Genomic DNA, 72089 nt, shown 5'->3' with positions numbered 1-72089 from the left:
ATGAGTGTAAACATTTATTTTTAATTAACGTCTGTATTGTACTGTACTGATTGGTAATGTCTCGTAACCCTATTTCGGTAATGATATAGGGTTATGGGACGTTACACAGTGAGTAACTTTACTATCTTTAACCCACAATACAACACTTGAATCACATTTTATCACTTTCTAAGTATAGTTTCCTCGCTCTTGTACCTAAATATTAAAACACTTGCGTCTAAATCCCCCTAAGAATGTATATAGGAAAAACAAGTAGTTTACACTTCAATTGCACTCACACAATAAGTTTACCTGAATGGACTCTAACACACGAGGAACCGCACAGAAGATATTGACTTTAGCTCCCCAATATCATCAGCCAATAGTTTCACATCCTGAATATGCAACAAATAAGCAAGTGATAATTTGAGTAAGCTCTTATTACCTAAAGAAAGAGGGGTTTTCTGTTTTAGGGATTTAGGGAAGGAAGAGACGAAATGGGGGAAAATTACTTAGCAAAAATCGAAATTGATTTCGTGTAAAGGGCTTAAACTACAGGAGAGAAAAAAAGACGCCGTTTCAAATAAGGAAATTTTGTGGCGTTTTCAGAAACGCGCCGCTAATGAGCCCTTTTGCGGCGTTTTTAGTAAAGCGCCACTAACGCCCTTTTATCTACACTACAAAACGATGCCGTTCTAATACGAGTTGTGGCGTTTATATTAGAAACGCCGCTAAAGCCGCTACTATTCATAGGAAACGATGCCGTTTTACTCTAATGTATATTGAAGTTTTATGGCGTTTTTTAAAAAAACGCCGCTATTTCCTATCTTTTACAGCGTTTTATGTATAAACGCTGCTAATACGTGAATATTTTATAAAAATTGATCAAAATTTAAAACTATATATATTTAGAATTTCTTTTAAATTATATCTAAATAATATTCTTGTGATGTACAAAATATATATTTCAATATTTCAATATATTAGGTTTAGTACAAATTGCAAGAATATCATAAAATTCTAAATATTGGTTCAGTCTTCAATAATAATATACCTTAAACTTTAAACCTCAAACTATAAACTTACACTCTAATTAAACCCTAACTATAGTTAAAATTTTATTTTTGATTTAATACACATTTTAAAATACATATTATGTATGCATATAAATTAATTAAATAAAAACATGATGCTATTTATTATATCAAAATTAATTAAATATTTTACAAGATCTAGATCAAATTACAGTTCATGTACACAATTGCACACTAAACCACTTTTCATATATATATTTATATATTTTTAAAAATAATAATTTATATATATTTATCTTATATACATTTATCTTATACATTAAAATCCAAAATTATACTCTAAATTTAAAACCCTAAACTTGGACTCTAAACCCTAAACCTTAGACCATAAACACAAAACCCCTAACCCCAAACGTTAAATCCCAAAACCATTTGGTAACCCCTAAACCAACCATAACTCCTAGACCATAAAGCCCAAACTATAAAGTGTACTTTAAAAACTGTTAACCCTAAACCATAATATTCGTAGACATATTTTTTGGAATTCGTGTGGCCAATGTTAGTGTAGTACAAATTAAAACACACATGTATATATGTTTATATTCTTATATTAAATAATATGAGTATATACAAAATAGCTTGAATCTTAGTAAAATCCAAATGTTCTTCAGTTAATTTCTAGCTAGCTAATATTATCATTTCCTTAAACCCTTAACCTAAACTTACACCCTAAATATATATTATAATCTTAATATATATTAGAAGTTTAATATATATATATAACAAGGGACAAAAGTAATTCAAATAGAATCTTAATGCTTACCAAAACTCTAAAAATAAATTAATTTTTTATCATTAATCATAACCTCTAATCCCTAATAGCATAACCCTAAAACATATATATGTACCTATTATTTAAAATAATAATTTATATTTATCTTATTTAGATTTATATTATAAAAAAAATTCAAGATACACAAGTTAAGTAGTTTACCATATTTACCTCTAAATTCCAAACCCCAAATCTCAAATCCTAAACTCTAGGCCCTAAACACTAAACCATAACCCATAAACTAAATTACTTTTTTGCAGCGTTTTTCCAAAAGCGCCGCTAAAACATCGGCCTATAGTGGCATTTTCCCAAAAGCGCCGCTAAAACATCGGCTTATAGCGGCGTTTTTACAAAAGCGCCGCTAAAACATAGGCCTATAGCGGCGTTTTTCCAAAAGCGCCGCTAAAACATCGGCCTATAGCAGCATTTTTACAAAAGCGCCGCTAAAACCTCTACCTATAGTAGCGTTTTTCCAGAAGCGCCGCTAAAACCTCGACCTATAGCGGCGTTTTTACAAAGGCGCCGCTAAAACCTCTACCTATAGCAGCGTTTTTCCAGAAGCGCCGCTAAAACCTCGACCTATAGCGGCGTTTTTTCAAAAGCGCCTCTATTCTTCAGTTTTTAGCGGCGTCTGGGCCAAAAACACCGCTATTGAAAACGCCGCGAATGTAAAATATTTGCGGCGTTTTTTGTTCAAACGCCACTAAAAACGCTGCTAAAGCCCTTTTTTCCTGTAGTGATAAGTCTAAAAATAAAATAAAAACAAAATGAATAATAGAAAAAATAAAAATAAAATAAATAAAACATAAAACTAAATAAAATCTAAATAATTCAAAATAAAATAACACAAAATCTAATACTATTTTAATATCTAACTTAGTAGAATAAAAATAATAATACTAATAATACTAATAATAACAATATAATAAAACTAATATAATAATAAATAAAATAAACAGAAAGGTTGGGCTTTTCCCTACTATTGTAATTCAAAAAAAAAAAAAGAGGGTGGTTGGTTGGTTGGGTACCCACGGTGGTGGGTGGGGAGGGGGGAAGGAACAAAGGAAAAAAATGAAAAAACCCATAGAATTAAAAGAGGCTACACGACCACATGTCAGACCATATGAACCACACGGCCGTGTATCTCTCTAAAGCCGTGTGGCCTATTATAAAATTTTAAAAATTTTATCCGGTGTTCACATGGCCGTGTGGCCAGGTCGTGTGTCATCACTTAAATCGTGTGTTGTTGTCGTTCACTTCTCCCACAATCGTGTCGCCTGACCATGTGAATCCACTTATACTCTGTGTGTGTGTGTGTCAATTTTATTTTGAAAAATTGGATCTAGTAGTTACACGGTCCATGACACGCCTATGTGTCTAGGCCGTGTGGTCTATCCTAGATCATGTGGACCATTTTTTTAAAATTTAATTTTTTTCAATTTTCATTCAAATTTTTTTGAAATTTTTAAGTATTAATAAAAAATAACTGTACTAAGCACGTAACATAATTAAAATAAAATAAAATAACACAATCGGGTTACCTCTAGAGGGACGCCTATTTAAAGTTTAAGCTCAACTTCTATTTTTTTTAAGTTCACAGTTAAGTCGGATTTTGGAGCCAGAGCTCCTCTCTCTCGTTATCAGTACCACCACAAAAATAAAGTTTGAGTCGTTGATCGTTTACCTTGAATGTGCCGTAATCAGGTTGTGTTACCTTCTAGGTTCCATGTGGGAATACATTTTGTACCACAAACGGATTCTACCATATCGATTTAAGCTCTTCAAAGAATATTCGTGGATCTAAATTGTCCAACAGCACTTTATCTCTAACTTTTATTTGATTCTTCCTCTTTTAATGCACATTATGATGCCATTTTGTTACTTCTTTGGATGTTATTGGTTTTTCATAAGCCTTTGGTTTCTATTCATCTAATTCATCAAGCTGCACCATTCGTTCTCCACTCGTCCCTTGATTTCTATCACCTTGACAAAGATACAACTTTAACACGTATTCATGAGTGATTTTTTTGTAAAGAATTTTGAGTCACATGATTACTAACATTATTAGAATAATGAGTATCACCTCACTCATTAGAAACTCTCACAAATTCATGTGCTTGAAGAGTAACCTTTTCATCACTTACCCTTAACACAAGTTCACCATTACCCATATCAATAACAGTTCTAGTAGTGGCTAAAAAGGGTCGACTTAATATCATAAGTACCTCAATATCCTCATCCATGTCCAATATAACGAAATCAATAGGGAATATAAATTTATCAAATTTTAACAAGTATATCTTTAATAATACCCCAAAGATACTTAATTGATCTGTTAGCTAACTGAATACTCATCCTAATGGGTTTTCGTTTCTCGAGACCAAGTTATTTGAACATTTTATAAGACATTAAATTTATACTAACACCCAAATCAACCAAAGCTTTTTCAACATTTAAGCTACCAATAAAAAAAGGGATAGTAAAACTCCTTGAATCTTTAAGCTTGGTTGGTAGTTTGTTTTGGAGAATAGTCGAGCACTCCTCATTGAGCTCCAAAGTGGACAAGTCGTCTAACTTCCTTTTATTTGTTAGCAACTCCGTTAAAAATTTTTGTATACTTTGACATTTGCGAAAGAGCTTCAGCAAAAGGTAAGTTAATATGTAATTTTTTTTAAAAGTTCAAGAAATTTACCATATTGTTCGTTCATGTGGTCTTTCTTCACTTTTTTTGGATATGAAATTGGTGGTTTGTATTTTGTGACCACCGGGTTATGCTTTTTCTTGCTTTCCTCAACCCCATTCTTTTTCTCAATAACTTCTAGATTCAGCTTCTTTTCAGGCTTGACTAACCCTTTCATGCTTCGAACAGTGATTGCATGGACTTGCTCTTTTGGGTTGGTTTCAGTGTTACTAGGTAAACTTTCTTGTTGTCTCACCAGAACCAATTTTGCAAGATGACTAATATGATTCTCGAGGCCCTGAATAGATTCATGTTGATTCCTCAAAACTGTCTTAGTATTCTGGAATCTAGTTTTTGACACCGAAATATATTTCATTAACATCTCTTCTAAATTTAACTTCTTTTCTTGCCGATAAGGTTGCTGAAAACCCGAAGGAGGTTGGGACTTTTGATTTCCTTGACCACCCCAAGAGAAATTCGAATGATTCCTCTATCCTATATTATAATAATTGCTATAGGGGTTATTCTGAGGTCTAAAATTGTTACCCATAAAGTCGATTTGCTCATGCTCCATGTTAGAACTAAAGGGTAAACATTCTGAATTGATCATCCCTGCTTTAGTCGTATCACTTTGCATTACCAGATTCATCTGCTTAGCCATACTCAAACCATCAATTTTCTTACTCAGCACTTCCACCTGACTTGCCAACATAGCAACTACATCTATATTTAAAACATTGGTTGCCTTAGTAGACTTTGTTCTCATAACTTGCCACTAATAGTTATTCAGTGTCATCTCCTCAATAAATCCTTGGGCTAGCTCTGGTGTCTTATAATTTAGTGTTCCGCCATCTGTTGCATCAATTATTTTTCTAGTCGAGGGATTTAATGTAACACCTTATACTCGGCCTGGTCATCGAGCCCGAGTATTAGGCTGCCATACCACCATCTCATCATCAATATAGCCAAAACATCTAATCAAGCATGCACTTAATGTCGTATTATTATTCTTAAACATATGTAGAGTTTTTAAGTCACGAATACCTTAAGCAACATTAATTTAAACTAAACAATCATCAAATAAGCTTATTACACAATTGAAGCATACATTTGAACCACTTGGCAAAATTTCAAAACAAGTCATGTAACGTAATAGTTACATTGCAGTGGGAAAACATATTTAACTATACTAAAATGATCATACATACTAAATATAAAATGCAACCTAAATGCACAACACACCCTCAAACCTAAGAGATACATTGTCCTCAATGCATAACCAGATGTATAAGAGAACAACCAAAAGAGAAATTTGTACAACAAATGTCATGGCAAAAGAAATGGAATGCAAGATGTATTAAAGAAGCAGAAAAATTAGTTGGCTTGGACTAGCATGTAGATACTTCATTCTGCCCGACAAGTGAATTTACGAGAAATAACTTTATACCTTTATTTCCTTTTTGGGGGGGTTTATTTCTTCCCCCTCCTTATCAGTCCGTTAACTCATTGATTAGACGGCAATGTATTGGTCTTGTACAGTTACAAAAGCTGATGGCGAAGGTGGAACAGGGTCTTTACCTTTGGTAATGGTAGTAGTAGCAATGTCATCTTTTTCTTCTTTTTCATCCTTCTCAATATTTAGGGATGCCGTCTTTTTGGGCTCTTCAGTAGCAGTTTGAGTGGGCTCCTCGGCAGCATCAGAAAATGGGAGCAAATTTGTAAGGAAGACAGGAAATTCTGGCATTAGCTTTGTAAAATTCTTTTGTAGGGATCTCTTGAGAGCCAAATTTCTACTCATCGCATAAGCCTAATATTGAGCTTACCGCTGCTAAGCTTGGATCATTTCTTCAGCTAGGTAAAACTGCTGGATTTCAAAAAGGGACATCCTCTGTTCCAACTACTTTAAAGAGTGCAATATTTGTTGTTCGAGGGAGCTACGAGAAACTAAAGGTGTTGTCGTGGGAGAATGCATAATAGTGGAAGTGGTAGCCTGACTATGCTGAGTTGCCCTGATAGTATCAGTGCGTTAAATCTTGGAAAAGATGGTACTGGACAGTCCACCCTTGTTAGGGATGATATCCTCATCCACATTGAGAGGGACTCAGATGGTTCGACATAGAGCAGTAATAAGGAAGGGGAAGTTTAAGCTACCAGCATTCTTCTTAGCACACTAGTGTATTTCTTAAAAAATGATCCTACCGACATTAATTCTTCTCCCTTTTATGATGGAGTGCAGTAAAAGTATTCTCTCTTTTGAAACAATTGTATTTATGTAAACGGCATAAGTCGACTTCTCAAAAAATGATACCATATTTTCCCAAGATGCTTCAACAGAGCCTCTCAATAGTATAACACTTTTAACTGGAAACAGTTCATCGTAGCACGGTTCTAGCAGTAGCAGTGAAGAATGGATGGCCACTCAGACAAATTGATGCTAATAATGCTTTTCTAAATTTCAATTTACCTAAAAAAATTTATATGAAACAGACACCAATATTCAAAGTTAGTGGAGTTGGTGGTAAACAAAGTGTTTCCAAGCTAAATAAGGCATTCTATGCGCTTAGATAAGCCCCACGAGCACGATTTGATACATTGAAGTAGTCCTTAATTGAGAAGTTAGATTTTACAGTTTCAAAAGGTAGATTCATCACTTTTTGTACGGTGTAATGCTATATCAAAGGTGATTATGATGATATATGTTGATGACATGGTATTAACAGGGGATTCAAGTAATGAGATTGATGAAGTCTTGACCAAACTCAATTAAGAGTTCTTTTTGAAGGAAATTGGTGACCTAAACTTCTTTCTTAGCATTGAAGTTCAACAATTGAGTCTTGGTATTTTGCTTAGTCAACGGAAATACATTTTGGAGCTACTTAATATGACATCAATGCTTCATGCTACACCTACACCAACCTCAATGGTAAGTTTGTCAAAGCTTTGTCAAAGTTTAACTAGCATTCAAAAATATCGAAGCATTATAGGAGCACTACAATATATATGCATTGCACGTTGAAATATTTCATATGCTGTAAATAAGTTAAGTCGATATGAATGCATCGTTTGACTCTATTGCAACCTCGATTCATTAATTGGTTCAACTGTCTAAGGTGAATAGAAGTGTTTAATTGTAGTGATCGCTTAAGCTGCACTACAAAAATCTATGTAAAGAAAAAAAAACACAAATTTGTTTATGCAGTTCAGTTTTTCCATGTCTATTAAATCTAGTTCAGTGAGTAACTTTAATATCTTTAACTCACAATACAACACTTGAATCACATTTTATCACTCTTTAAGTATAGAGGCCTCACCCTTGTACCTAAATACTAAAACACTTGCGTCTAAATTCCCCCTAAGAATGTATACAGGAAAAACAAATAGTTTACACTTCAATTGCACTCACACAATAAGTTCTCCTTTAAAAAAATAAAGTGCTTATCTCCGTATACTCACATACAAAACCTAAACAAGTCAAAGTTTTTAGACTTACTAACATGCTAGAGATTGATTACAATGCAACATGTTAAAAATAGCAAAAGTAATAATGTCTAATATAACGTGATATGAGGAGATTCATTTTTCAAGGTAATCTTTAATGAAATCCCGAATGATTCTCCATAATTAAAGAGTTGTATATTTCAATCCGATCCAATCCAATTTGCATAAGACAATAAGTTAATTTTCAAAGTCAAGCTTTCATATCTTTAAGATATCAACATAGTTAATAGTTCAAAACTTTTATTTCAATAAATTGCTAACATCTAATATGATAAGTTTACTGCTTAGTCACTGGGATGATAGTAGTGAACATTGTTGAGTGTCATTTAGAAAAATCACACCAAAACTTACCTCAATAGAATCACATTGGAAAGCAAATTGCTCAGATACTTAAAAAGGGACATAGACTATGGACTTTCTTATAGAAGGGGAGGATGAACTACACTAGCATCCTATGTTGATGTTGATTGGGCTTCATCCTTGGAGGATGGAAGAAACTGTATATATGTGGGAATGAATTTAGTTGCACGGTCACCATCAATTTTTGAAGCGAAATATTGAAGCATGAAGCGTGCATTATCAACTAAATGTTGTGTCTCAAATAGAAGCTAATGATTAAAGGAAATAATTAAAGGAACAAAGAATCATGGAATTAACAGAGTATAAATAAAAGTTAGTGCCCTAACTAATAGTTGATTGTTAGTTGTGATTAGTCAATAGTTAGTTAGCCTAAATAAATAAACTATAATATCCACTAGTGTTAAAAGGTCTTTTTGATGGATTGAGCTGTGTTTACTTGTGGTTAATATAAAAATAATGGCAGCAATGAGATTAGATATTGTAGTGTGTGAGACAAAAAAAAAAAATAAACGTACCACACTAGAGGTAAACACCCGTCTAAAGAGACCAAACTTTTTTAACTAACTTTTACAAAATTAAGAAATATCTATATTCTATTAAATGTGTTTTAGCTTTCTCTCACACCCTTTATTTTTTCTCCTTTTCATTATCACACCTTTGTTCTTTCTTTCATTTCTTGTTTTTTCATTACAATTAATTTTATCTAAAAGACATTAAATAAAATAGAGTATATTTATTAGATAACATGTGGCATTCATTTTTTAGAGATTTAGGTTTTAAATATTACACATACGATAAAATAATATAAACTTAAGTTGTGTTGATAAAATAAAAAATAAACTGTTAAAAATTAAGTATTAAATTCTTAGTGCTAAATTTTATAAATGCTGAATTTATATTAGAAAATTATTTGATAAATAAGTAAATATAAGTAGGAAATATAATTATGTTGTTTGATAAAATAAATATTTATTTTAAAAATTTTCTTTATTTTTAATTTTAAACTTATTAATATATTCTTTTATATTATTTTGGATATGTTTGATTGAAAAATAAATATTGTAATTTGAGTACCTCATTTAAAAAAGAAAATTTATTGCTTCAAAAAAAGATAATTTATTTTAATATTTTAATAAAATAAACTTGATTTAATATTTTATACATTGAGTGATAAGTAAGTATTTACCTATTTATCTTATTTAACATTTTTAAAATTAAAATAATTAAAATTTTAATTTCCATATAAAATAAAAAATTTAACGATTTACCAAATTCATCTTTAGCTTCAATTGAGAAATTATTTCACCCGTCATCAATGAAGAAAAATTACTGAGCTGATCGTGTTTTTCGATATTTTTGTATGTATTTCGGTGCTTTATATTGGTGGATCTCTTTTGAGGCTTTGTATTATATGTGTCATCATTTTAAGATTTCCCTTTATGAATTAATGACATTTTTAAATTTTATAAATTATATTAATACTTATTCTTTAAATTATCATTTTAATTCTACCATACAACTTTGATTTTAAGTTAAAAGACTTGTGGGGTGTGCCTCGTACTTTCGATCGAATAGATGATGATAACACCATGAGAAGCTTCCCGACATTGTGAAGACGGACAACGTGTTCCTAACATAAATCAAGTTTCTTCTTATTTTTTCTTAGTTAAACTATGATTACTAAAGAGATTTTTTAGTATGATTAGACCTCTAATTTTAGTCTATTTAAAGGGGTCTTCTATCTCTATTTTGAAAGGTCAATTAAAAGGCAATTAAAAATTATAGTATATAATGCACTCAACTCGATCTGATTCACCGGATCAAAATTTTGGATGTTACTACTCAAAACACTTAACACTTACAAACGGTTAACAAATTTTCTTTTATTTACAACTCTACCTCTTATTTACATTAAAAGACATAATACGAACAAAAATAATATTATAAATGATTTATTACAAAGATTTCCAAATAAATTCCTTCTTTAATTTCAAGTATTTTATTAAACAAACTTTTATGGATAAAATCCTTTACATGCTTTAAACTCAGTCATTGTATGCATAATAATTCAATATAAGACTTCACGGCGTAATTCTTACATCGTCTCTCCTAGCACAGTCTCAAAAAAATTAACTTTGAAACATAAATACATTGCAAATAAAATTTAAAAAAAAAAAATTAGTGAGAGAAAACACAGATTACCTTAAAATGATACTCATATATAATCTAATGAACCATCATGGCCATCTGCTCTTTCTCAATCATTTATTTTTGCTTTGGGCGAATGCCATCATAATCCCAAAATTTCACTTATACGTAAACTACCCCACTCTACTCGTGCCAGTTTTTCAACAATTTATATGTAATTAATTAACTAAAAATAATATTTCAACAATTTATATGCAATAAACTAAGAAAATCAGTAGTTAAAGTTGATATATTTGCCAACAATTAAAATAACTTCTTAGTTATCTTAAAATATGATGATCAAATTCTAATACATTAAAGGAAAAGATAAAGTTTTTAAATTCTCTTAAAATAAAAGAAAGTAATTTATAATTAAACCAAAAAATTGAAACTTATGTAACCTAAAAACATTATGAATAAAGCCATATCAAATATTCAAATTTTAATTTGATTCACAAATTAATCATCTTACATAACATTAACAAATAAAATAGAAACAACTTATGCAATGAATCAAATAAACCTAATTAGCAAATCATGAATAAGACCATATGCGCAGATTGTGTTAACTAAGGATTTTGTTTTATGTTTGAAATTTAGTATTAAGAAAGCGTTGCATATATGGGCCGAATCGGGACGTTCTTATGTAATGATATAAGCATATTTTATGATCATTCAAGCCTGATTTAGCTCAAAATATTAGCCTCAAGTTTTGTCAAGCTCATCTATATTTGACCCAATCCTATTTTAGGCCTATTCATATTGTATTTTTAATTCTTTTTTAAGATATATATATTGTTTTTAATTTAATATTTTCTTTTATTATTTTTGATTAATTTCTTTATTAAATTTTAAACATATCCTTTAATGTCTACATTATAATATTATATATTTAATTTAATTTCATATAAATTACATACTATATAAATAAATATGATAAAGTAGGACGAGTGAGGCTCGGACCTTTTAACATTGAAGCCCAAATCCGACTCATTTTGGTCAAGCTTAATATTTTTTCCAAATTCATTTTTCTAGCCTCATTTTTCTGATTGAGTAGTCTGATTCTTGAACAGGTTTATCTCCAAAAAAGTTCATGAAAAACACATAATTAGCAACTAGAATTTATCACACATGTTAAAGTATAATATTATATATTTTCAATTTTTTTAAAAATTATTTCATATATAAACTTTACATTTTAAGAAATACTCAATTTTAAGAAAGCTTTCCACATATAGGCTAAGTTGGGACGGACTTATGTAGTAATATTAACATACTTTATGATTGTCCAAATCTGACCTGGCTCGAAATATTAGCCTCAAGTTTGTCAAGCTCGTCCATATTTGACCCAAGCCTATTTTAGGCCTATCCATATTGTTTTTTTTTTAATTCTTTTTAAAAATATATATTATTTTTAATTTAATATTTTCTTTTATTATTGTTTGGTTAATTTCTTTATTAAATTTTAAACATATCCTCTAATGTTTACATTATAATATTATATATTTAATTTAATTTCATATAAATTACATAATATATAAATAAATATGATAAAGTAGGACGAGTTAGGCTCGCTTTTAACATTGAAGCCCAAATCCAACTCATTTTGGTCAAGCCTAATATTTTTCCCAAATTCATTTTCCTAGCCTCATTTTTTGAGTAGTCTGATCCTTGAACAGGTTTATCTCCAAAAAAGTTCATGAAAAACACATAATTAGCAACTAGAATTTATCACACATGTTAAAGTATAATATTATATATACATTTAAATTTTAAAAAAATATATTTCATATATAAACTTTACATGTTAAAGTATAATATTGTTTGAACTGGACTGGAAATAGACCAAGGTACCATTCCGAAGAGTGGCTTTGAACTAGTTAGATAAAGAATCGATACAAACAGATTGAACCAACTAAAAACAGATTTAACTAGGTTTTTTATTTTTATTTTTTGAATTTTTAATAGTTTTATAATCGGATTGATTGGATTGATCAAACTGGCGAACTAGTGGCATGACTGATTCGACCACCAACCTGGTTTAAAAAATATTGGAAATAATAATATTTTTAAAAGCGGGGATAATTTTTTTTTCTAATAATTAGAAGTTAATAAATAATAACAGGTAGTTTAGTTTTTGAGTAAATGAATTTTTAAGTAGTTAGTTTAAGGGTAATCAAAATTTTAATTTATTTTATAAAATGTTTAAATGATATAATTATCTCTATATTTAACAAAATAATAATTTTAATTTTTTGAGACACCAAATTTAATCAAATATTTTATCATAATATATACAAATTAACTTAATTTTTTAAATACGTCACCTATCCTTATATTTTTCTCTCTTATAATTATCTTTTTGCATCATGTCTTTATAATATATATATATTAATTATATTACAGGAAAACATTTTTATGGGAAGTGTGCTTATATTAATTATATAATGGAAAATCGTTTTAATTCATACTTTTCATGAAGGAAATTATTGCTTTTCAAATTTCAATTCTAGGGATATTAATAACTATATTTGTCGTTTTGATATGCTAAACTTTATGGCTAGCTATGTAAAAGCTAATAAGGCTAGACCTCCTATGTATTGTACTGTTTTATAACTTATAAATGCATGTTAACTTTTAGAGAAAGAAATGTATGTTTATATTAATTACATAATGATAAAGAAAAATTAAAGAGAAAATGAATGTTTATATTATTATTTATTTGAGTTTGTTGTTTCGTCATATTTTTTTAATGAATTTTGAAGTTTTTTTAAATTTTTATTGAACCGAAATAAGTCACGAGTAAATTATTTATTTTTTGCTGATGATAACCTTTTGTATATTCATAATAGGCGGACTGAGGTTGAGGTCGTTCAATAGATTACGACTACTTTTGAACAAACATCTGACCAAAAGGTGAATGTGGTAACTTGACGGTGTATTTCATCCCAAATACTACCCACAAGAGTAGGGCATTGCTTGCAGCTTTGTTGGGCATGCAAGTGCTTGACTTTCCTGAGTCATATTTGGGGCTTCTTTTCTTGGTGGGGCGTAATAAAATGTCAGCATTTTATAATGTAATGTACAAAGTGAATAAGTGCATATAAAGTAGTAATATTTTGATTTATGAACTTGAATTTCGTTAAGATTTAATAATGTGATTGATGTTTTTATAATATAATTGGATTGGTCGGTTGGACTGAAAACCAACTAATACACTGGTCCAAATAAAAAGGTTGAACCGATTGAATTAGAAATTGCTGAAAACAGATAAAAATCGAAATTTGGGACAAAAACCAATAATTAAATAGGTTGAACAGGTTTACTAATTTTTTGTTTTTATAAATTTTTAATTATTTATTTAATTATTGTTGTTCTAATAGTTGCATCTTTCAAACCAATTGAATCGAGAACCAATGGTCTGATTAGTTCAACCACTAGTTCTGTGATTAGAATATTGTATATGGACACTCTAAGATTCTGCCATGTCATCACCTAAATATATATATATATATTAATTTTCAAGTGAGGATGAGGCATAATTTTAAAGTGTCACGTTATCAAATTTTTATATTTTTCAAGTTCAATGATCAAAATGAATTTAATTATCAAGTTCGCGGATTAAAAAAAATACAAGTATCAAAGTGAACTTAATTGCCAAAATCAGAATAAAAAATTATATTATCCCTGAAATGGTTTTAATCCTAAAATTAAAACACTTCATGAGATTATTGTATTTATATCAAATAATTATCCCAAAATTATATTGAAAATGTATTATATATAAATCTTAATTATTTTTCCATTTTAACTGAATTTTTTGAATTTAAATTTTCGTTCATCTTTCTTGTTTCCCATATCGTTATGTTCTTCCCGAGCAAATATTTTCGTAAAAGCATGATATTGATATTCATAACATATACCATTTTGGGTAATTAATGTCATGGCTACTTTAATGGGAATCTCTCATTGCAAAGACAATATAAGCTGTTCTGTTTATGACTTGTGGAGAAGAAGAGGAAAGCTAAACAACTCAACTCTTTCTAAAAGCATGATATTGATATTCATTTCTTCAGTAAAAGCATGATATTGATATTCATAACATATACCATCTATAAATAGTGCCCCGACTGGTGACTCAGTATATGTCCTAAACAACTCAACCTCTTTCTAAGAACATGATGGCAGTACTGTTTGTATATCTTGGATTTATGGTTTTTGGAATAATTTCTCTTCGTTTTCTCTATCGTTTCATAGACAACAATGGCCTCCCTCGAAACTGGCCATTTGTTGGGATGATTCCCACGTTACTTCTCAACATCCATCGCCCTCATGACAAAGTTGCCCAAGTCCTCAGACGAAGCAATGGTACCTTCTTTTATAGAGGACTTTGGTTTACTAACACCAGCTTCTTAGGCACCTCCGATCCTGAGAATGTGCGTTACGTATTGAGCTCCAACAGTTATGTTTATTTGAAAGGTCCTGAATGGCTGAAACAGTTTGATATCTTCGGCGAAGCACTTTTCAATTCCGACGGTGAGGCATGGAAATGTCACCGCAGAGTTTTCCATGCTTTCTTGAATCACCCTCAGTTCCGGCAATCACTTTCAAAGGTTCCGGCAGAGTTTATAAGTTAGTCTCTTTACTTTAATATTTCAAAATTTTATCATCATACTTTAAATCTGATAAGTTAGCCTAATTGATAACGCTATTGAGCCTTATTGTTAAATTGTTGATCTAGAATTTAATAATTCAACAATTTATACGTAATTAATTAAACTAAAAATAATATTTTAACAATATATATTCAATAAACTAGCATAAATCAATAGTTAAAGTTGATATATTTACCAACAACTAAAATAACTTTTAGTCATCCTAAAATATGATAATCAAATTCTAATACATTAAAGGGATCAAGACTAAGTTTTGATTTTAGTAAAATAAAAGAATGTAATTTATAATTAAACCAAAAAATTGAAACTTATGTAACCTAAAAACATTATGAATAAAGCCATATCAAATATTTAAGACAATAAATATTCAAATTTTAATTTGATTCACAAATTAATTATTTTACAGAAAATTAACAAATAAAATAGAAACAGCTTATGCAATGAATCAAATAAACTTAATTAACAAATCATGAATAAGACCATATGCACAAATTGTGTTAGCGTTGCACATATGGGCCGAGCTGGGACGGACTTATGTAGTGATATTAGCATATTTTATGATTGTCCAAGCCAGATTTGGCTCGAAATATTAACCTCAAGTTTTGTCAAGCTCGTCCATATTTGACCCAATCCTATTTTAGGCCTATCCATATTGTATTTTTAATTCTTTTTTAAAAATATATATTGTTTTTAATTTAATATTTTCTTTTATTATTTTTTGGTTAATTTCTTTATTAAATTTTAAACATATCCTTTAATGTTTACATTATAATATTATATATTTAATTTAATTTCATAAAAATTACATACTATATAAATAAATATGATAAAGTAGAATGAGTGTGGCTCGGACCTTTTAACATTGAAGTCCAAATCCGACTCATTTTGGTCAAGCCTAATATTTTTCCCAAATTCATTTTCCTAGCCTCATTTTTTTGATTGAGTAGTTTGATCCTTGAACAAGTTTATTTCCAAAAAAGTCCATGAAAAGCACATAATTAGCAACTAGAATTTATCACACATGTTAAAGTATAATATTATATATATTTAAATTTTTTTAAAAATATTTCATAGATAAACTCTACATTTTAAGAAATAATCAATTCTGTTTGAAGTGAACTGGAAACCAACTGGGATACCATTCCAGAGAGTGGCTTTGAAGCAGTTAGATAGAGAATCGATACAGACTGATTGAACCAACTAAAACCGATGAGCTAGGTTTTTATTTTTATTTTTAAATTTTAATAATTTTATAATCGAGATCGATTAAACCGATCAAACTAGTAAATTGGTGGCCTGATTGATTCGACCACTAATCTAGTTTAAAAAGTATTGAAAATAATAATATTTTAAAAAAAATTGTGATTAAGGTTGAATATTTGCCACTAAAACCTATAAAAAAATAAGGTTAATAAATTACATGTTTAAATGGAAAATATTTTTATATTAATTAATTATGAGAAGTCAACATTTTTTTATGGGAAGTGTGCTTATATTAATTATATAATGGAAAATGGGTTTAATTCATAATTTTCGTGAAGGAAACTATTGTGCTGATGCTCTTGCTCCAATGGGAAGTAATCCTAGATTGCTTTCAAATTTCAATTCTAAGGACTCTATTAATGACTATGTTTGTCGTTTTGATATGCCAAACTTTATGGCTAACCATGTAAAAGCTGATAAGGCTAGACCTCCTATGTATTGTACTCTATCTTTATATTAATTACATAATGACAGAGAAATATTGGAGAGAAAATTACAAATTCTATCATTAAGACAAATTTTGGACATCTTTTTATAAAATGAATATTCATATTATTAATTAGTTGCGTTTGTTGTTTCGTTATATTTTTTAAAATTTTCTTTTATAAATTTTGAAATTTAAAAAAAAAATTATTGAACCGAAATGGGTCGCGGATAAATCAGTTATTTTTGCGCTGATGCTGTTGCTTGAATGGGAAGTAATCCTAGTTTGCTTTCAAATTTCAATTCTAGGAACTCTACTATGTTTGTCATTTTGATATGCCAAACTTTATGGCTAGCTAAGTAAAAGCCGATAAAGCTAGAGCTCCTATGCATTGTACAATTTTCTTTTTCTTTTATACTTATGAATGCATTTTCCTTTTAGAAAAAAAAAGTTTGTTTACATTAATTATATAATGATAGAGAAAATATGGAGAAAAATTACAAATTTTATCATTAAGGGTATGCAAGTAATTTTATAGGTTCTGGACAAATTTTGGACATATAACTCTTATTTATAAAATGAATGATTATATTATTATATATGTCATATTTTTTAGATTTTATTTTTTATGAAATTTGAAATTTTTTGTAATTTTTATTGAACCGAAATGGGTCGCGGGTAAATCACTTATTGTTGCGGTGATGCTCTTGCTTGAATGGGAAGTAATCCTAGTTTGCTTTCAAACTTCAATTCTAGGGGCTCTGCTAATGACTATGTTTGTCATTTTGATATGCCAAACTTTATGGCTAGCTATGTAAAAGCTGGTAAGGCTAGGCCTCCTACGTATTGTACTGTTTTTTAACTTATGAATGCATGTTCCTTTTTAGAAAAAGAAATGTACGTTTATATTAATTGCATAATGATAGAGAAAAAATTACAAATTCTATCAATAAGGGTATCCATGTAATTTTATAGGTTCTGGACAAATGTTGGACATATAATACCTCCATTATTATTTATTTGAGTTTGCTGTTTCGTCTTATTTTTTAAATTTTATTTTTTATGAATTTTGAAGTTTTTTTTTTAATTTTTTTATTGAACCGAAATAGGTCACGAGTAATCACTTATTTTTTTGCTGATGGTAACCTTTTGTTTATTCATAATAGGCGGACTAAGGTTGAGGTCGTTCAATAGATTACGACTACTTTTGAACAAGCATCTGACCAAAAGGTGAATGTGGATAACTTGGTGGTGTATTTCATCCCAAATACTAGCCACAAGAATAGGGCATTGCTTGCAGGTTTGTTGGGTATGCAAGTGCTTGACTTACCTGAGTCATATCTGGGGCTTCCTTTCTTGGTGGGTTGTAATAAAATGTCAGCATTTTAGAGTATACTGTGCAAAGTGAATAAGTGCATACAAAGCAGGTCTAAGCTGTAACACCCTCTATACCTGGCCCAATCTTCAAGTTCAAGTATTGAATGTCACAATTAAACCATATTACTTACTTGCCTTTTTAACTTGTTTTATTTATAGACTTAGATAATATTGAATTGTAAACTCATATTTATTATGCAACTTTATTCTAAATCCTTTATCAACAACATGCTTCAAAATTTAACTTCAAATAAATTCTCTATTATAAAAGTACTAAAGTTTTTACAATCATTTTGCCATACTTGGCCCATATATTTACACTTACTATGACTTTAGACTTAATTTGGAACAATACACTTATCCTACCCCTCAGGCATAGCCTCTACAGATGCCATTCTATATACATGATACAACTACCACCATTCGCATAGAATTGGTGATGTCTGGCTTGGTCCCTCCATATAATCCTCAAGTTATCCCTTGACCCTACATTCAAGGTAAAAACACAAATAAGTTTAAAAAAAAAAAACTTAGTGAGAATCTATATAACAGTTTTGGTAACTGACTTTTAGAGTCTCGGACATCAAAGAAAGCTAATGCATAGAATTAAACTCCCTGAGTTTCATAAGATGTAACACCCCAAACTCGACCTAGAAGTTATAACCGAATCTGGAAAAATTACATCAACTCACTTGGAAAACTGATTTCAGCAAGTACTAAGCAAATACGACTTTTGCAAACAATCATTAGAAAGGTATTTGTTCGCTTCCAGAAACCACTTAAGAAGTTACTTAATTTGCAGCGGAAAAACCCTTTTTAGAGTTTTAGTTTTTAAAATTGAAATCCATTTTGTTGACTTAAGTGATTTTGTAGTCTTGCGTTAGAAAATATCAAATTTTTGACAAATTAAACAAAATCCAATGAGTTCAGAAATAGATTACAACCCAAAAGATTAAAATAAATAATTACAAAATTCACCATATTTTCATTAAGTGCAAAAACAATCCGAGCCTTCACACGTCGTCTGGTCCTAAGTCAGAGAAGTGAGCTATGAAATTCGGTGCATAACTAAAATCAAACAAAGATCAGACAAAACACAATATACAATTTAGAGTAACGCAGAGAATTTCATTACAATCATATAACCAGAGCAAAATAAATCAGAGTATCACAAAGATTTTCATAACGATCGTACAACAGAATAGAAGATGTATGATTATGCCAATGTGGTGTTTTTTAGAAAATTAGAATGTAGATTTATCAGAAAACATCCTACCCAACTCTGCTACACACTAAAATAGAGTTCCCCAAAACTCATCCAACCAAATCACACCAACAGATAATTGTAAACAGTACCACCGGAATTGCAGTTAAAATTGCCAGATCAGATATATGTGGTTAAACCACTATGTTGCAGCCAAGCTGCCAGAGAAGATGTATGTGGTCTATCCACCATAATTGCTGACAAGCTACTAGAGAGAATTGTGGATAAACCATAAGATATTGCAGATCATTAAACTGCTAGAAATTTCCTCCTTCTAAATCATCCCGAACCCCATGCAATGAGTCATGGCATGTATATCCAGAATTAGAATGATAAGTATTTAGGACATACTGTCATACAATAACATAACAGAAGGCATGGAAATCCACGCTTTGAAGAATAGATTAATCAAATATTAATGAATCATAACAGATTTGCTATAAAGTCACATGCATGGTTACATATTAGAATCAGTGTCAAACACAACAACTTATTCGGATGTCACACGTTCACAACCAGCAAGGTAACACAGAAACAAACCATAAAAATTAATAGAACATAGATCATACCTGCATAAATCACATACGTAAATTAATAGAACACATATCATACCTACATAAATCACATACCTTAAACACGTCCTAAAAAAAGCATATTATATGCTAATAGATCATACTTACTTAGCTTATATCATATTAGACATATGTACAGATAACGGATTATTCATCAACAGATCATCAAAAATTAAGTTTTATAGTTTGTTTCAGATCATACGGACCCGACAGAAGGCCTACGTTTGATTCGAACGACGTTTACAGTCCTAGGGAAAAATTATGATTTTTGGCACATACATTCGAGTAGATTCCCACGGCCTACATGGCTGGCTCGTATGGCCCACACGACCTGGCACACACCCCTATAGCTCAAGTCAGAAAGTTACACAATCTAGACACACGTTCGTGTCATTCGCCCGTGTGACTCACAATCAAAAGTCTTACACACGGCCTGGACACACGCCCGTGTCACAAGCCCATTTGACCCAAGTTAGAAAGTTACACAACCTAGCACACAGCCATGTGGCTCACACGACCTACCACTCGGCTTGGCACATGGCCATGTGGCATTGACAACTATGGATTTCGGCTTCCGCCATTCGTAAAAAATTTAGTTTTCATTACACACCTAATACGGTTTTGACATGAAGCAACAAAGGTGGTCTTGAAACCTAAAAACGACATTCAAACGTCCAATCAGACGATTTATTCGAATCAAATCACTAAAATAACATCTAAAACTAAAGTTACGTCAAAGAAATTTTGACACAAAACCCCAAATCAAAACTTACGGGCAAACGAATCAACCAACACATAATTCTTAAATCGTTGGAGGGATGTAAATCTCGAGATCTTCCTTAACAAAGATTTACGCAAGTCAAAAATTTACACCACACAAAAAAGAATCTAATTTTTTCCATCAACAAACTTAAACAAAACTTAACAAATAACACTTACGCAGTTCAATTAAAAGATCGACGACACAATGGAACTTAGAGAAATAGATTCAAAACGATTCAAGCAGTAAACTAAGGGTGGAAGAAGATCACAACCAAAAAGAAAAGATGAAGAAACGATAGAGAGAAAAAATAGAAGAGGAACGTGAAAAAAGGAAGTTTATGGGAAATTTTAATTAATTTAAGAAAATAAAAACTAACTCACAAGACAGTATAATAAAAAAGAGGAAAAAAATATTTTCTTATTACTTTCGTAGGGACTTGAACACAAGACCAAAGAGTATACAGAAGCTTTAACCACTAAACCACTAAGCTCATCGTTATCCTCAATCAAGCAAAAATAATATAGAAGCCAAATACTCAAGAATAAGGGTTTAGACAAAAGTAATAAAATTTCAAAAGAAAGGGTTCGAACCTAAAATATTGCACACACAAACACAACACCTATCTACTAAATCAAATTGATTCACTTGTCAAAATTTCACCATCTTAACTCAAACTTAGGACGTAACCACTCTGGGTTTCACTAACCTAATTTCTTCTAACCTGATTTTTGGGATGTTACATAAGAGATCCTACAGTTTGATTGGCACAGATGAATCTAATTTATTCGTCTTGAATGGAATATTTTTGGACATATCAACCCAATTTAGATGTATTTTGTGCTCTTGTTGTCACCCCTTTCTGAGACTCGAATGCGTTTGGCTCTATCTCAGACTTCCATTCTTCCCTTCTGGTTAGACTCATCAAAAGATAACCTTGTAAACAAATATGCGGGTTGGTGAATTACCTTTGGTGGACTTGCAGATATCTTGCCACAAAGTCGAATTCTTATCATGACCCCTTCATTCCACATTGGACTCAATACCGAATTATTGTGTTACTCTGCTATTACCTTGTAACTTGTTTGTGCATATACCCTTCTAAAGGAAATCTTGTTTACTTACATCGTTGCATATGACCTTTAGAATACAAGCTTTGGTTGATAGTTTAAGCTCCACTTTTTCTCCTGAAACCATACTTGTAAGATCAAACCTTGCTTTGATACCAGTTTGTTAAGGATCGACCCGTATAAACAATCAAATAGAAAAGATCGAACACAAATTTTTCGTGGAAAACTCCTCCGAAGAGGATAAAAAACCACGGGCAATGTAGGCTTCGACTTTTCAATAGATGAATAAAAAAACGAGATTAGAATATAGAGAAAATAAATCTAAATGTACTAAACATAAAAAACCTAACCCCCAAAAATAAAACCCTAACTCTCATAGAGTTCTCTCAAAAGGGATACAAATTTCTCTCCATAATTACCACAAAAAATCTCACTAAAAACTCATCTGCAACTATATAACACTCATAACCAGTCTCTATTGTCGATTTAAAGTTGCAAAGCATTACGATACAAATCGAAACATTTAATTTGAAATAGAAACAATTAAGCAATTTAATTGATATCATTCAATAGTTCATTTTAATTAAGGTAAAAATGCACTTACAGGTTTTAAATTGAGCTTGTGGGACCCTAACTTAGGGATTATTTTGAAACAAATCAGAAAAGTTTGGAAAAATTAAAAAATTTTGGAAATAGGGTTCACACGGTTGTGTGGGTATTCGAAGTATGGTCACACAGTCGAGTCGCAGGCCGTGTGCTAGACCATTGTGCATTCGAAATTTGGTCACACGGCCGTGTCGCCAGGCTGTGTAACTGTAATATCCCGAATTAAGGCCTAATCGGAATAGTGGTTTCGTGACCACAAATCCAAGATAAAAATAATTATTTTAAAATTATTTTGAGGTTTATGATATGATTTCATGATTGTGTGAAAATTTCGTGATGAAATTCTATGCATAAAGTGCTTAAGTTGAGATTAGGGACTAAATCGAATAAGTTGCAAAACTTGCATTCTAGAAGTTTTTAGTATGAAATTGCTTTGAAATATTAATTAGGAAGTCTTAAATGGTAATTTGACCAATTTTAAGTTCATGGACAATATTAGGACATGGAAGGAATTTTTGGAAAGTTTAGTAGTAAGGGCATTTTGGTCATTTAGATATTAAATGAAATAAAAATAGGAAAAATAACCCAAAATGATCATCTTCTCCATATTGTTCTGCCGATTTTTTCTCTCCTCCATAGCTGGGGTTTCTTCAACTTTCAAACTTCATAGTAAGTGATTTCAAGCCCCGTTTTTAATAATTTTTATGTTTTTGAAATCCCGGTAGCTCGATTTAGCTTATGTTAACAATAATTCAACCTATGGTTCATATTTGGAAAAATACCCATAGGTGAAATTTGTGTATTTTGGTGTTTTATGACAGAATATGACATTTTAAATTTTGCTAGACAACTTGTGCTACTCGGTTTTGAGTGAAAACGAGTAAAAAGGCTTAATCGGTAAAAAATATTTAGTAGTCATAAATACATGTTAGAGTGAGAATTTGATGTTGCCATAGAAGGTAAAAATGATCAGCATGTCATAAAACATAATAATAAGGGATGAAGTTTAATTCCCAAGCCTAGGGGCAAATGTGTAATTATGCAAAAGTTTAGGGGCAAAATGGTAATTTTTCCAAAGTTTGTATTAAGGACTGTTTTAATGAATGTATGTATTAAATAAGATTAATTTGGTATTATAGATCAAGAGAAACGAGATTCAAGTCGTGATCGAGGGAAAAACAAAGTTTACGAGGAATAGGCTCGATTGTTAAAAATTTTGTACCGAGGTAAGTTCATGTGTAAATAAGGTAGCATAATTGTTATTTTTAAGTTATTGATGTTAAATATATGATATGCTGATTTTTATCATGAAATATATGCTTTATGGTTATTTTCGAATAAAATGCAAATTAAGTGTATTATTTGTTAAATATAAAGTACTACCAAGTATTGGTTTCGGTATTTTACGGAAGATGGCAAGGAGATGTGTTCTAGGAAAATCCCGTTTGAACCTTAGGAATAGATTAGGATACAAGTGACATGTCACTAGGATGGTTGAACATCCGAACTCGTTGAGTTGAGTCCGAGTTCACTTATGGATGTGAAATGTCCGAACTCGTTGAGTTGAGTCCGAGTTCGTGAGATGTAACTAGGCATCCGAACTCGTTGAGTTGCGTCCGAGTTCACTTATGGATGCGAACGCCCGAGCTCGTTGAGTTGAATCCGAGTTCACTTATGGGCGGGTTACATGGTAGCTTGGCTACAAATGTGGCACTTATGTGCAAATTATCCATGTATCCGAGTTATATTCCGATGTGTTCAACGGGTAAAATTTCTAGTGAAATGGAAGAATACTTAAGATGCAAGTGACGTTTTGGTAAGTGTTGTGAAATGGACACTTTGGACAGGTATGTACTTAACCCTCGGGTTGAAAATAGATACAACAATGATAAGGTGGTAAGATGATGAATGATGTTTAAAAATGTGATATATGTTTTGGTGATACCATGCTAAAGTTGTTTGGTATAATTGTATGGTTATGTTACTTGTTATTTGCATATGAACTTACTAAGCATTTATGCTTACTCCCTTCTTTTCGTTCATTGTAGTTTTAACAAGCCGGCTTGAGAATTGGGATAGGTCGAAGACTCGTTCACACTATCCGAAGGCCCAAATTGGTAAAATGGCTTGTGTGTTTTGAATGTGGCATGTATGGCAAAATACTCACTTTGTGTAAATGATCTTATGATATGGCTATGGTTTGGAAAGTAAAGGTTTTGTAAATGATTAGCCATTGGAATGGCCAATCTAAGTCATATTTGATGTTATGTATGTTTAAAATGCTATTTAGTCCATGAAAATCCTTAGTAAAAAGTGAAATCTGCCATAAAACAGAATCTGACAGCAGCAGTGATGTAAATTTGAAAAATCACCAAAAATGGTAGAAATGGAATTAAATGATGAGTAAGTTATGAAATTTAATCTTAATGAATTTATTTTCATATGGATTGAACAAAACAGTTATATGAATTATATTTTATGAGATATTTGAATTTTTGTGAAACAGGGCCAGAGTGATTTCTGGATCCCCTGTTCTGACTTTAGAAATTCACCATAAATTGTACCAAAATAATTAGGTGGTGTATTTTATATTTTTAGAATCCTTATTGAGTCTAGTTTCAGGAGAAACAAACGGAATAGTTATTGAAACTCTGTACAGGGAGATATATGATTTGTAATACACAGAGGTTAGAGCAGTCGAACCCTGAAACAGGGGAGACTTTAACTAATAAACTGTACCAATTGGCCCAACCAAAAATTCTATAAAAAAATTATTAGATAGACATATGAGTCTAGTTTAAGGAAAAATTTACGGAATTGGATTTCGAGTTTCGGAACTCGAGATATGAATTTTTTAGTAACTGTGACACAGTTGGACAACTTGTCCGAATTTGTTTAAGTGCTCAAATAAGTTTAGTAATACCTCGTGCTCGACTCCGGCGACGGTTTCGGGCGTGAGGGTGTTATATTTGGTGGTATCAGAGCAGGTTTAGTCAGTTTTCAGATTAATGTGTTGTATGTACGGGTTTTGCTATACATGCCATTTATATATATTGGGATAGTGTGACGACTTCTGACCTTTTAAATGATTTTTTTTATAGTAAATGGATCCCGATCCAACTGCGGCTGATGATGTAGAGAGTAATGCACCAGCTCCGACTGAAGGGGCGGTGCCAACTGAAAATCCACCTCCTACTGTTAGTCAAGGAGGAGGAGAAGGGGCTCGGGAAGCCTTTCTCCAAATGATGAATGCTTGGTATACTGAGTTCGTTCGTACGAACCCGAATGCACAACCTCCCCCACCTCCCCTGATTCCTCAATCTGTACCCCCGATGCCTCAAGGTGTAGATCTGATGAAATTTCATAGAACTCCAGTTGCTTTATACCATTATACGAACTTACCTCGACTAACACGTTGTAAAAGTAAAGTCGATGACTAATCTAACACCTTAGCTTTTTCTCGATTCAAGTCTGATTGGTTAGTTTCTTGATCTAAATAATAATTTCATTCAATTAAATCATTCAAATAGCTTAAAACAATTAGTTCAAGCTTATAACCCATTTTATGAGAATTTATAGAACCACCCCTAATATTTTAACTTTTATGCAATTTAGTCCTTAAATCCAAAACTTGCAAATTCACCATTTTTAAAGAAAAACCCTATTAGCCGAATATCTCAGGGGTACATTACAGCCGATAATTTCCACCATTTCACATTATTATCATTGAATTTTACTATTCTCTCAAATAGGCCCTTAAACCTTAAAATCATCAAAAATCACTTAACAAAATATGTCTATTTAACAACCAAGTTTAATAATCTATCAATTAAATTCATAAACACTACAAAATCATTCATGGAAAATCCCTAGACTTTTAAAATTTTACAAATTGACCCCGAGCTAGCTAGATTAGGTTAATACAAGCTCAAAGACATAAAAATTATTAAAAACCAATCTCAAAATCTCCCACATCCATTGAAGAGAGTTTGGCCGAGCCTCACTTGCTCAAAAATGGATTTCTCACTGTTGGCGAAGAAGAAAATAAAGAATGATATGTTTTTGCTTTTTCTTTTTACTTATTACCTATTATTTACTTTATTATTATTAAAATATATCATATAATTAACAAAAGTTAGCCACCAACCGTCCACTAATTTATGTTATGGTATATTTACCATTTTAGTCCATTTATTTATCTTTCCTAACCATTTGACATCTTTAATTAATAGAAATTTAATTTTGCAATTTTACGATTTAATCTTTTTCAATTAATTAACTATCTAAATATTAAAATTTTCGGACCAAACTTCAATATACTTATATAATCTCTCCATAAATATTTAATAAAATATGTACAAGCTCATTTTATAGAAATAAGGTCTCGATACCTCATTTTCTAAAACCACTTGATTTAAGAAATTAACCATTTGAACTTGACTATACTATCAATTAAAGAAATTTATTAAAGAACAATTTCAATAATACTATACTTGAATCATAAATATTAATTAATAATATATATAAACTCACTCATCAAATTTATGGTTCCAAAACCACTGTTTTCGACATTAGTGATTGTTACAACTCTCGTTTCTTAATATAATATCAAAACCTTGTTGAAAAAAATTATAAAAATTAAAATACAGAAAAATATCTAGAAAATAAGACAAAGCAACAAACACAAATAAATAATTAAAAAAACTTTCATTCTATAAAATATAGAAAGAAAATTAAATATTTAAAGTATATTTAACTCAACCCAGTGTAATTTTAATTGATAAAAACATTAACTTAAAATACATCACCTTTTTTATGACTTATCATGTCAGTAACTACCTAATAGTGACATTGGATTTCTCATTCAAACCTGCAGGTTTATTTGACAAAAATTAGAACAATTACATTGACTTACACTTATGATTATATAAGTATAGATATGGTAAACCTTCTTAATTACCACTTTAACCCTGCAAATTCCTTAACTCCATCTCTTCTTAACCCTAACCATTAACCCCTTCTTCATCTGATAAAGCACACTGTTTTTGGGACCAATATTCTGCCCTTCCACCACATGAACATTGTAGTTATGAATGATGGCTGTTGCGGTAGCCTTCATCAAGAGAAACGACACCTCTTTCCCTGGACAAATCCTTGGCCCCGCAATGAATGCGCTAAATTTAGTTGGCGACTCTCGTTTAATCTTCCCATCTTCACCAATCCATCTTTCTGGCTTGAACGCATAGCAATCTTCTCCCCATAAGCTTTCCATCCTTCCCATTGCATGTATTCCTATTATGATTCGGGTGTTTTGATCCACCCGATGACCGCTCGGAAGATATTCCTCCTTTGTACATGTTCTGAATTCGAACGGAATCGGAGGATATAGCCTTAGGGTTTCACACAACGCTGCATGAAGATATGTTAGCTTACTCAACTCGTCGTAGTTGGATGGTATTTGTAAGCTTCCCTCCACTTGTTTCATTGATAAGTGTCTCTTTATTTCTTCTCTGATCTTGTTTTCAACCATGGGTGCCTTGGAGATGAGATAGAAGAACCAAGTAAGAGTTAAACTGTAAGTACCATCACTGGCAAGCAAAAACTGCATAAGGTTGTCTCTTATAAGACTGTCTTTTGGTGTTCGGCCTGTTATCTCATGTCCTGTCGGGTAAAAGTTCAAGAAATTGAAATCATTCTCTTCATTTGAGCCTGAGGATGCCACTGATTTGTTGGATTTGTGGCGTTGGGTCGATATAAATTGTGTTAAAAGATCATCAAAAGCCTTCCAAGCATCACTCCGTTTCTTCTCTTTCCCAATCTGAAGCCAACTCTGCAACTTCCAAAGACTGTCAGGCATTACATATCTGTAAAAAGCTGCCTCTAGAGTATCACTCATGGCTTTTTGGAATCGATTCTCAGGGAAGTCAATGGAGAGTAGGCCAGGGTTGAAGCCCACGCCCGTTATGCAACCAATGTCAAACGCATGCCTTACCAACAAATCTTGCAAGTTCACCACCATCTCTCGTCCAGAAACATATTCAAGAACTTTAACAAGCGCTTCCTCTATACGTTGATGGAGAACCATTGAAAGTGATTGCCGGAACTGAGGGTGATTCAAGAAAGCATGGAAAACTCTGCGTTGACATTTCCATTCCTCACCGTCGGAATTGAAAATTGCTTCGCCGAAGATATCAAACTGTTTCAGCCATTCAGGACCTTTCAAATAAACAGAACTGTTGGAACTCAATATATAGCGCACATTCTCAGGATCGGAGGTACCTAAGAAGCTGGAGTTAGTAAACCAAAGTCCTCTATAAAAGAAGGTACCATTGCTTCGTCTGAGGACTTGGGCAACTTTGTCATGAGGGCGATGGATGTTGAGAAGTAACGTGGGAATCATCCCAACAAATGGCCAGTTTCGAGGGAGGCCATTGTTGTCTATGAAACGATAGAGAAAACAAAGAGAAATTATTCCCAAAACCATAAATCCAAGATATACAAACAGTACTGCCATCATGTTCTTAGATAGAGTTTAAGTTGCTTAGGACATATACTTAGTCACCAGTGAGGGCACTATATATAGATTTAGCGTTTAGCCTTCCTCTTCTTCTCCACAAGTCACAATCAGAACAGTTACTGCCATTATGTTCTTAGAAAGACTTTAAGTTGCTTAGGACATATACTCAGTCACCAGTCGGGACACTATATATAGATATAGCGTTTAGCCTTACTCCTCTTCTCCACAATTCACAATCAGAACAGTCACTGCTGTTCTTAGAAAGAGTTTAAGTTGCGTAGGAGTTAGGACATATACTTAGTCACCAGTCGGGACACTATACGTAGATTTAGCATTTAGCCTTCCTCTTCTTCTCCACAAGTCACAATCAGAACAGCTGATATTGTCTTTGAAATGAGAGATTCCCATTAAAGTAGCCATGATATTAATTACCCAAAATGGTATATATTATGAATATCAATATCATGCTTTTACGAAAATATTTCCTAGGGAAGGACATAGCAAAATGGGAAACAAGAAAGTTTAACGAAAATTTAAATTAATTTTTTTTTTGAAATGTGAAAATTAAGATTTATATATAATACATTTTAAATATAATTTTAGGATAATTATTTATATAAATACAATAATTTTACCACAATTTGGTAATTAAGTTGACTTTGATACTTGTTTCTTTTTATCCGCAAACTTGACAATTAAATTCCTTTTGATCCCTAAACTTGAAAATTATAAAAGTTTGATGACTTAACACTTTGAGATTGTGCCTCATCGTCACTTAAAAATTAATATATATATTTAAGTGATAACGCGATACAATCTTAGAACGTCATATATAGTGTTCTAATCATCAAATAGGGGTTGAACTAGTCACTCCATTAGTTCCCGATTTTCAATTAGTTTAATTGATGCAACTCTAGACCAACAATAATTAAATAAATAATTAAAAATTTATAATAAAAAATAAAAAAATTAGCCGTTCATGGATCTAGATGTATTTTTTCCTAAATTCAAATTAATCATGTAGAACGAATATTTAAATAAAGGGAGGGAATAGAGAAATTGATTCGTTTTGATATCGAGTTGTGTGTGAAAATTGAAATTCCTTTGACAGTTGCGAAGATAACGTAGATTGTAATTGAAAGCTAATCTGCCACAATTCGTTGTGGCAAATTAGAATCTTTCTCACACTTAACGAGCTTATTTTTCAACATTTTTTTATGTTTTTATATCGTTTTCATTATTTAGTATCTTAAGTTTAATTTATGAAAAAAAGAAATGTTAGTCGTTCTGTTGGCTATCAGAAAATGGCATGCTTACCTGGTTGGTAGTCACTTCAAAATTAGGACTGACCACCAGAGTCTGTGTTTCTTGTTTGACCAGTTGGTTATTACCCCTTTTTAACAACGCTAGGTAGCCAAAATGTTTGGCTACAACTATGAGATCATATATAGGAAGGGCACTAACAATGTAGTGGTTGATGCTCTTTCCAAAAAACAACCACTGATGTCTTGCCAGATGCTGCAACTGACTTGTAGTTTCATTATCTTTGATCTATTGACAAGAATGCAAGAGTCCTACCAAGTTGATGCAAATCTCAGCAAAATTTTCTTGGAGATCCAACAACAGAGTTCTCAAGTCCCAAAGTACTCTTGGGGTGGCTAGTTCTTAAGGAGAAAAAGGAAATTTGTGGTAGGGAATGATGGAGACCTCAAGAAGGAATTATTTCAACATTTTCATGCTAGTGCTTTGGGAGGCCATTTAGGGGTTCATGATTCAAGGAACAGTATGGCCAACCTTTTGTATTGGAAAAGCATGTCCAAAGATATCAAAAACTATATGAGTGTTCAACATGCCAAAGATGCAAGCATGAAAATACTGTCAAACCAGGGTTGTTAGAATCGTTGCCTATCCCTAACAAGGCATGGTTAACCATCAGTATGAACTTCATCGAGAGACTCCCTAATTCGAAGGGAAATGATACAATCCTAATGGTGGCGGATCGCCTCACCAAATACAAGCATTTCCTGGACTTCTCCTACCCTTTTACTGCAATAACAGTAGCTCGTAAGTATTTGACTCATATCTACAAATTACTTGGAATGCATTGTTCCATTGTTTCAGAGCGAGGTAAAATATTCGTTAGTATTTTATAGTAGGAACTATTCAAAAGTGTAGGGACTAAATTGCACCTCTCAACTACTTATCATCCTGAAACGGATGGCCAAATTGAGGTTCTCAACCGGTGCTTAGAAGGTTACATCGGATACATGATTGGGGAAAGGCTTGATGATCGGCTACTTTGGATTCCTTTAGCTGAATGATGGTATAATTCAACCTTTCATTCAACAATCCATACCTGTTGGAACATTGGCAGCAACAACACTCTCATACAAACTTAAGAGAATTGAAAGAATTGAAACAAGCAAAAACAAGGAGGACTTGAGCTCAAGAATGACTAAAAAATTATACATTTCATTGAAAAAGTAGCTTATATGAATTACAAAGTCAATGAACAATTACCTAATAACTTAACTACTCCCACTAATGCTTAACAATTTCAAAATGTGAACCACATACACAAGTAAGCTGATATGATCAGCTATTACATCCATTACATCAAAAATCTTACTAACTTTGATTACAAGTTACAATTCAACTAAGACAAGTTACATTTGAACAAAATAAATCAAAATGGACCAAGTTGGAGCCGCTCTGCTGCTTCGCTCTAATGCAAGTCGACTTCTTGAGTCTTGGTCACATGTTGCATTGCAGCCAATGCTCAACACTCCTCCTTGGACTGTATGCAACAAATACCGATCATCTCCTTAAAGCTTCAAATCTGGATGTACCGAGTGGCTTGGTTAGAATGTCGACCAATTGATCTTGTGAACGCAATGAACAAGACCGATTTCTCTGTCTGCTCACCTCTCTAACAAAATAGAACTTAATTTTAAAGTGTTTAGTCTTGCCATGGAAGACTGGATTTTAGCTATAGCAATCGCTGATTGGTTGTCAACCATGATTTCAGAGCTTCACTTTGTTCTTTATTCAAATCGGACAATAACTTCCTAAGCCAAATGGCTTGATTCACTTCTTCTTCTTTGCAATATACTCTGCTTCACTGTGGATTGAGCAACGTTTGTTGCTTCTTTGAACTCCAACAAAATGCTCCCGAGCCAAGTGTGAAAAAATAACCCGAGGTGCTTCTCATGTCATCTGCAGAGCTGCCTTGATCACCGTCTGAATATCCCATAAGTTTAAGCTCATTTTCTTTCTTAAACATGACTCCAAGTTTCAAGGTTCCTTTAAGGTATCTAAGTACCCTTTTACTGCCTTAAAATGTGATGTGTCACAAGAAGGCATGAACCTAGACAACAAGCTAACAAAGATGCATAAGATCGAGTCTAGTAGTGTCAAATAGAGTAAACAGCCAACTAAACTTCTGTACTCCTTCTCATCAACTCTTTCTTGGTTTCCAAAGCTGGTCAGCTTCTCTCCTTGAGCCATTGGTGTGTTCACTGATTTGCAATTGGACATGCAGAACTTATCTAGGATCTTCAGGGCAAAAGCTTGCTGGCTGATGAAGATTTCTTGATCAAACTGGTTCACTTCCATGCCAAGGAAGTATGTCATGGCTCCCAAATCAGTTATATCAAATACTTCCTTCATTTGAGTCTTGAAATCATTGATCAGATCAGTTCTGCTTCCAGTCACCAGTAGATCATCTACATAAACTGAAATAATCAGCAAGGTTTCATCTTTAGTCTTCTTTACATAAAGAGTTGGTTCACTCAGACTTTTCTCGAACCCAAGTTTGCACAAATAAGTATCAACTCGATCATACCAGGCCCTAGGTGCCTGTTTCAGACCATACAAGGCTTTCTTCAGCCTATAGACTTTGTTTTCTTCTCCTGGAGCTTTAAACCCATCTGGTTGCTCTATGTAAATTTCTTCTTTCAGAAAACTATTCAAAAAAGCTGACTTGACATCCAAATGGTGAATCTTCCATTGTTTCTGTGCAGCCAAGGCAAAAAGAAGCTTGATTGTGTCAAGCCTAGCCACTGGAGCAAAAGTTTCCATGAAGTCAGTGCCATACTCTTGACTATAGCCCTTCACCACTAACCTTGCTTTATGTTTGTTTAAAGAGCCATCAAAGTTGAATTTGGCTCTAAAAACCCATTTAACACCTATGATTTTCTTCTGGTCTGGCCTATCAACCAAGTCCCATGTTTCATTCTTTTTTATCATCTCAAGTTCAGCTTCCATTGCCTTTTTCCAGCTTCTGTCCCTTGCAGCTTCTTCATAGCTTGAAGGCTCAACTATGGCTACATTACACCTATGATAGATGTCAGCAATGGTTCTGGTTCCTCTCACAGGAGGATCATCGATGTCACCACTTTCTGGTTCATTTTCAGTTGGCTCTAGGCTGATATCGAGTTGATCTTCATCAAACTGACTTGTTTCTAAATCATCCCAACTCCAAAACTTCTCTTCATTAAATCTGATGTCCCTGCTCACCAAAATCTTCTTTGTTGAAGGATCATACACCCTATAGCCCTTTTTGGTACTGCTGTAGCCAACAAATATCCCAGGGGCAGACCTTCTCTCCAGTTTTATTCTTTTTTCTGCTGGAATGAGTGCATAGCACATGCATCCAAACACCTTCAGATGGGAAATAGATGGTTTGAGCCCATACCATGCCTCAAAGGGTGTTTTGTCCTTCACAGCTCTTGTTGGTAGCTTATTCAATAGGTAAACTGAGGTGTTGACTGCTTCGCCTTGAAATTTGCTTGGAAGCTTGCTTTGAAACAATGACATCCGCCATATTCATCAACATTACTTTTTCCTTTCACAAACTCCATTTCTTTGTGGAGTATAAACAGTGGTGAGCTGATGATGAATCCCTGCATGCTCACAAAGCTTCTGAAACCTCTCAGACAAGTACTCAGTCCCATTGTCAGTTCTCAAAGCCTTGATTTTGCAGCTTGATTGGTTCTCCACTAGTGCCTTGAATTTGCTAAAGGCCTCAAACACTTGATTTGTGTTTCATGAAGTAAACCCAAAAAATCTGGTCAAATCATCAATAAACAAAGACAAAATACTTGTCATCATTCGAGAAGGGACTTCATTGGTCCACAAATATCGAATGCACCAGTTCAAGCCTTTCTCGAGCTCTCCAGGCTTGGTTAACTGGGAATGGCAATCTGGCTTGTTTACCAAACTGACAAACATCACAAACACTGTCATTTGCTTCTACTTTCGACATATCCTCTACCAAATTCTGTTTTTGTAACAAATCAAGTGATCTAAAGTTAGTATGGCCTAATCTTCTATGCCATAAACCAGCATTATCAGCCAAGCTTGCATAAGCTTTGTTTTCAAGCTGATTAACATCAAGCATGAAACATTTATCTACCATGCCTACTGTAATTATTTCTTGACCATGACAGTCCTTAATAACACATGAATCATTCTTGAAAACTAGGGAATACCCTTTTTCAACCAACTGACCAACACTCAACAGATTTTAATCAATATCAGGCACAAAGAGCACATCTGAAATGACTTTGTTACCTGAACAAGTGCTGACTAAAACACTGCCCTTGCCTTTGGCTTCAATCAGTTCACCATTGCCAATTCTGATTTTAGAGACATGGCTTCTGTCTAGATCTTTGAACAGACTTTCATCACCTGCCATGTGGTGTGAGCAGCCACTATCCACCAACCAATTACTTCTGACCTTGTTTGAAAATGAAAAACAAGAGGCTGTGAACACATGCTCCTCCTGAGCTTGAAGCTCTTCAGTAGCTTGAGCTTGAGTCTGATGCTGTTCTGGTGCCTTTGGTTTGTTTTTACAAACTTTCTCAACATGTCCAAACTGCTTGCAGCTTCTACATTGGATGTCTGGCCTGAACCAGCAAAACCTTTCAGAATGTGTGGTCTTCTTGCAGTGGACACATGGTGGAAACTTCCTCTTGCCTGAGTCTCTTTTTGACTTATCCCTCTTGTCAAGCCAAGGCTTTCTTCCTTTCTAGCTTGTGCTGGAGCTCTCTTTGGCCTTTGCTTGGAAGGCTCCTTCAGGATGGTCTTCCTGCCTGTTGGCCCTTCTCTGCTCCAATGCATAAAGGGAGTTCACCAACTCAGTCAAAGAGATGGTTGTCAAGTCCCTTGAGTCCTCGAGTGATGAGATTTTAGACTCGAATCTCTCAGGAAGTGTAGTGATAACCTTCTCAACCACTCTGCAGTCACTGAAATCCTCACCAAGCGACCTTATGCTATTAATAAGGTGGCCATGATTACATCTGAGTATTGCTTAATACTCTCGAGACTCTTTCATCTTCGAGTTTTCAAAGTCCCTCCTCAAGTTGATGACTTGTTGCTTGCCTAGTTTTATCCGACCCCATGAACTCCTCCTTCACCTTTCCCATGCTTCCTTAGGTGTCTTGCAGCCATGATCCGAGTGAAGATTACATCGACACTCCATTCTATAGGCAAGCTAAAGCTTTGTGCTTTTGGTGCTCTCCTCAAGATGTTGCCTTATCTCGAGCAATTGTGGGATTAGCCCTCAATGGAGGTGGTTCGATGTCGCTTTTCTACTACACTCCACAAGTCTTGAGCTTGAAGATAAGTCTTCATTTTAACTACCCAAATGTGGTAGTTCTCACCAATAAATGCTTTGGAGGTGGAGGTGTTGTAAGCTCATCTTGTTAAAGCAAACTTAATGACCTCGATTTCTTCCTTCTCAAGCTTATATTTTTCAACAAAGAAACCAACAAAACAGAGGCCCTCAAAGACTTAGGCTCTGAATACCATTTGTTGGAACATTGGCAGCAACAACACTCTCATACAAACTTAAGAGAATTGAAAGAATTGAAACAAGCAAAAACAAGGAGGACTTGAGCTCAAGAATGACTAAAAAATTATACATTTCATTGAAAAAGTAGCTTATATGAATTACAAAGTCAATGAACAATTACCTAATAACTTAACTACTCCCACTAATTCTTAACAATTTCAAAATGTGAACCACATACACAAGTAAGCTGATATGATCAGCTTTTACATCCATTACATCAAAAATCTTACTAACTTTGATTACAAGTTACAATTCAACTAAGACAAGTTACATTTGAACAAAAAAATCAAAATGGACCAAGTTGGAGCTGCTCTCGGTTCTGCTCTAATGCAAGTCGACTTGGTGAGTCTTTGGTCACATGTTGCATTGCAGGCCAATGCTCAACAATACCACTCCTTATGAAGCTCTTTATGACCAAGCCCAACCTCAACACATGACATACCTTGTTGGAGCATCTTCCGTGGCTAGTGTGGACAAGAGCTTGCAATACCGAGAAGCTGCCAGGAAATTGCTTCAGTTTCACTTTAACACAAGCTCAGAACAGAATGAAGCAATTGGCAAATCGACGCAGGAGTGATAGGCAATTTCAGGTAGGGGAGTTGGTCTACCTTAAGTTGCAACTGTATCGCCAACATTCGGTCAGGAGAGTGTTGAATAAAAAATTATCTCCTAAGTATTTTGGTCCTTTTGCCATTGCAGCTAAGGTGGGATAAGTGGCATACCATTTACAGCTACCTCAGGGGACTCGTATATACCTTACATTCCATGTCTCCCAACTGAAGAAACTTGTTGGATCAATTCCAATCCAAGCTACTCTACGAGTGGTCGATGCCAATGGTGCTTTGATCAAAGAACCTATTCAAATCTTAGAACACCATATGGTTAAGAAGGGCAATCACGTTGTCACTAAAGTGTTGGCACTACAAGAAAATAGACCTTTAGCGGCGCTTATAAGGAAATACCGCTATATGTTGAGAATTAGTGACGCTTATATGAGAAACGCCGCTATAGCTTGACCATTAGCGGCGCCTTGGAGAAAACGCCGCAAAAAAATACACACAACGCCGTCGTTTTTTGTAGAGATTTAGTGGCTTTAGCGGCGCTTGCTAAAAACGCAGCTAATACTGACTTATAGCGGCGTTTTTCAAAAAATCGTCGCAAAAGATCGATCTATAGCAGCGTTTAAGAACGCCGCTAAAAGTCAATATTAGTGGCATTTTTAGAAAGCGCCGCTAAAAGTATAATTTATTTTGATTGTATATTTAAATTCTTAAAATAAAATAATGACACGTAGAATAATTTTAAAAGTAAAACATAGGAAAATATTTATTAAAAATGAAATAAATTAAAATATTATTATTTAAAATAATTTTAAAGTTTTTGGTATATGACTAATTGTTTTTATATTTATATATTAAATATTTTCTTATATAATTGTAAAAGAGATAGTATTAATTTTAAAATATTGAATTAATTATCATTATAGTTTAAGGTTTATGATTTAGGGTATATGGTTCGGGTTTAAGGTGTAGGAGTTACTAATTTAAGGGTTACAATTATGTAGTTTAAGGTATTGATTTAGGGTTTAACAGTTAGAGTTTAAGATTTAAGTGTTAGGGGTTAATGGTTTAGGGTTAAGGGTTTATGGTTTAGGGGTTAGAGTTTAATTAGATATGTGTGTATTGTGATATTTAGGGTATCAAGTTTAAGGTTTAGGATTTTAAGGCGAGATAGGGTTAGAGGTTTAGGGTTTTGATTAATTATCATTTTTAACTTATATATTAAACGATTTCTTATATAATTGTAAAAGAGATATATAATATTTATCTTAATATATTAAAATTATATATGATTATAGTTTAAATTATTAAAATTATAAACTTTATATATATTAAAAGGTTTAGGATTTAAGTGGTTTACTTGAAATTTGTTAAATTAATGATGAAATTTTATACAATCAATTGATGCTTTTTAAAAGATATGGATAGTTACTATATCTACTTAATAACATTATAAACACATAGAAACCATAGAAATTAAAATATAAGGATTAAATATTAAGCATATTTAAAAGATAAAAACTGAAAATTATCTACTTCCATAAAATGTAAAAAAAAGATTAGTATGTACCATATATCGGAAGAGATCATAAATCTTTTAAACTTTAATTAATAATATTAGGATTAAATTATAACTAATTATCATCATATTAACATTTATCATCATTAGTATTAATAATTAAAACCATTAATCTAAACAGTTAATTGAACGAAGACTTCAATTTAAATAAATTCCTCTACACTTAATTTATATAAGTGAAATTTAAACTTAAAATTTCAAAGTTATCATGCAATATAGATATATTATTAACTATTGACTATCATAAGTTAATTATTATGGCTACCAAATTATAACAAATAAAAATGAAATATAAAAATTAAGAGATTAGTGGCGTTTTTTTTTAAAAAATGCCATAAAAAAACAGTATAGTTGAAAGAAAACGGCGTCGTTTTAGTTGGATAGAGTATTAGTGGCGTTTTGAAAAACGCCGCAACAGAAGTAAAGTGTACTGGAAGCGTTGTCGTTTTAGTTGAATATATAGGGGATTAGTGGCGTTTTTATAGAAAACGCCACAAAAGACAGTTCAGTTTAAAGAAAACAGTGCCGTTTTAGTATATGAAGGTATTAGTGGCGCTTTTAAAAACGCCGCAAAATAATTAAAGTTTACTGTACACGTCGTCCTTTTAGTTGAATATATAGGGATTAGCGGTGTTTTTTAAATAAACGCCGCAAAAAACATTAGTGCTTAATAGAAACGGCGTTGTTTTGTTTGGAGATTAGCGACGCTCACCTGGAAACGCCGCAATAGATTGCTTTTAGCGGCGCTTTTCATAAGCGCCTCAAACGGTGAAATTTTATTTTCAAAACAGCGTCGTTTTCATTTCTAATGTTAAGCCCTTCTTTCATGCCCGACAGTCTCAGCCTTCTCCCCCAAAACACCAAAATAGATTTCCCCTAATCCCTTAATTTTCCCCAAAATCCCTAGGTATCTCAGTCGACCGACCACCTACTCATCGTCGTCCTCCGTCGTCTCTTTTGCTTTCCGTCGCCGTCGCTCTCCACTTTCGCAATTAGTCGGTAAATTTTGGTACCCATTTGCTGCATGATACTTGTTTCAAATGTACGGATCAGGCGTAGATGAATCAGGCTTCGAGTTTGCATTGTGTGAAGTTGTCTTCCTTTTACTAAGACTCAGTTTTATTAGGACTATGCCCCGTGCTCTATTTGTTGTTTTAAATGGGTACGAGGCTTCTAGCACCTTTAGAGAACTAGAACTCAAGTTCTGTCTTGCCTTACCCCCAATAATTGCTTCTAGTTTTTTGTTCCAAAATATATATATATATCCTGATCTAAACAAAGGCTTAAATTCCTACTTATGAAGTTGGTAGACTATGACAATGTTTCTGCCTAAAATATCAGAGCGAGTTCATTACCTATAGGCAAGTGAAGATTTAGTATGACAATTTATGTTTATTGAACAGAAATTTTTGCAACATGCATATGTTAAGAAGCAAGATGGAAGGGCAGAAATTATAACTATTACTAAGTGAGGATAGATTTATTCAATAGGCTGAATTTGATTTGAGATAGTGAATGTTATTAGTTTGATGAAATCAGTAAGAGAGTGGACAAAGTATTACTTAAGAATATAACTCTAATAAATGGGAATTACTTAGTCTTACAAGTAGAGAATTTGAAGAAGAGAAAAAGTAATTAGTAGGGGACAAAAATGTTTATTTGGAAATTCTAGTTAAATATTTTGCCATCCTATTTTCGGTTTTGTATATCATATGAATCTTATGGTTTGGGAGTGATAATTATATCTGTATTGGTTTTTCCTTGTTTCTTTGATTTTGTTCTTGTGTGCTTGACTGATGAAGCTCCAACACGTAAGAAGTCAAAAATGAAAATGGAATGAATTACATATGAAGATGAATGCTGCAGACTGCGAATGTATATCTAAAAAACCATTAATAGATTATTTGTTTTGTTGGTTGTTGTGAGTGAATAACTGTGAGTTTGAAAAGATAGGGAGTTATAATAATAATGATCTCACTCACTTTTCATTGCCATAAAAGGTGATGGAAGCTTTTATTATTATTATTAACAATGTTGAGTTTTAGGGCTCATTTGGTGCCTTTTGATGGGGTGTGCTGGTGGATTTGTGTGTATATATTTTGGTTAAAACTTTGAAGTTAATGGTGTAATTGGGTGCTTTCTTTTTGGATACCGAAATATTGAGGAAGTTAAAATTATATAGTATTGTGATTTTGCACTTTATTCAGTTCTTTTAAGGCCATCTCTCTTGCTCTTGCCCTTCAAATAACACCCATTACGTGGTTTGATTTTTTTATTCATAATGTCTATCTTTTCTTCACGACTCCAGTAGCCCGGTAATAGAGGGTTTTAATAGAAATCTAAATTTCAAAGTTGAAATGGTGCATGGCATTGTCATGCTAAGAATGCTTCTGTGATTATAATAATAGTGGAATAGTGGAATAGTGTAATTGCGTATAGTGTAATAGTGGAATAGTGGAATTTTTTGATTGGGCAGTATCGGACCAGCAATAGGAAAAAGAGCCGAAGCTTTCAACTGCTTTATCAGTTACCACTCGAGATCTAAGAAAGAGAAAGAAAAACTACAAATACTATTCAAATACACAGAAAGGCTAGATAAGCAGAAGGTTAGTTAATCTTTTACTTTCTTTTTTTCTTTCGTTTTTTAAATTACTATTCTTGTTTATCCTTAGATTAATTTTTAATGGATCATGCTTTTAACTTATTCTGTTTATCCTTGGATTATTTTTTAAATTTGTTTATGCTGTTTATCCTCAGAGACTTGTTATGCTGTCGATGAACTGTTTGCCATTGTTTTCCTCTACAATACATAGATATAATAATACCCAATTTACAAGTGATCAAGTACTGAATGGTTATCTTTGTTATGCTATCGGCCTTGAGATTAATTACGTAAAGGGATCATTTCGCTCAATTTGCAACCTTTTAATTTGTGACTTAATATTTCTATATTTCTATCACGATTTTTATTAAATTATTAAACATTATTGAAATATTCTCATCCGTTTTATCACAAATATTATCATTATTTTATCATTTAAGTTAAACTTTTATTCAAAATAAATCATAGCTTTTAAGCATAAACTTGTCATTACCAAAGGAACAATGTTTACTTAAATTAATAAATGCAAATTAAAAGAAAGACTTAACAAGTTTAATGTCATTAATTTAAATATTTTATTTTATTTTTATATTACCTAATTTTTAAATTAACAAATTAATAAATGCAAATTAAAAGAAAGACTTAACAAATTTAATGTCATTAATTTAAATATTTTATTTTATTTTATTTTTAAATTACCTAATTTTTAAATTAACAAATTAATAAATGCAATTTAAAAGAAAGACTTAACAATGTTCAAAATATTTTGTCTACTTTTATTTTATTTTTAAATTACCTACTTAAATTAAATTATATTTAAAGTTTTATTTTATTTTATTTTATTTTAATCACGAAAAAACTTTTGTCAAATTTTATTTTATTTTTAAATTACCTAATTAAATTAAATTGTATTTAAAATTTTATTTTATTTTATTTTATTTTATTTAGGAAAAACTTGTCTACTTTTATTTTATTTTTAAATTACCTAATTAAATTAAATTGTATTTAAAGTTTTATTTTATTTTATTTTATTTTATTTTAATCACGAAAAAACCTTTGTCTACTTTTATTTTATTTTTAAATTACCTAATTAAAGTAAATTGTATTTAAAGTTTTATTTTATTTTATTTTAATCAGGAAAAAACTTTTGTCTACTTTTATTTTATTTTTAAATTACCTAAATAAATTAAATTGTATTTAAAGTTTTATTTTATTTTATATTATTTTATTTTAATAACGAAAAACTTGTAAATAATTAACCATGTGACTCAATAAAAATAATCATAATTGAGCACACAGGATAGACATAATTCAAAATAAATAATTAACCCTAAACTTGTAAATTTATTCTAATAACCAATTCTTCACTTCCCTTGTGTTTTCCCATCAACACAATCACAATCCCATCAACATAAATATATATCATATTTTACATAATTTACATAACTTACATAATACATAAATATATATCATATTTTACATAATTTACATAATTCGGATAACTTACTTAATTTACATAATTTACATAACTTACATAATACATAAATATATATCATATAAAACTTACATAACTTAATTAGAGTTATAAATAAACAACTTACCCGTGTAATTTATTGTCAACTTTAGAATTCAAAAACTACAAAATGGATATGAGTTGGATGAAATTGTCAAGGGTAAGCAACGCCTATCGAAATGGAGTACAAACTTTTCTGAATTTTGCATTTCAAAATGCAAGCCAAGAGAATATGATTCTTTGCCCGTGTAAGAAGTGTGGCAACATCAATTGGCATATTCGTGAAGTTGTCTACGAACATCTAATTGTTGATGGCTTTATTCGGGGGTATAAAAAATGAATTTTCCATGGAGAGTGTACATCTAGTGGAACTTCTTCAACGATTAATCCGACTTATCCTGATACTGATTACCACCAGTATGTTAGACAATATGACATGGAAAGTATGTTGCGGGATACATTTAATATGCACAGTCATAGTGATCAATCGTTTCCACCTGACTTTATTGCATCTGATGATTGTAATATTGGTGGAAATGTTTTTTGCGAAATGGAAACAAGTGCACCTGATGAGGAGCCAAATGAAGAAGCGGTGAAGTTCTACAATTTACTTAATGAAATGAACGAAGAACTTTACGAGGGATCAAAATATTCGAAATTGCCCTTCTGCATTCGTTTATTTCACTTAAAATGTTTGGGAGGGTGGACTGGAAACTCTTTTACAATGCTGCTAGAGTTTCTGAGAGAGATGTTTCCTTTTGGAAAAATCCCCCAATCTTGTCAAGATATGAAGAGACTAATAAAAGATTTGGGCCTTGGGCACGATAAAATTCATAGTTGCCCAAATGACTGCATGTTGTACTGGGGTGATCAGAAGAACCAACAGTGTTGTAATGTTTGCGGTAAGTCTCGTTGGATGAATGGGAATACAGAAGATGTGAATGCGGATGAAGATGGGGCACAGTTAAGAAAGAAGCCAGTCAAGGTTTTGCGATATTTTTCCCTAATACCAAGACTTCAAAGGCTTTTCATGTCGTCAAAGACGGCCGAATCTATGAGGTGGCATAATGATCAACAGACCGATGATGGATTATTAAGACATCCTGCGGATTCTTTAGCTTGGAAATCATTTGATAGTAAATTTCCAAGCTTTGCAAGCAATCCTCGAAATGTGAGGCTTGGGCTAGTAGCTGACGGCTTTAATCCATTTAAAATCATGAGTACTTCGTACAGTACTTGGCCTGTAGTGCTTGTTCCTTACAATTTGCCTCCATGGATTTGTATGAAGCAATCTTCGATTATTTTATCAATGATTATTCCTGGAGAGAAAGGTCCCGGAAATGATATTGACATCTATTTGCAGCCACTTATTAAAGAGTTAAAACAATTATGGTCTGGTGTTGAGACATATGATGTATTAAGAAATGAGAACTTTAATTTACGTATAGCTTTATTGTGGACAATTAATGATTTTCTGGCTTATGCTAATTTATCAGGTTGGAGTACTAAAGGACGTTATGCTTGTCCTTGTTGTGCTGCGCAAACTTGTTCGAAGTGGTTGTACAATAGGAAGAAGTTCTCTTACATGGGCTATCATCGGTGGTTAGATGGAAATCATAAATTTAAATTTAAGAGGACTCTATTTAACGGTACTGAAGAGTACAGAGGAGCTCCTGAGCAGACCGTTGGATCTGAAATCTTGTTTATGTTAAAAGATATCAACTTTAGTTATGGGAAGATGAATCAATCACCTAACATACAAACAAAGAGAAGATCGAGGGATGAATCTGATGATGAATCTGACGAAGAGGATGATCTTAATGAGGCGGACTTGTGGAAAAAAAAGAGTATTTTTTTTGAGTTGCCTTATTGGGAGCACAACATTTTACGCCACAATCTTGATGTCATGCATATTAAGAAGAATGTTTACGAGAACATAATTGGGACAATTTTGAATGTCGATGAAAAATCAAAAGACAATCTTCAGAGTCGACTTGATTTAGTTGACATGAGAATTCAGCGTGATCTTCATCCTCAAGTACTTCCGAATGGGAAGTATCGATTGTCGCCTTCTATTTTTTCGATGTCAAAGGAAGAGAAAGAAGTGTTCTGCATGGTGTTGAAGGATATAAAGGTCCCAGATGCGTATACATCAAATATATCTCGATGTGTGAGTCTTAAAGATCGAAGATTATATTCATTAAAATCACATGATTACCACATTTTGATTGAAGATTTACTCCCAGTTGCCTTACGGTGTTGTATGTCAAAAAATGTGACGTCATATATAATTCAACTATCCAATATAATGAAAGCTATTTGTGGTAAAGGTTTGGATGTTGAAGAACTTGAGAAAGTATAGGATCGAGCTGCTTTGACTTTATGCAATTTGGAGAAGATCTTTCCACCTTCTTTCTTCACTATTATGGTGCACTTGGTAATCCATCTACCTCATGAAGCAATACTTGGTGGACTGGTTTTTTATCGATGGATGTATCCTATAGAAAGGTGCTAATTTATTTGTCAAGTATTCATTCATTCACCTCTATACATTTAGTTACAGCTTTTGATAAATATTGTATATCGTGTTTAGGTTCCTAAGCAAATTGAAGTCGTATTGTCGCAATAAGCGTTATCCAGAAGGATCAATTGCTGAAGGCTACTTGGCAGAAGAATGCATGACCTTCTATTCTAGATATTTAGAAGATGTTGAAACACGATTGAATAGACCTAGTAGAAATGCTGGGCTCAATGATCATAACTTGGCCGAAACTTATTTATTCCAAAGTTATGGAGAACCAATCGGCAAAGTTGAAATTGCAGAATTAGATGATATATCATGGATACAAGCACATCGATATGTACTTTTTCACCACGATTCAATTGAACCGTTACGCAAGTAAGTTCTAAAATTTCCTCACATATTCATCGTTTTGATTTGTTTATCTTCTAACCAATTAAACTTGTTTTTAACATAGTGAGTACAAACAAATTTTGAGATCTCGTGCACGCTCTCGAAGATTACAACATCGAGAGATTAATAAGTTATTCACAGAATCTTTTCATGAATGGTTAAGTTAAACGGTATGTAACTGAAGTTAATAAGTTACATATAACCGCGAAATTTAGTTAATCAAATAAGAATGTTTTTACATAATACATTTATAATTACTCAATTTACTTTCGATTCAATAGGTTTGGAGTGGGAAGGACGTCAATGACGAAGTTAAATGGCTTTCACAAGGTCCGAACAGAGTAATAAAAAGATATAGTGCCTTCCTCATCAATGGATACAGATTTCATACAAAATATCGCGAGAGAATGAGGAGAACTCAAAATTGTGGAATTGTTGTTAATTCTTCAATTACAAGTTATGCTACTGCTAGAGACAGTAATCCGATTGAGGGTAATGTGGAGTATTACGGACTTCTTACTGACATTATTGAGTTGGATTACTATGGCAGATGAAAAGTTGTCTTATTTCGTTGTGATTGGGCTGATGCTAATATTGCTCGTGGAATTAAAAAATATCAATTTGGTTTTACAATAGTTAATTTCTCTTGCTTGATTCACACTGGACAACAATTAATGGACAAGCCATCTGTATTTTCCTCTCAAGTGAAACAAGTTTTTTATTCGAAAGATCCAACTGATGAAGGTTGGTATGTTGTACTCCGAAACACCCCTAGAGACTTGTTTGACATGGGTAATGGAAGTAGAGATGACATCGTCGAAAGATCAGAAACATTACCTTTTCCAGAACAAAACTTAGATGAAAATATCCCTAGTACTAGTACACAACATCAATAGGTTCGACATGATGTGGATGAAGATATTTACGAATAAGATTTTACGATTTTTTAATTATATGTAATATTATAATTTTAATCTTGGTCATGTTATATAATTTAACTATTTTACATGTACTATTATTGTTGTAATTTGTTACTAAAATTTCAATCATTTTATGTGTATTGCAGGAAAAATGCGTAGAAGAAGATTACGAGATTTAAGTATTGTCCAGAATACTCCAAATTCAGAAGAAGCAAATAGTGAACAGCAGACAGTTGTTGGATCTTCGAATGTGCCGGAGACACTTGACAAGCATGCAGAAATTCAAAGTAATGTTAAGTTTATTTTACATGTGTGTTGACTTTTATTATTGATTTATTTTTCAATTTTAATATAATAATAATATATCGTTTTCCAGCTGAAAGTGGTAGGACGCGCAGAGGTTAAGGACGTACGCTACTTAAAGATTTATACGAATTAAATCCTGTCGAGCGTGTCAAAGTAAGTAGAAACAGTCATGGTCAGCCTGTTGGATCTAAAGCTCGACTTTTAGCAGGCTATTTGGGCATTATAGCACAAAATGCTAATATGTTGCCCATCAACTACGAATCATGGCATCACATTCCTGATAGCAACAAAAATCAGGCTCTCGATAATATTAAGGTAACAAAACGTTAAAGTAATTTATAATACTTCGGTTTAACTTTCATTTATATTTACATTCTAAACTTGTGTTTTTTTAGGAGAGATTTGCTTTAGAGGTCTCCGATGACTATATCAAGAAGGCATTGGGCAAAAAATGGAGAGACCATAAAAGCACTTTGAAAAAACTATATTTTAAGAAAGACATAAGCCTAGAGGAAAAATTGAGAAATGTCTCACCGGGAATGCTGAGGTACCAATGGGAAGATGCGGTTAGATTCTAGAATTCAAAGAAAGGAGAGGTATTACGCATTTCCAAACTCTTATATATAGTGTTTACTATATACGTAATAATAATTTCATTATGTAGGACCGTGAGCGAGTTGGAACAAGTAGTAGGCAAAAACAAAAATTCACGCACACGGCAAGGTCGAAAAGTTTTACTTCTGTAGCTGAGGCCGAGGTATTATGAATTTATTAATTCTGTCAAATATTAATGACTTTCTACTATTAAATAATATTTTTACTACTATATTGTAGGAAGTCTCGTCAGGTCAAAAAGTTGGTCACCTTTAGCTTTTTGAGATTACGCATAGGAAGAAAGATGGATCTCCTATGACATCCGAAGCTGGAGAAATTATGGTATATTTACTTAATAAAATTTGATTTATTATAAATATTTATAATGTTTAGTTATAATGGTTTAATTCGTCGTTAGTAGTTTTAAATAATGTTAAGTTATGTTGCATTCCTTTTTATTATATATTTCGTTTCTAATTTTATTATATATTTCGTTTCTAACTCTTTAATTAATTTATTAGGAGAAACTAAAGGAGAAGAAGGCAGAGTACAAAGCGATTGCTTCGACTGATAGTTCTGTTAATCTTGAGAACATTGATAACAGAATTATCACTGAAGTTTTGGGTCCTGAAAGGTACGGTCGGGTTCAGTTTCAAGGATCTGGTGTTACCCAGACCCAATATTTTAGATCCGGCTCCCTGCAATACATGCCTTCCGGGAGTCAAGCTCAAGCTGAAGTTCAGAGGTTAAGAGACCAGATTGCTCAGATGCAAGCGAGCACAGTTGAGCAAATTGCCGAGGTTCAAAGAAAATATGAAGAACTCCAGCAACAACTTAGAGGCAAGAAGAAGAGGCGAGGAGGCAAGAAGAAGAATAATGAGGAGGCAAAGAAGAAGAATAACGAGGGAGCCAAAGCAGCAGCGAGAGAGGCAGAGGCAGCAACGATGGCAGTAGACCAGAGCAAAAAGTACGATGAGCTCCAGCTACAGCTTCAGCAAATGATGCAGATGTTTCAGCAGTCGTAAAAGCCGCCATCTTAGACATTAGTTTTCTCCTTATAAGAACATTTTTAACATTGTCACATTTAACATTATTGTAAGAATGTTTTGAGTTATACTTAATTTATTAATTTACATCATAGATCTTTCATTAAATTTGAAGTATCATTTAGATTTAATGTTTTTTATTGTATTTTTTATGCGACATTTGCTGTTTTTGGTTAGATTTCATGCTATATTTTCTGTTTTTGGTTTGATTTAATGCAAGAAGGGTTGGATATTGGATAAAAATGAACATTTCAAATCTTCCAAAATTAGCGGTGTTTGTGAAAAAAACGCCGCTAAAAGCCATGACTTTTAGCGGCGCTTTTCCCACAAATGCCGCTAAAAGCCATGACTTTTAGCGGCACTTTTCCCACAAACACCTCTAAAAGCCATGGCTTTTAGCAGCTCTTTTCCCACAAGGCTTTTAGAGGCGCTTTTCCCACAAACGCTGCTAAAAACCACAACTTTTAGCGGCGCTTTTCCCACAAACGTCGCTAAAAATATTGGTCTTTTGTGGCATTTTTTTCAGAAAAACGCCGCTAAATTTTGCGGCATTACCTTTGGCGGTGTTTTTTGCGGCGCTTAGGAAAATGCCACTAAAAGTCTATTTTCTTGTAGTGTGGTGGAATGGGCCAACACGTTTCCAAAAGACGCAACCTGAGAGCCATTGCAACAGCTGCGTAGCAACTTTCCTCACCTTGATCCTTGATGATAAAGATCTTTTTAGAAAGGGAGTATTTGTTATAAGTAAATATAAAAATAGGAAACATGAATAACGAGGGTGAAATGTTGTGTTTAAACGTGTGTTGTATTAATGAAATGGTGCACATAGACTTATTGAAACTGTGCGTTTGGTAGGTAATGGTCACAGTTGTATGGCCTAACTAACTTTTGTAAGGACTCTCTTTCCTCTTTTAACCTGTTGTTGAGAGAGGAAATAATTATCGATTTTGCTTAATATAATTTCCTTCTTCATTCTCTACTCTCCTCAATTTCCCTTTGTCTTTTCTATCTCCTTTCTAATCTTTTTCTTGTTTGGGCCGCATCACATGGAATATTGATAGAAATTATGCGATCATTTGCAAAAGTTACAATGTTCAATCAAGATTGCAAGCAAGAATTCTTACTTTAAGTGCAATTCTTTATTTATTAGGAAACAGCATATCAAAATATGAATCGTCATTAATAAGAAAAAATGAATCAACCTGATTTTAGGAAGATCGTTAACGAATTGAAAACTTTTTCCGCTTTTAAGGACATTCAAATTATATTTTTCTAGATCCAACTTATTTATGAAAATGACAAAAAAAAAAAATCAAGGGAGTGGGCCACTTGTGCATCTAGAGCTAACATATAATTTCCATAGCCTGAAGTATTATGATACTTTAGAAGGAGGAGGAGGAGAAATCTTATGTTTAATCATGTGTGAAAATTATAAAATTATTTTTGATATTTGAGTATTAAATTAAATTATGTACTATATATATATATATTTTGTACATTACAAGTTAACGAAAGAGGATGTCATTACTAAGAATTAAACTACTTGTTTTATTGGGTTGTTGGAACTTGGCATATCATTATATAGTTAATAAACTTATTAAATTTTTATTTTATATCCGAATTATTATATTTGTCTATTGTTATGTGTATATAATGATTTTATTAAAACACATTTTATATTCATAATTAATGTTACTCAAACTTATTTTATTTTATAATTTTAACATAAAAATTCATTACTAATTACTTTGATTGCTAGTAAAATATTAATATAATTATTTAATATTTATAAATACATTTTCATAAATTGAATAATTATCATATAATTATATTTATTTCAATTATAAATTCAAGTTTTTTTAGCTTTATATTTTGAGTTGGAATTAAATTCAAGTCTTCTCAAACTTAGATTTTATCAAGCATGAGCTTTTTCCAACACAAATTTTGTTGGACTATGACCTTAAATTTTCTTTGAAGTGAACTCATATTGGATCAAATTTAGTCGTACAAGCTTTGAAGCTCATAGTTGCTTTGTTAGCTCTAAAACCGGTGGGAGGCCTAGCCTTTCCCCTCTCTTCCTTGTCTACCATTGGCATCTACCTTGTAATAAAAACTCATCTCCAAATCTCCATTTTCTCTTCCGAGTCTTACACCTTCAAGATCAAAAAAATATTGTATTGGCAAAATTACATACATTTGAATCGAAAAAAGTTCACATCCAAATCAGAATTGTTTAAACATGAGATGAGAATTGATGTTCAGATCAAGATTGTAAAGCAGAGTAGGAGAACACACTTCTTGCTTTCTTTATTCATTCACAATACAATCATCACTCTCACCTGAAGCTTTTATATTATATATAGAACCATAATGTCCTAACAAGACGGATATTCCAGCCAAACCTTCTTCCCTTCATTGTAACAGCTGAAAATGTTCATAGTTAACCAGAATTTAAACCCGGGATTAACCTAATTACTTCATACAACAACCGTTTAAGAGATAGTGTCCAACAAGGTCAGGTTCAAATTCCAACACCTACAACCCCTTCACTGAAATGTCCATAGTAAAAATAACCGGAATTTAGACCCGGGCTTAACTTAACTGATTCATACAACCAACATCTAACAAGTTCGGAGTTCAAATTCCAGTAACTACAATGCCTTCCCTTATTTCAAAGCAATGGCCTCGTTTATGCATATATTCTTTCTAAAAAAAAGTACACACAAACACACTGTTCATTCACGGTTTAAATTAATAAATGAGTGTTTCCAACAAATAACCACGCAGAACCAGTGTAGCTAAGAGCTTAAACAGATATGAATGACAGTTACCTAAGACTAAACCATATGCAGTTGGTGTCACCAAAATGATCATATCTGACTATATCTAATCAGATTATGTCAAACAGTAACATAGTATACCACTTTAATTAGACTAAAAGTCACTTATCGGCAGCGGCGAATGAAGTACAAGTGTTCCACACATGGAGAGCTCGGATACAGCTATGCGCCCTGCAATGGAGCTTAACCATCTTCTTGAAGAGTTTGTCATTTGAATGAAGAACACTATCACAAAAGTAAAATAATTACTAGAAGTTAATCCTTTGAAGGACATCATAATGTTGTTCCGACTCTTCTTTTTTCTTTAAGTACCCATGTTCAACTCATTTTAGGACATGAGTATGGTGATATAATCCTCCAAAGACCCTTAAAACACACCTGATATGGATCTTTGGAGAACCATACCCCAAAAGCTAATTGTTGAGATTAAAGAGCCTAGCTCCATATAAATCCCACAAGAAAAGCACGCACTTTCCTATGTGGCATCTATGTCCCATACCTTGCAATTGGCACATAAAAGACCATGCTCCGCAGTTTCGGCACCCACATGTGCTGGTTTTGAGCTAGCTTAATCTAGCTCCAGGAAAAAATTACAATACCTATGTCATCAACCGTACTGCACAATTGCAACTGAGAGACATGATGGCTGACTTTGATACAAATTAAAATTGACCTTTGGAGAACCACACTCCAAAAGCTAGTTGTTGAGGTTGGAGAGTTTAGGTCCATATAAACAACAGAAATCCCATACTTTCCTATATGGGATCCAATTTCCATACCTTGCAATTGGGCACATAATAACACCCTGGATACAAAAACTTTAACCTGATTTCTATGATAGCAACACTCCTTAAAATCCCTTTTAACTGACCTGAACTTTCATTTAATGTTTGAAACTTCATCAAACCTTTCCCAGAAGTCAAACCCTAATTTGAAAAAAGAAAAATACCAATACCAGCAGTAGAAAAGCATATAAATTGACCGATAGATGATATGGTCATAATTGGCCTATGATGCAACTCGACTGTGTTGGATACTAGTATGTCTATGAGAAGGGTATGTTCAGATTTTTTCTAACTTGTTCCATATATTTTGAGAATCCAAGGAAGGTCATATCCCCATACTAGACCTGTTCATGGCCAGGTTACCCACCCAAGCCCGCCCGAAATTTGAGAAGGTTTGGACAAAAATATTAGACCCGAGAAATGGGCTTAGGCAAAAAAACTAGACCCATTTAAAATAAGGGCCGGGCTCAAGCTTGAACATTCAAAGCCCGAGCCAAGCCCGACCCGTTTTTAAGTTTATAATGCTTCATATTATATTATTTTATATATCATGTAATTTATAACACAAAAAAGTAAATCTATACTAAATATATAATACTACTCTAATGTAAACATTAAAATAATATTATGACTATATAAAAAGTTCCATAAATAAAAATTATATAAAATTATTAAATATTAAATTAAAATAATATAAATATTTTAAAAAATTAAAAAAAGTATATAGGCAGGCCTAAAATGAACTTAGATTAGTCTTTTGCAAATACGGACGAGCTTGGGCAAAATTTTAAGCCCATATTTTGGGCCGGGCTGAGCTTAGGCAAACATAAAGTAAGTTAATATCATGCTTAAGCCTACTCCGGCCCGGCCCATAAACACCTCGACCCCATGCTCATACCCAGATATGTTTCAGACATGGGTACTTCAAGAAAAATGAAGACTCAAAGCAATATAGGCTAAAACAGTTAGAATTAGGAAAAGGACTTGGTTAATATAAACCAACGACTACGTAAAAGCCCTAATAATGCATCACAACCTTTGTGAATTTCATCCATTCCAAACAAATAAATACTTATAACATTGATTCACCATTAACAAATTCATTCGTTTGCCTGCTACTGAGTACAATGTTGTCTACTTACATTCTGGTAATTTGTTGAACTATGGTTCCATTAACAATGAAATTGAACCCTGGAAATAAATGCTTACCAACTGTCAAAGTTGCTCACGTATATATGCCATTGATCTTAACATAGAACCCAAAGTATCTTTTGACACTTGAAATTTTACTTCTGTTTCTCCAGAAGTTGTCTTGGTATCTTGGAGCTGAGAAATGCAAATAAACAAGCAATAAGTAAATAAAAAGAAGAAAAAAACGATTTAGACTTCCATTAAACAGACAAAACAAAATCAATCCCTTGAAGCAATAAGAAGAAGAAATCTTACTCTTCAATTCCAAGCAGTAGTGAAAAGGAAAAGAAAGATGATACTCCTAAATCTTCATACCAGTGCCACAAATTAATAGTAATGCAACTTAGACCTATGTTGCTCTGACTCTTTATTTTCCTAAAAGTATCCGAGTTTGACACTCATCTAACACATACGGGTATACAAATATGACCCTCCAAGGATTCTCCCAATATATGGATGAACTTAGAAAATCTAAACATATCTGTGTAAGATATATACACATATCCGACAATAACACCCAAGTCAAGTAACATGGGCACATGGTGCTAGACAAATCAAAATGTCAAGACGTGGCCAATGGATGGAAACTTATATAAAATAAAAGATTCATATGTTTAATTTTGTATAGATAGTAACAGATGGTAAATCAAGGGAAATATCAAGACATCAAGTATGACCATTATGGCAAAGTTTCTTACAGAGAACAAGTATATGTCACTTCTAAAGCCATTCAACCTATCTCCCCATATCTTTCTATTTTAACAGCCCTGTTCATCATGAGATCTAACAACATCTTCATCTTATTTTCTTTCTTTTCTTTTTTCCTATGTCAATAAATCTAACTTTAATAGCCAAGTTAAAATTTCTCTCCTGTGCTTCAAAAAGGAGGCATTCTAGACACTTCATAGCCATTGTTGTTTTCCAGTTCAGAGAAAAGGATGGGTTAAGATTAGTAGATGCTTACAGACTAAGTGAACAAGATGAAAAAAAACACAATTCAGTGAAGTTTAAATTTTGATCGATTAATTTCTTAAGAGATGCCCCAGTTTCCAATGAATTAATCTCCACATTAAAATCATTAGATTTGATTAATGGAAAGATTATAATTGTAAGCTTTTTATAGCAAGTTCTTAAAGAAAATTCAGCAATCAACATGGGATAATATTCACATAGAGACAAAGAGGAGATCGGAAGTCATATACAACACCAAAGACTTACTAGCTCATTAAATCTCAATAGACAAGAACTAATGAACTCTTCATATGAAAATCTCAAATCCTCAGTCCAAGTAACTGGCAACTGTTATTTTGCCCACAGGAAGAAAGAGGAACGTAAAAAGTTTCTAAGAATTGCAGTGCATTATTTCTAGCTCCAATAGAGAATGGAAGAAGAGAAGTGGCATTTGATCTCACACAAAGATAGTTGAATAGAATATGCCATTTTATGCACATAAGATGCAGACCACTTATCTCTATGTTCTACAGGTAAAGGAACCATTACATGCTTACCAGTTTTAGAGATTAAAATAAGGAAACAGGAAACTTCCTTAGTCAACTCTAGCTCATTTCAAAATAAGGACCATTACATGCTTACTGCTTACCAGTTTTATTTTCACTGTAATGCCTAATAAGTTGGGATTTTGGTTCTTTGCAAGATCAAAACTCAACCACCAAATTGCCATTCAAATGCATTCACTAGCTACAATCTTGTGTTAAAATAGAAGCAAAAAGGATTGTTACAATGAAAGTTAGATTTAGAGATTAAAATATCAAAGGGCAGTTTGGTAATAACAAGTTAGAAAATGCGGATTCTGAGAATCTGCTTTTTCAACTAGATCTAGTATTGACACATCTTCATATTTAGAATTGAAGCACACTATGCTTGATTTGAAGAAATACCAAGCACTGCAGTTAAATTCATTAAAAGCTCGTTAAATACAATATGTTCTTAAAAAGATACGTCAGTGTAGCATCTAATATCATTAAGCTAGAACACTAAGGTAATTCATACAAATAATAAATCAATACAAGCAACCAACTCATTTACATTCTTTATCTAAATGAAAATAAATTTGAAAATAAAAACAGACTAGGATATGAGGGCACATAAGCTCAAATTTTCAAACCTTCAAATTTATGACAGCAACTCGATTTAGTGGTGTTGATAGCTGTTGACTAATGTAAGCCATCGATCGCAACATTGGTTCCAGAGTAACCCTTGTGAGCCTAAACTGCACTTCTGTCTCTCCTAAAGGATTCTTGCCATAGTCATGCAGCTGCAAGAGAGGTTAAAGGAAAGTATAGCAATGGAAAGCAATCGAATCATTCATGCTACAACATTGCATGCTTTAAGAATTTGAAACATGATAGCAAATTCACTTAAGTAAAAGAACCATGAACAGTACAAAAGACTAATCAAATAAGCTGTTTGTTGTTACTTAATAACAGTTGGAGAAGCATCTAATGTATGATAGATAACTTTATCTCGAATTTACAAAGTGAAACCCAAAAGAAACCAAAAAAGAATAATGCAAACAAGACAATTAAATTGATAAAATCGTCATGAAAATAAGAGTATATGGCCACATACCTTCAAGTTTATGACAGCTACTTTTCCAGCTTCCATTGCATTTTTATTTTCTATAACCCAAGTCATGGACTTAAAACATGTGAGAACCACCTGCATCCAACAGAAAATAGAATTCTCACATATTTTCTCCAAAAAAGGTAAGCTAATGCTGCATAAAACAATAGTCCGATGCATGTATGCGTGTGCAGTGTGTCTAAGTAAATGACATAAATATAGTGTAAATAAGTAAAATGGAAATAGACTTCTTCAACACATACCGTGCTATCAGGGTGACCAGTATCACGATGAAGAGATACAGGCACCATGCTAGGTTGATTCAAGTCAGTAAGTGGGGCCCCAACATCATTAAGATTAAAATGAGGTGGTACTGCATCTTGCCATGGCCACAAAGATGGGATCATTTTGGAGACAGGAGAAGTGGTTTTCTTGCAACCATCTTCATGATTATTCCCACTATTATGAGAGCTAGGTGGTCTGACTTTAGCTACATTCTTCTTTACAGAGGCAATCTTTTTCCCAGCCTCCTTAAGAGCATTGATTGCTGCATTATATGTCTCTGGAGCCATTGCTCCTTCTTCTGCCAATTTTAAAGCTTCCTGACACAGGTTATTGAAGCGTGTGGTTAGTGTCTCAATACCTTGAGGATCAGCATGTTGCTCATCCAATCCAACCCAAGATTTGGCACTTCTAGTCCAGCGCTTTAATATGTAATGGGATGGAAGAGTAAGAACATTTGTCACAGTGAAGACTGTCAATATATGTCTACAAAGAATGCCAGAATATTCAAACATCTGACAGGTACAACTTGCTTTCATATCCGAAATATTCAGTGCAACAAAGTATGCTTTATGCTCATGTTCATATTTTGCAACCCTGTATTTACAGACTATGCCATCGCCCTCAATCTTGTTTGCAGTGTACACAAAAGTTTCAACTAGCTCCTCCTGAAACTTTGAGAAAACTTTCTTTGTGTAGAAATTTGCTGCTTGCTGTTCCATAGGTGATGGTGTTTTCGGCACTGGTGTGGTGCAGATTGTATCAAAATCTGCTTCTATTTCCTTCTCTAGAGAATGTTCTAAAGCCCTTTCGTACTGCTTAAAAAAAAGGGGTATGGTTGTCTGTTGATTTACGTACCCATTGAAAAAGGAGCTAACCCCTTGGTTTGAAGAAAGAGTACCAAAGAAAGTACCACGAAAATAAACAGGAGCCCACTGTTTACGAGCATTATATACTGCCTGAAGCCACTCATTTTTATGTAGATCATATTTATCAAGGAGAGCTCCCCATGACGACTCAAAATCCTCCGTTGTCTCAGAAAAGTTTATGCAGCTATAAAGCTCACCATAAAAGGAAGGATGAGCAAGGTAGATATGTGCCAACCTTTCTTGTCCTTCCCTCAAGATGTGCCACTTGCAAATGCAGTGGCGAGTTTCTGGAAAAACCTGTGAAACTGCTGCTTTTATTGCTCTATCTTGGTCTGTGATAATAGAAACAGGGGGTCGATCATTCATCGCAGATAACCACGTCCTAAATAGCCAAGTAAAGGAAGATTCAGACTCATCTAGAAGTAATGCACAACCAAATAACACCATCTGGCCATGATGATTTATGCCAGTGAAAGGAGCGAATGGGATCTGATACTGATTTGGTCGATACATTGTATCAAAAGTAACTGCGTCTCCAAAGTAATTGTAAGCTGTCCTTGATCTTGCATCAGCCCAGAAAACATTAGTCATCCGATTATCATCATCAAGCTGTATAGCATAATAAAAGCCAGGGTTTTCGGCCTGCATCTTTTTGAAATAATTAAGGAGATTTTGAGCATCTCTCCCCAGTGTTCTCCTTTGGCTAGAAGGTCTGAAATAGCCTGAAGGTCCCATACCCCTTCCAAGGCGATTAGGCATGACAGAGGAGGCATTCTTGATCCTCGTTGCTTCATAACAAGCATGATTTTCATCTGATGAAACATAAACATCAGCAGTGGCATCCAATGTTTCTGAAACATTCTTAGTGGCTCCAGCAAAATGCCTACGAGGTCTAAGGTAATGAACCTTACTAGGAGTAACCATAGAATGATTATGATCCTCCACAAACTTTGTTGCGATCCACTTCCCTCCATCCTTTCTCTCTATCCTAAACATGGCATTACAACTTTCAACATTTTTCCTCTTAAAAACCTCCCTTGAACATGCAAAATCCCATGTTACAATTGGCCCATCAGGCGTCGCTCGTGTAAACTGACCAACATGAGTGCTAAAACCCAACAGCCTAGCATATCCATCATAAAATGTCTTGCCTGCATCCTCCGACTCAAATTCCATCCCCAAACACGGCTTACCCCCTGCAACTCCATCATCATCCTGATTAGAAACTACCTCTATCTCTGTCAAATTTTCAATTAAATTCCAATTATTATCACCACCCTTATTAGACTCAGCATTCACACCATTGACATCATCCCCTTTCTCCCCTCCCACATCCATGTTTTCCGTGCATAAGGAAACCGATTCAGCATGTTTTTCCTTATTTTAAGCCTGGATTATACCGCCCTCCATCGGTTCAATCTATCTGTTTAGTTTACATAATGATCAATCACAACCTCACTCAAAGCAATGGCTTATCTATAAATGGTTAAAAACTCGAATTCAATTAAAAAAAAAACAAAATTAACATGAATTTAAACATAATTCAGAGGAAAAGAACAGTAATTAATATCTAAAAAGAATTGAAAGGGAGCATTGGTGAAGTCAATGCGAAATGAGCAGACCAACAAAATAACTAAGAAATGAGCTCAAAATAATAATTAAAAAGAAAGTGCAGAGGAAAGAATTATGAAATTGAGAGACGAGGGGAAACTAAAATTGGGTTTTCTTACAGAATTGAAATATTATTTGAGTCAAGAAACTTACAGTGACAGAAAGGGTCTGAAAAATGGCATTTTAGAAGTAAAGAGAGAAAAGTGGCTTTTTTCTCTACTTTGCTCTGTTCTTCCAAATTTGTGTCTCAGGATTCAGTAAACAGATTCTCTTTTAAAGAGTCAATATAGCATTTCTTAACTGGGTTAAATTTAATGAAATTGGTACTTAATTTTTCTTAAATTTTTTATTTAATTTAATTTTAAAATAAATAGTATAATGAATATTTAAGATTGTTCTCCGGTAAAAAAATTTTAATATCAACTTCACCAGCGATTTTTTTTATATTTAGAATTTAATTATTTATTTTTAGATTTAAAATATTATGTTCAATTGTTAAAACCTTTAAAAGTATTTTATTAAATTTTTGTATGATATTTTAAATAAAAAATCACTTAATAACTATATTAAAAAACAATTTAATAACAGACTTGAATTTAATAAAATATTTTAATAGTATTAATAATTAGATTTACATTTATAAATATGAAAAATATTAAAATTAATTGTAGATTTACTACATTTTAAATTTATGGTGATGGAGCATATTTTAACCTTTTACTTATAAGTTTAAATTTGAAGAAAAAGTTAAAAGGTTAGTTTAGTTTAAGTTTTTGTAGAAATATGTTTGAAAATTTTTGTTTAAGATTTAAGATTTATTCTTAGAGTGAAAAAATTTGGAAATTTAAAAATTGTAAAGTTTGAAAATTTCATTTGTGTGTGATGTGTTTGATAGAAAATAAAAAGTTTTTAATTTTTTTATAGTTAATTATTTTGTAGAGTTGAAAATTGTAAAAAAAGATAGAATTTTTAAAATGTATAATTTTGAATTAACTTACATTTATCTCTCATTTTCTCTTCTCTTATAATTTTAATTTCAAATAATTTTTTATGCATTATAATAAAAATGATTATCGCTCTTATTTCTTGTTCTCTCACTTTTAATTTCTACCGGTACACTTTTTTCTTTCAATTTTTACTCTTTTCACTTTTCCACTCAAACCAGCCACACCTAATTTTAGTATATTAGAAAGTATTATGTTGAGTCATTTATTACATAACTATTAAATGTGTTTTAAATGTTTATTAACGAGTCATGTAACACTTTTATGCCATCATAGATTTTAAATTTCACCTATGCGAGGATCAGTTTTAAATGCCATGCTTATTTTATTTTTTAAATTTATCATCGTCAATAACTAAAAGTTATAAGTAAATCTAAACAAAAGATTAAAAAAAACCTAGCCTTTAATATAATGGAAAATATCACTTTATTAGAAATTAAATCATTTGGAGAATGATTTTAACATTTAGTATGATAAAATTTATTTAATTTATTTAGAATTTAATTTTTTAGAAAATTATTTTTCTATAAATATGCCTATATGATTCCAATAAAGGTAAGAAAGTTACATTACCATGTAAATTGAAACTTCAAAAAATTAAAACATTAACCCTTATTGTAAAATAAAACTTTTGGAACAATTTTTCAATTAAAATTATAAGTTGTCAAATAAAATCTTATTAAATATTTAATTCGAATATTTGTTAGTAATAAAATTTATTGTAAAATATTTAATAAATAAATATTATAATTATATAATTTATCATTACATTCTTAGGAAAATGTGTAATGTACCAAACGTGCTAACATAAATTTTTTTTAAGATTTAATGACGTTAAATTTCTAATTTTAGCAAAATTTTCTGATTGATCTCTAAATTTTTTTTTGGTTCACACTAGTCTTAGAACTTGACAGCTTTTCTCAATACAATCCCTGAACTTGGAATTTTTAACATATGATTGTATGACACTTATTTAAGGTGATGACGCGATACAATCTTAAAATATCTATAGGGATGTAGTGTCCTTTGTGTAGTAATTACATATATGTATTTGTAATTTTTCGTGCAAATTGATTTTATAAAACTTCATCATAATCTTCGACTACACAGATCACGTTGTTTTGTCATTATATTTTATTTTTAATAAAGATTTAGATCATACAAGTGTAACAATATTGTAAATACATAAAAAGAAGAAAAGAAATAATAATAATAAAAAAAGGAAATAAACTAGAAGAAGAAGAGAAGAATGATCTTATGCATGTGAAGTACAATCATAAGCTGAAGAAACGTTATAATAGATGTGATGTCATTGATCCTATTTCACTGAAAGATATTGATGAAAGTGATGAATGAGTAATTGGAAAGATGGGTGAACACACTTCAAATGATGTGAAAGATGACTTGGTATTTCATGGTGATGAATTAAAATGGGGTTTGGTTGCAAATGCTGGCGGTGTTGGAGAAACAAGACATTCTACTAGAATGCCAATGAGATCGAAATCAAGTGCATCATCTACTCAACCTACTTTTATATTGGAGCAGAATGAGATGCAGATGATTATGATTCAAGTGAAGATGAAGATAAAGAAAAATTAGAACTAGTTTCTTATGATAATATTCAATTTCGTTTTTTATGGTATTTTATTTTACAATACATTAAGCAAATTATTAAACTATTAAACAATTTTTTATTTCATATTCGATATATTCTAACAAGAGTATAAGAATATGAATCTACACATATAAAATGATAATAATAATAATAATAACATGCTTGCATCATATAGATGTATACTCCACCCAAATCCAAGAAACAAGGGTGTGGACAGTGAATCAAATTACTAGTACTGTTCTTCTAACTACCAATAATCTCCACAAGAACAAAAGCCATTTCTAAAATGATGAAAACGCTTGTTGTCACGAATAACTATCTCTCTTTCGACTACTTTTGATATCAGCTTGGCAGCATTGTGACAATCCACACAAATACGCAAGTTCTTGTTGATTCTTAGTGTTTCACCTTTACTTGTCCTCAACAATCCAACACAAATTGCTTGTTTCTCACTATGCCCCCTCAATACTTCAATCTTCTCATCTTCAGCCAATTCATGAAGCGCAGAGTCGGTATTCGGTTTATATCCAATTTTACGTATTTTTTCCTCTAATCTTCTCCACATGTTTTGCATTTGTTTAGAGCCTGTAAATGAAGTATTTCCAGCCATAAAGCTATAAACTTTCCCTCCAAGTTCGATCCAACTACGACCGGCATCCTTTTGTAAGCCAACCTCCTTCATCTTTTGGCGCACTCTTCTTACATCGTCCCATTTCCCTGATGCTGCAAATAAATTAGAGAGTAAAACATAGTTCTCAGCTTTGTTAGGCTCCAATTCGAACAACTTTTCAGCAACTTTAGTTCCAATATCCAGTGCATTAAAAGTTTTACAGGAACTGAGTAATGAACTCCAGATCCCAGCATCTGGTTCATCAGGCATTTCATTTATAAGTCTCAAAGATTCATCTAATCGTCCTGCACGACCCAGCATGTCGACAATACATGCATAATGCTCCAGTTTTGGTGTTATGCCATGGAAATTCTGCATGTCGTTGAAATATTTCAACCCCTCTTCTACCAACCCGGAATGACAGCATGCCATTAATATACCAACAAAAGTGAAGCCATCAGGCTTCATACCAAATGCTAGCATCTTTTCAAATAGCTCCAGTGCCTCTTTTCCATATCCATGCAGTCCATATCCTACAATTATAGCATTCCATAATGCCACATCTTTATCCCTCAACTTTTCGAAAACCCTTCGAGCTTGTTCTATACAGCCACTTTTCGCATACATATCTATTATTGAACAACCAACAAAAATGTCTTCAGCTAGGTGGGCTTTCAAAGCATAGCAATGTGCTTCTTTTCCGAGCCGCAAAGCTGATAGCTGTGAACAAGCCCCGAATACGCTGTTTATGGAAATTTCATCATGTTGAATTCCATCCGAAAGCATTTGACGAAAGAGAACTAAAGCTTCATCAGGAAGTCCATTCTGTGAATAGCCAGCAATCAGTGCATTCCATGATACTAAACTTTTGTTTTCCATCTCTTCAAACAACACCCTTGCACTAGCTGATTTGCCACAGCGAATATAAAGTGATAATAATGAGATAACAATAAATGGATCCGTTTCTAACCCAATCCGTATCAAATACCCATGAATCTCTTTACCGAAGCGCAGAGATTTCATATGACTACAAGCCAAAAGTAGGCTTCCTAAGCTGAACCGGTCTGGTTTTATGCCAGAATTTATCATTTGAAGGTAAAACTCTAAAGCTTTCCTAGGAGCACCGTTCTGTGCATAGCCGCCAATCAATGCATTCCAAGAGCTTACAGTCTTCGTCTCCATACCATTAAACATAAGCTGAGAGGAGCACAATGATCCGCATTTTGCATAGGCTGCAATGAAAGCATTAGCCACCAATTGATCATAGTGAAAACCATGTCTAATTGAATAAGCATGAAGTTCTTTCAAGCAGAGCAATTCAGATCTTTCCAAACAAACAGGCAGCACATTCAGTATAGTAACTTCATTAGTCTTCTCCCTTCCTTCCACCTGCATTTTCCGTAGAAGATAGAATGTCCCACGAGTATCACCTTGTGTTGCAAAGCCCCCTATCATTGTATTCCAAGATACTACATTTTTGTTATTATCCTTATCAAACAAGCCTTTGGCATGAGACAAGCACCCACATTTGGAATACATATCAAGCAAGGCATTTTTCACCATCAGTTCTTCGTTCAATCCCAGTTTCACAGCCAAACCATGAAAAACCATCCCCATTTCTAAATTTCCTTCCCCCGCACATATCGGTAGTATAGTCACCAAACTAGCCACATCCGGAACAAAACTTTTTTCACATTTTATCATCTCACTGAACAAACCAAGGCCCTCTTGAGCAAAACCATTCTCAGCAAACACACAAATCATGGAATTCCATGAAACTAAGTTCTTTTCAGGCATATAATCAAACACTTTAACTGCTTCATCAACAAGTCCACATTTCCCATAGAAAGCTATCAAAGCATTGCAAACGAAGACATCACCAAGTACACCCAACTTCGCAGTCATTCCATGAACTCCCTGTCCTAAACCCACATCCAATATCCCTCCACAAGCCTTAATTACGCTAGGGAAAGTGAAATTATCAGGCTTGAACTCGGTTTGCAAAACCAACTCAATAAAAGCTCTCAAAGCCTCTTCATAAAGCTTGTTTCTTGAATACCCACTAACCATTGCATTCCACTGGAACAAATTTTTCTTTTCCAAACCATCGAAAACTAAACGAGAATCCAAAGGGGGGCCGCACATGGAGTACATTGTGATGAGACGGGTTGTGATAACAACGTCCTTGTGGAACAGGGTCGATGAAGCCACCATCCGGTGAACCTCTCGACCTGTTTCAATGTCTTGGTAACGGCCACAGGCTTGTAATAATAACCCTATGGCTTCTTTTCTTTGTAAAGAATCTAGAGTTTCATGGTGGGGGTTTTGTTGTTGTAAAAGTGTTAAAGCTTGAGGAAGGCTCTGTTTCGATTGGCAAAGACTGGTTAATTGTTGGAGGAGAGGGAGATGGTACTTAGTTGAAGTGTTGGTTTGAGGGAGTGAGGTTGTTTGAGAAATGGATGAGTTCAGACGTTGATAGGTTGTTCTTATAGTGATGAGTGGCGACTGGCGGTGGTGGGAAGGTGATGGCGGGTGTGCCACCAGAGCCATGTTCAAGTAGATAACAATTATCTCTTCAGCAAAGATACTTCAAACAACAGAAAGAAAAAGGCGTGGATAAATATTTGGTATAATATACCATTTGGTACTTTATGTTGAATTTGGCAACTAAGTTTTCCAATTTGGTACCTAAGTTTGGTTTCAATGTTCAATTTGGTAGCCATACCAAATGTATCATGTGGCCAATAAATATTTGACATGAGTGCTCTAGTAAAAAATCATAAGTACTTAATTCAGGAAAAAAAAGCTTAGCTATCAAATTAAACATTAAAGCTAAACTTGAGTACTTAACTAGAGAAAAATAAAACTCATATATCAAATTGAAGAAATTTAAGTACCAAAATGCATATTAAAACCATATTAAGGTACCAAATCAAATACTAGAAGTAAATTTACATACCAAATAATATAGTAACACTAAATATTTTAACTTCTTATTTTAAATAATATAACTAGAAAAAGAGAGGCTAAAAACACTTTTAAAAATTCTTGCGCTTTATCATTTTTTACATCTAAATAAAAATGTTGATTTATGTTAAATATTGATTTAGTTAAAAATTAAGAGTTAAAGAATTTTTTTCATAAAATTAAGAGTCAACAATGTCATTTTCTTTAAATCAATTTAGATAGGTAAATGTTAGGTATACTGTATATATGATTTATATATATATTTATCAATTTTATTATAAATTTTGATTATATCTACATAATAATTGAGTTATAATCATGTATATTATGAAACAAAACTGGCCTAAATTGGAATACCCCTTGCTACTATATTGAAGTTGTCAAATATTTATTAATAGACCTTTCAAAGAAGATGAAAGTAATTTAATTTGTTTTGCATGAAAGCAACTTGTATGTATTATTGGAGTAGGCTATTACACATGAAATAACTTGGGGAGGAATTTCTTCTCTTCTCAGTATGTGGAAAAAATATGAAGTTGCTCCATGTCCGTGCCTTCCCTATTATTTCGTTCTTCTTATTCTTGTTTTGCAGTGCTTGTGGTGAGCTAATAAAAGCTCTCCCAGGTCAATCTGCCAAGCAATACTCTGGTTACATCCTCACTCAACCTCAACATGGCCGAGCTTTATTTTATTACTTTGTGGAGGCCGATTCCGCCAATCCTCCGGCACATCCCTTAACATTGCGGCTCGATGGTGGTAAGTAAGGCTAATAATTGTTTCCACAATGTCTTCAGTTTCTCTCCTTGACGGGTATGTTTCAGTTTAGGACCCGGTTGTTCGTCTTTCGGCTTCGGTGCATTCATGGAAGATGGCCCTTTCCAGCTTGGGAAACATGGACGCTTGATATTCATGAAAAAAATTGGTAATTTGTTTAGTATTTTATTTCAATGAATGGAGTTGATTTTCTCAATCTACAGAGTCAAACATGTTATATCTTGAGAGTCCAATTAGAGTTGGATTTTCCTACTCAAACACAAGGTTTCATTACCTTGTTTGAATGATACTACAACAGGTTGATATTAATATTATTATTTATTTCAAACTGGTAACTTTTGAACTCAGCACTGATAACCAGTTCTTTCAGCCAAGGACAATATGCAATTCCTTCTTAATTGGTTCCAAGAATTCCCACTGTATAAAAACTCAGATTTGTAAACACCAAAAATGAACCAGCTGTATGGATGGTTATCTTCTAGCACTCCTCCTTGGCCTCCATGCTGCTGACACCAATCATATACCTTAAATATTAAAACATGACCTTTCCAAGTGGCTTGGTCAGTATATCTGTAACATCCCGAAAGAGATCCTAGGAGTTTGAGCCTAGCGAACTAGGATTGCCAATGGGCCTGGTAAGCTGCGATCGTAGGTTTGAGTTAAGAGTGAAACTAGGAGTAGCCAAAGGGCAATTATACCAAAGTTAGCTTATTTTCCTCTTCACAACACCACTCATGCACGTAACTTTTTCCTACGTCAACTAGGGCATCTAAAGATCATCAAAACACCTAGTACCTATAAATTAAGCTCTTTTCAGTAAACTTTCATATTCTTTTGAACAACAAAACTCTCTTAAATTTCTACATCGATTACTTTTTTTTCTTGTTGCTAAAGTTTCTAAGGAAATAAGAACTCAAAACTTAGCTTTTAGGATCCAAGGTAAGACTCTGATTTATTGGGTTAGACGTTTAGAAGTAATAAAAAATGTTCGCAACAAAGGAAACTAGGTTCGCCAAAAGACTACAATGTGCGAACCTAGGTTCACTTGTGTTTATGTATGTGTTTTAATGTGATTTGACTATTAGTGACTTGTTTATGTTTTTGAAATTGCGAATCTAATAGAACCATCTACAAGAAAAACAAGGGAAAGGTGAAGCTCTTTTAAAGCTTTTAGCAAACTGGTGAGTGTTCAGGGTTCACCACTTATATGTGCGAACCACAGTGTTAATCGGGAGCTTAGGGCTTTATCCTAAGTTCTGGGAGTAAGTCTTCTCTAAAACTCTTTTTTGTGATTGTATTTTATATATGTATTTTATGAACAGTAATATGCGAGTTCTATATTGCGAGCTAAGTTATGAACAGTGTTTTACGAGCTCTTTATTATATGTAAGCTCTATGTTTAAGTAAATGTTTTAACACCAAAATCTTGTATAACCGTTGGATATAATGGCATGCCATAGGATTGTGAGTACTCAACTCTATATTTTGTAATTTGGGTGAAAGGCCCTGGGATAGGTTAGAGAAATAAGGGAATGATGAGCTAAGCTCCATTCAATGGGATATGTTGGTGTGTTGGAGAGTATTGTCTTAACGCTACACTTATGGGATATGCTAGACTCGTTGAGTCAAAGTGAGGAGTTATAAGGAGATCCGTTTATCCAACATAATAGAATATGTGAATAAGATTGTGTTTTCCAAAATATTATGTTTTTTTTGTATATATTAACTGACAGAGTATAATTGCGAACTAGACTTCGCGTAATTTTGGCGAAGCTCAGTTTGCAGATCGGTAACTTTAGTATGCTCTTGTTTAACTTATGTTTCTTTGCATGCTATGTGGTTTTTCTATACATTTACTGAATTTGTAAGAGCTCATCCACTCTTTTCTAAACACTGCAAATAGATAGACAACACGGTGTGATGCGGTGAAACGAGTGATCCAGACGAAGCATAAATACTATGTAGGTATTGCAAATAAACTTTGGACTCAGAGGAAAAGTGGGACTTCGCTTGGGCTTAGAGATATCTTTCTATCTGATGACTCTGCTAATTGTTCCAAGACCTGCTCTGTCGTCGTCAACTTTAAGAACTCAGCCTCATACTTAGATATTGTCATATCACCCTACTTAAGTTCTATAAACTCCAACCAACGAGCCTTACCCACATACTTTTTCTGGAAGGCATCCTTAAAATATACCCAATTAATATGCTTAGGTAAGCGTACCTCTGACCACTAACTGCTACCATCTATAAGCCTTGTTCTTCAATAAGAACACAACACCTGTAAGTTTCTATTCTGGAGTGCAGTCCAAATCCTCCTAAACACGCTCAGTGGTCTCAAACTAGTACTCAACCATTGTAGGGGATGTTCCAGCAACACTCTTAAACAACTTTGCCCCATTCAAACGGAGCCTTGCAATAACTGTCACATGACTATTATTACTAGATTGGGCCCCAACGACCCTCTACAATACCCTTAACATAACTTAGGACAATGCGTCCTCTCATTATTCAGATTATCAGTATTTCCACCCTTAGCAAGGGTTGCATTAACAATCTCACTCAGTTCAGGATTCAGCGCAAGTTCCTAAAACACAGATGACTCAGCTTGAGCAGCACGACATTGAGCCTTATGATTTCTCATACTTCGTGTATTCATTACGGTATTTTATGTAGTATCTACAGTTTCAAAGTAAGAAACAATAATTAATACTTTTAATCTTGATTTCGATTTTCTTGTCTTAAATTTTTATGCAACATATCCTAGTATGTCTCTACAATTTAGTGATAAACCGTAATTTATACATATTTTTATCCCATGCTTAGCACATTTTATGGATGATTTTTCCTTAGAATTGGTGAATTCGATACTCCTAATGCTTTAATTTCATGTTTTATACTTAGGCGAGCATAGGAGAGCGAAAGGAAAGAGAAACGAGCCAAAAACGGAAAAAATGGGCCAAAGTTCGAAATCAACACGGCCTGGATTTCCTCACACGGGCAGACCACACGACTGTGTCAATTTGGCAGAATCGAAGCACGACTCATACAGATAGAACACACGCACGTAACAGTCTAACAGGCTCGAGCACGGCCTGAAGTAATCACACACGGGCGTATCCCTATCGAGCCCAAGTTGAGTCCAATTCGGAAAAGGCTAATTTTGAGGGCTTTTAGGCATTCTAAAGCCTATAAATATGCCCTAAAGGAAGAGGAAAAAGGAAGCACAGGGAGGAAGGAAGGAATTACTCGAAGAAAGCCGATTGATCCATCTCAGAAGCCGGATTCATCATCAAGACTAAAGATCTCCTCTCAATTTCCCTTCAAGAGTTTTGAGTTTTCTTTATGTTTTGTATTCATTATTCTTCTAAGATATTTTTCTTTTTAATTATGAACTAAATCCCCTAAATACCTAAGGGGAATGAAACCTAAGATGAATCTTGTTACTATTTTTTAAATTGTATGATAAATATTTACCTAATTATGTGTTCTTAATTCATGTTTTGATATCCCAGGATTCTGATTCAAAATAAGCTCTTATTCAGATAAGGAATAGACCCTGTCTAAGAGTACATTTGTCATAATTAAGCAGAGTTGATTGCGCGCCTAGAGATAAGGTGATAAGATTTTACTGGATTAGGGTGAAACCTAATAAGGGGATCCATAGATCGAGTTAATGCAATCCTAGGGTGTTAATTAGAGAAAAGTCTCAATTATTCAATCTAGGGATTAGACGTTATTAGTCTTGAATAGGGATAATAACATAACTTAGGGATCTCTACGGAACAAGTTAAAAGAATAAATCGTCCAATTCAGAGTCAGAATAACAAGTGAAGTCTAGGTGGATTCTTCCTTACGTATTGTCTTAATTCAATCGTTTTTCCAAAAGTAATTCCCCAATTCTATTTTCTGTGAATTCTTAGTTTAGATAATTAGTTAGTTAAAACAAAACCCCCTTATTCTTAGGCTAGATAATAAAAAGACAGTCATTACTATCCGTTCTTACTAAAACTATACTACTGTTCGATAGGTACACTTGCCTACATCGAGATAATAGTTAGTTTCAAGAATGATTAATTATAAATTTATAAAACTTATCACACAAAATTAATAGATCAAGTTTTTGACGTCGTTGAGATATTAGGAACACTCAATTTTTATTACTTTAGCCATTTATTTTCCTTACAAATTAATTTTATTTTATTTTTATTATTATTTATTAATTTACTTTTTCTTTCTTTTGGCAGGTTTTTATAATTTATGACTAGAAGAAAACCGTCAGAACCACTACTTTTTGACGAGGAAATCGATCGCACAGCTCGCAGAAATCGAAGAGAAATAAAGCGAAGCCTAAGATACACAGAGGAAGAGCAAGAGGACGATATCTCAACTACGACCGAGGAGATGGCTGAAAATCAAGATAATCAGCTACCTCTTACGATACCCGCTGAACTAGCAAATCAGAATCCTGCTCCTCGTACTATGTATGATTATGCTAAACCTACTTTAACAGGAACTGAGTCAAGAATAGTTAGGCCTGCTATTGCTGCAAATAATTTTGAACTAAAACCTAACACTATTCAAATGATACAGCAATTTGTTCAGTTTGATGGTTTGCAGGATGAAGATCCAAACACTCACTTGGCAAATTTCCTAGAATTCTGCGATACATTTAAAATTAATGGCGATTCTGACGATGTCATTCGTCTTCGGTTATTCCCTTTTTCAGTGAGGAAAAAAGCTAAAAAGTGGTTGAACTCGTTACCACGAGGGTCAATTACTACTTGGGAACAAATGACCGAAAAATTTCTATTAAAATATTTCCCGCCAGCTAAAACAGCTAAATTATGTAATGATATCTCTTTGTTTGTGCAGATGGACTTAGAAACTTTTTACGATGAATGGGAGAGATACAAGGACCTACTGCGAATGTGTCCTCACCATGGATTACCTCTATGGTTACAAGTTCAAACATTCTACAATGATGTAAACCCCTCGACAAGGCAAATGATTGATGTAGCAGCTAGGGGAACCATCAACAACAAAACACCTGAAGAGGCTTACGAATTTAATGAAAAGATGTCACTGAATAACTATTAGTGGCAAGTCATGAGGACTAAGCCAACTAAAACAGCAGGCGTTTATAACGTCGATTTGGTTACTATGCTGTCAAACCAGGTAGAACTTCTAAATAAAAAGATTGATGGTTTACTTGGTTCTACTCAGTTACATCTAGTAATGAGGTGCGAGACAAATGGAGGAGGAACATGCACAGAGTATGAACTCTTCAACCCTAGCATCGAGGAGGAACAAGTCCAATATATGGGTAACAATATCTCTAGATCCCAAAATAACCCATATAGTAACACTTATAATGCAGGTTGGAGGAACCATCCCAATTTCTCATGGGGCGGTCAAGGAAATCAAAGACTACAACATCCTCTGGGTTTTCAACAACCACTCTATCAACAGGTAAAGAAACGGAACCTTGAAGAGATGCTGTCTAAATTTATCTCGGTGTCAGAAACCCGTTTCAGAACACCGAGACAGCACTTAAAAATCAACAAGCGTAGATCCAAGGGCTCAAAACTCAGATAGGCCAGCTTTTCAAACTAATCTCCGAACGACCACAAGGTAGCTTGCCAAGTAACACTGAACCCAACCCAAGGGAACAGCTCAACACGATTAATGTTCAAGATGAAGAAGGATTTATTGAGCCTGAGCCTGAACCGAAGCAAGAAACTGTGGTGAGCAGAAATCAAGGTGAGGTAGGACATAATAAAAACTAATCAGTGAATGTCAAATATAAACCTCGTGTGCCATACCCCAACGCGACAAGGAAAGACCACTCAGGTGAACAATTTGGTAAATTCCTTAAACTCTTAAAAAATTACACATTAACTTACCATTTATTGAAGCTCTATCACAGATGCCAAACGTAATAAAATTTTTAAATGAGCTTTTAGCAAATAAGCGGAAGTTGGATGAGGCGTCGCATATGGTGCTAAACACAGTTTGCTCAGCTATTCTGCAGAATAAGCTACCCAACAAATTAAAAGATCAATGGAGTTTTACAATTCCTTGCTTAATTAGTAGTTTAGATGTTAATAATACATTAGCTGATTTAGAGGCTAGTATTAACGTCATGCCCTACAAAATATTCAAACAATTAGGTCTTAAGAAACCCAAACAGACTAGGATGAGCATTCAATTAGCAGATAAAACTATAAGATTTCCTAGGGGTATTATTGAAGATGTGCTAGTTAAAATCGATAAATTTTTATTTTCTGTTGACTTCGTTGTTCTAGATATAGAGGAGGATAGCAACACTCTTTGATTTTAGGAAGGCCCTTTTTAGCAACTGCTAAAACGATTATTGATGTTGGCACAAGTGAGCTCACACTTTGTATGGGAGACGAAACAATCACCCTTCAAGCTTACGGTTCAGGCAACACATCGAAAATTGAAGGTGATTGTTTAGACTAATCTACTAAAACTGACAATATGATACAACCTACTTTGCAGGAAATGAGTTTGAAGGAAGTACATGAACCATTCTCAAGCAATAGTGGAGAACATATTCATGAAGAACGAAGGCTACAAATCGAAGAGCTAGATGAATGGCGGACGCATAAATTGAGAACATACGATAAACCAAAACTATGCCAAAACGAGCTCAATACCTTTCCAAATCAACTTAAGGTTAGAGATAGAGTTTTATTAGATGCCACAAATCCTCACATTTTCACTACCAAGCCAAATGAAGACGCCCCTCTTATGGTATTTAGCATTTTCCTATTCGGTACAGTCGAGGTAAGTCATCCCAAGTTCGGTACTTTTAAGGTAAGTAATACCCGTCTAAATCTTTATTTTGATAAGATGGATAGAAGGAATGAGAAGTATAAACTCCTCGAACCACCATGACCATTCAATAGAGAGGTAAGTCGAGCTTAGACTATAAACAAGCGC

At 33.1% G+C, this 72089-nt stretch overlaps 3 protein-coding genes and 1 non-coding gene across 9 annotated transcripts; all 4 read right to left on the bottom strand.

The window, feature by feature from the left end:
* Positions 1–27333: 27333 nt before the first annotated feature.
* LOC108459931 (alkane hydroxylase MAH1-like) lies at positions 27334–29360 on the bottom strand. Its single transcript, XM_017759329.2, has one exon. It carries the CDS (start codon positions 29097–29099, stop codon positions 27564–27566), a length of 1536 nt encoding a protein of 511 aa, XP_017614818.1. The 5' UTR covers positions 29100–29360; the 3' UTR covers positions 27334–27563.
* A 20594-nt stretch (positions 29361–49954) lies between these two features.
* Positions 49955–58469, bottom strand: LOC108460547 (protein FAR1-RELATED SEQUENCE 3-like). 6 transcript variants are annotated; one of them, XR_008281567.1, is made up of 7 exons: positions 58304–58462; positions 55652–57962; positions 55395–55484; positions 54931–55080; positions 52824–52940; positions 50911–51054; positions 49955–50142 (listed from the first exon to the last, which is right to left on the bottom strand). XR_008281567.1 is itself a non-coding variant. In XM_053026912.1 (6 exons), the coding sequence occupies exons 2-5, from the start codon at positions 57875–57877 to the stop codon at positions 52830–52832; spliced, it is 2577 nt and encodes an 858-aa protein (XP_052882872.1). In that variant the 5' UTR covers positions 57878–57962; positions 58304–58462; the 3' UTR covers positions 49955–50142; positions 52824–52829. The 6 variants fall into 6 exon arrangements, 5 of the variants coding, with proteins under 5 accessions (XP_052882872.1, XP_052882873.1, XP_017615562.1 ...); XM_053026912.1 differs by lacking the exon at positions 50911–51054; XM_053026913.1 differs by lacking the exon at positions 49955–50142 and having other exon boundaries at positions 50690–51054; positions 55652–58015; positions 58304–58469.
* Positions 58470–60822: 2353 nt separating this feature from the next.
* On the bottom strand, positions 60823–63991 carry LOC108458336 (pentatricopeptide repeat-containing protein At1g18485). The gene has a single exon (XM_017757690.2). The coding sequence runs from the start codon at positions 63927–63929 to the stop codon at positions 61017–61019; it is 2913 nt and encodes a 970-aa protein (XP_017613179.1). The 5' UTR covers positions 63930–63991; the 3' UTR covers positions 60823–61016.
* A 5973-nt stretch (positions 63992–69964) lies between these two features.
* Positions 69965–70069, bottom strand: LOC128291944 (small nucleolar RNA R71). Its single transcript, XR_008281928.1, has one exon. It is a non-coding gene; the product is annotated as a small nucleolar RNA R71 (small nucleolar RNA).
* Positions 70070–72089: the final 2020 nt, after the last annotated feature.

Source organism: Gossypium arboreum, chromosome 4 (genome assembly GCF_025698485.1).
Source record: "Gossypium arboreum isolate Shixiya-1 chromosome 4, ASM2569848v2, whole genome shotgun sequence".
NCBI classification, from domain to species: Eukaryota; Viridiplantae; Streptophyta; class Magnoliopsida; order Malvales; family Malvaceae; genus Gossypium; species Gossypium arboreum.
Note: the sequence above shows the minus strand (reverse complement) of the source record. Positions and strands in the feature narration are given on the sequence as shown.

Coding starts and splice junctions, on each gene's coding strand:
- LOC108459931 (XM_017759329.2), bottom strand. CDS start 29,099: ATGATGGCAGTACTGTTTGTATATCTTGGATTTATGGTTTTGGGAATA.
- LOC108460547 (XM_053026913.1), bottom strand. CDS start 57,877: ATGGATGTGGGAGGGGAGAAAGGGGATGATGTCAATGGTGTGAATGCT. Junction 55,081..55,394: donor TAGCTGTCATAAACTTGAAG/GTATGTGGCCAT, acceptor CCTCTCTTGCAG/CTGCATGACTATGGCAAGAA. Junction 52,941..54,930: donor TTGCTGTCATAAATTTGAAG/GTTTGAAAATTT, acceptor TGCATTTCTCAG/CTCCAAGATACCAAGACAAC.
- LOC108458336 (XM_017757690.2), bottom strand. CDS start 63,929: ATGGCTCTGGTGGCACACCCGCCATCACCTTCCCACCACCGCCAGTCG.